Source organism: Nuphar pumila, chromosome 2 (assembly GCF_984573655.1).
Source record: "Nuphar pumila chromosome 2, dmNupPumi1.hap1.1, whole genome shotgun sequence".
Classification (NCBI taxonomy): Eukaryota; Viridiplantae; Streptophyta; class Magnoliopsida; order Nymphaeales; family Nymphaeaceae; genus Nuphar; species Nuphar pumila.
This window is the reverse complement of record NC_143250.1, coordinates 80,361,863-80,433,951: the sequence shown is the minus strand read 5'-3', so window position 1 is coordinate 80,433,951 and position 72,089 is coordinate 80,361,863. Positions and strand designations below refer to the sequence as shown.

Genomic DNA, 72,089 nt, shown 5'->3' with positions numbered 1-72,089 from the left:
CTGATGATATTGTTTTGATTGATGAGTCTAGAGCTGGGGTTAATGCTAAGTTAGAATTATGGAGACAGACATTGGAAGCTAGAGGTTTTAAGTTGAGTAAGAGTAAGACTGAATATATGGAATGTCGGTTTAGTAAGCAACGAAGTAGTGATGGGAGTGTAGTGAAGCTTGGTGAGCAAGATATACCGGTGAATGATTATTTCAAATATTTGGGATCCATCATTCAAAAGTATGGAGAAATTGATGGAGATGTAAATCATAGGATAAAGGTTGGGTGGATGAAATGGAAAAGTGCTACTGGAGTGTTGTGCGATCGTAGAATGCCATTGCGGTTGAAGGGAAAGTTTTATAGGACGACTATTAGACCCGCTTTACTATATGGTACGGAATGTTGGGCTGCCAAGAGACATCATATTCAAAAAATGAGTGTAGCTGAGATGCGGATGCTTAGATGGATGTGTGGAAATACAATAAAAGATAAGATTCGGAACGAAGAGATACGTAAGAAGGTAGGTGTTGCACCCATTGAAAATAAGATGCGAGAGAATCGTTTACGGTGGTTTGGACATATTCGGCGAAGGCCTAATGATGCTCCAGTTAGAAGGTTGGAGAAATGGGAAAATATATTAGTTAAAAGAGGTCGGGGTAGGCCTAGGAAGACTTGGATGGAGATGATAGGAAAGGATATGAATGCTTTGAACCTCACCGAGGACATGGCGTTGGATAGAAATGATTGGAGGAAAAGGATTCATGTGGAAGACCCAAAATGAATTTCTTTTTTGGTTCATATCGCTGACCCCAATTGTTTTGGGATGAAGGCGTAGTTGTTGTTGTTGTTGTTGTATTCTTATGGCCCATCAAAAGAAAGAAAGTGAAAAACGAGTAATCTGGTTTATGTTTTTTTTTTACTTTATTGGCAAGACGCAAGACAAATAACAAATGAAGAAAAAAACGTAAAATGTTCCTCATTTCAGATTGGAAGAGGAAGAGTGAAGGGCAGGAGAGTGGAGAGAAAAGATTGAGGTGGGAGGAGAAAGGATGGAAGCTAGGTCTTCAACCTCAAGGAGAGACAAATGCCTCATGGGGCTGAGGCACGGATAACTTCAGCATGCAAGGCCAACAAAAGAGAGAGACATATGCATGTATAGAGAGAGAGTACTGCGTTGTAGCGATTCCAACAACCCCAAGCTTGTGTGGATCAATGTTATCGCCCTGCATCGACCGATACACATGGTATCGAAAGAAAATCGATAAGCTTCACCCATGAATAAGCTATTTTTTAACAAATTCAAAAAATAATAAAAATTAATTATTATTATTATTATTTTAATAATTTTAACATGTATCATGTTATAATTGGCATATAATATTTTTTTATTGTTTTCTCGCTGATACAGCACGATTCACTTGGGTATCGGTATCAGCTTATATAGATACTGATATCATTGGTGTGAAAAGCATTTTGGCAAGGGCAACCGGGTGGAGACACGTGTAGGGATGACAATGGACCGGGGAACAGGGGCCCCGCCCCGTTTGGATCGGAGATAGAAGACATGAAATGGGGATGGACTTATGGTTTTCCCCACCCCACCCTGTCCCCAATCCTTCTAAGGATGGGAATGGACCGAGAAGAAATGGGGCCCCGCCTCGCTCCGTTTAGACCGGGGATGGAGGTTAAAATTCAAACTCATGCAATGATGGAGGTCCAAATTTTGTGATGTGGCGGGTAACACCCTAATTTTTAAATCTCAAAAACGGTATAATTTTTTTTAATATTTTAAATACTTTAACAAAATAGCAACAGAAAAATTCTATTGGGACTAAATCTTGGCATGCTACCTCTCGTATACATTTATCACTATACAATCATGGAATTAGAAATTCAAACATTCATGAATTAAATTTAAAAGTTCATAATTGTTCAAAATTAATTACAATTATCTAATCCATAAATAAATCTAATTAAAATATCAGAGTCTCAATCAAAAACGTCAAAGGTATGGGAAAGGCATGGCTCGGCCTCCGTCGGAACCTCTCGCCATCGTATGTAAGTCTACTTATTTTCTGAAAAATATTAAAATCAAAAGGTCATACATACAATGTCTCAACAGGGTAAAACTATACTACACAAGTAAAGCAAAATACGAAAGCAGAAATTGATCTAACTTTTCATACAATGAATCAAACTAAATCTAAAATAATTCAACATGCATTTCAATAATTCAAGTAAGTATACTATTTACAAAAATATCAAACATGCATCATTTATTTCAATTTAAAAATGCATGTACTTACTAATGTAGAAGTCATTCATATACATGAACCAATTTTTATCTTTAATTATATATTTTTTATTATATGATGCATGTTATGCTTAACTAATGTGTATACATTTAAGTTTTACTTCTTAGCCCCATAGGTACAAACACAGGTAGACATCTAGATTAGGGTCATGACATAGGCAGTGTTTTCATATAGGTGTGGCTTTAGCCTGACCGAGTACTTTTTACCAGTCCTAGGTGAGAAACAACAAAAGCGAGAGACACTCCCAACACCTCAATTGCGATGCATCAGAATTCCACTTATGAGTTTCTTTCTCCTATGTTGTAGAGGGTTTCCTTATCTTCGTAGGTGGGGAGGAGCAATCTTCCGTGCTCAAAACATAGTTTCACGAAGCTAGATGTATTGTTTGCCCTCTCCTTGTAAATCCTTACTTTAATGTCATATGTTTCACTTATTTAAATTAAATATCTTATATGCAACATCATGATTGAATCCATCAGAGAGGATTCAACCACTTTTGGGCAATAAATGCATATATTAGAGCATTGCATTCAATAACATATTCATTTTCATACTTTGCAAACAGACGTGCATGTACATAAGCAATGTGATAAAAACTTATAACTTGCATGCATCTACACATTCACATCATCATCATCATTATCATAGAGATATGCGTAAATATACAGCAGGGATAACATTGAAATATTTTTAATAAAATTCGCAAGTCAAACCTTTCAATCCATTACTTAGCATGTAGTTACATAAGCAAATACATTTCATTAATTAAACATTCATTCATGCCTCAACATTAGGCATCTCATTTTCGGCATACAATCAGACTTTTGCAGCATATATACAGTCTGCATATTGTTTGTAATGGCATACACATCAATGAATAAATTATGCATGTGTTTGGGGTTTGGTTCTAAAACTGATTTTAAACTTGCAAAAGGTCCAACTCTGTCCAACTCTTACAGAGTTTACATAAAAAAAAATTAGTTTCTTAATAGAGTTGAATTTTTCACTGTTTGAAAAAAAGTTATTTGTTTTCTGTAGCCGCAAACAGTTCATAAAAATTCATCTAAATGAGAAAGTTACAAAGGTTTTACTACAGACGTACACTTTTTTATTTCGACTATTACAGAACAGTACACATTCAATGAACAAAGCCTAAAATTTAACAGTAGATGTGAAATTTTGTTAGCTTTTCAATGCAATAACACTACAACAAAGCAGTAGATTAGCGACGACCACATTCCATCGCTAATCCGTCGCTACAACTATTAGTGACGGATTAGCGACGGCGAGGCGACGGTATGCTTACATCGCGAATTTTTCGATGCTAACTGGCGATGGAATAAATCCGTCGCCAGGTCCGTCGCTAAGTCCGACGGACTAACGAGCATTGTATTCTGTCGCCAATCCGCCGGTACTAAACGGCGACCACGGCTTGGCGATAGATTTACGTCCGTCGCTAGGCCGTCGCTAGATTTATATGAATAGCGACGAATGGTTCCATCGCTAATCTATCGCAAACACGAAAAAAAATTAAAAAAAAATTATTTGAAAATTAAATACCGAGAACAGTACAATTTATATTTCCTGTACAATTTATATTTCCGGTAAATAAAAAACAAACCACACAAAAAATTTTATATAAAAAGAATCTACAACAATTAATCGTTCCAGCTTAAAATTAACAAGTTTAATTATTTACAATTCAACAATTACAATTAGGAAACATAAAAAAATAGAACTTCTTCAACACAGTTCTCTAATCATCGCCAAGATTTTGTGCGTCTTCTTGTTCATTGCCTTTATCTGTCCCTTCAGCTCCGCTACGCTGATTATCGCTAGCAGCCTACACAAGAAAAGAACAGTCAGTATTGATAAACAAAATATAATGAAAGAAATTACACACTATATGTGATTCTATCATGTGCTCATGTGTGTTCTAAGGTAATAAAAAAACTCTATATGTGATTCTATCATGCTCATATGTGCTCTAAGGCAGGCAAAAAGTTATATATGTGATTCTATCATGCTCATATGTGTGCTAAGGCAGTCAAAAAATTGAATATGTGATTATAGCATATTCATATGTGTTCTAAGGCAGCTAGAAAAACTCTATATGTGATTCTACCATGCTCAGATCTACTTTAAGGCAGGCAAAAAGCTATATATGTGATTTGATCATGCTCGTATATGTGCTAAGGCAGTCAAAAAATTGAATATGGGATTATAGCATGCTCATATGTGCTCTAAGGCAGGCAAAGCAAAAAAAATTATATGTGATTCTATCATAAATGATATATGTTCTAAAGCAGGCAAAAAGTTATATATGTTATTATAGCATGCTCATATGTGTGCTAAGGCAGTCAAAAAACTGAATATGTGATTATAACATGCTCATATGTGTTCTTAGGCAGTCAAAAAACTGAATGTGTGATTATAGCATGCTCATATATGTTCTAAGGCAGTCAAAAAAACTTTATATGTGATTCTATCATGCTCATATGTGTTCTTAGGCAGTCAAAAAACTGAATATGTGATTATAGCATGCTCATATGTGCTCTAAGGCAGGCAAAAAAATTTATGTGCTTATAGCATACTCATATGTGCTCTAAGGCAATAAAAAAACTCTATATGTTATTATAGCATGCTCATATGTGCTCTAAGGCAATAAAAAAACTCTATATGTGCTTCTATCATGCTCATATGTGCTCTAAGGCAGGCAAAAAGTTATATATGTGATTCTATCATGCTCATATGTGTGCTAAGGCAGTCAAAAAATTGAATATGTGATTATAACATGCTCATATGTGTTCTTAGGCAGTCAAAAAACTGAATATGTGATTATAGCATGCTCATATGTGTTCTAAGGCAGTCAAAAAACTGAATATGTGATTATAGCATGCTCATATGTGCTCTAAGGCAGGCAAAAAAATTTATGTGCTTATAGCATACTCATATGTGCTCTAAGGCAATAAAAAAACTCTATATGTTATTATAGCATGCTCATATGTGCTCTAAGGCAATAAAAAAACTCTATATGTGCTTCTATCATGCTCATATGTGCTCTAAGGCAGGCAAAAAGTTATATATGTGATTCTATCATGCTCATATGTGTGCTAAGGCAGTCAAAAAACTGAATATGTGATTATACCTGAGAGGGATCTGCAATCGAAGATCCCCTGTTTAGCACAAGATTGTTGATCTCATCTCGGAGAAAGGGGGCGACGGTGTCATGGAAGTAGTCATCCAATGTGTCATTAATGATCTGGCGTACATCATCACCGAAAAGAATAGGCTGCTGCTTGGAGCTTATGTCGACGAAAGTAGCCTTTGAGCCGTAATTGGAAGAAGCAATAATTGGTAAAGTGTTCAGATTACTCCCAAACCCGAACACGCGACCTTTTTTGGGTTCACCTGCTGCAGTCACCCATACTGCAGGATCAAATGATGGATGCTGAGTAGCGTCATCGTCATATCGTTCTATCATCTGTTGCTCATATGCCTCCTACAAAATAATGTTTAAAGTATGCATTAATAATTAATGATAACATTATGATAACTTGCACATTGCAATGATTATTAATAGAGTAAATACATAACATCATTGTTCTCGCCTTCTCTGATACGAAGACTCCTGTGGTCTTCCGTTTATGTGTTTCAACAAACACATCCTTATATGGTACACTACCTCCTTTTTCTGCTTCCTGCGAAGTTAAATGACAAAAGATTTAGTACACAAGTTTGCAATAATACTTATAAAATTAATAATATATATTGATGAGTTACCATTTTCTTCAGGTGGCGCCCAAATGTCTTAGATCCACCTGTGTGTAGATGGGCTTTGGGCATCTTCGCTCGATTTTGTGCAGCCTTCGCAGAGCGAGTTCTAAATGCATCTCCCGCCCACTTATCACACATTTCATCCCAGTAATCTCTCCTGGTAGTAATAGGGTCATGGCACTTCCACAGTAGTGGATCATCTACTATGCCAGATGCTTTTTTTGCTGCAGTCTTCATAGTGTGCAGCATGTCTGCAAATTGATTGACATCCACCTTCTGCCACACCTTCCTTGCATCATTTTCTTCTACCGTAGTTGCGAAACGATTCGAAGCCTACAAATATTTTCAGAAAGTTAGTAGACATTACTTAAATAAATTAAATATTAAACACATTAACTATGAGGAACAACTGTATACCGTGAATGAGGACCACAATCTGTCTAACACCTCATTTGGGTACTCTTTCCATTGAGCAATCGGTCTTGGTAGATGTTGAAGAAGTGAATTCCTAATCTCCCGTACTACTTCTTGTAGCTCAAACCTCGTGCTGCACATGAATTGTTACACAGTAAATATCAATATAAAATATTTATAAGATATGCAATAATTGAAAACAAAATACTTACGGTCGATTATCGATATACACTATTCGAATGAGTCTTCTTGTGCCAGACTGAGAAGACCCTGCTTCCTGTGTTGGCTCCTGACTTGTGTGATCAACTGGTGTAGGTGGGTTGTCTATAGGAGAAACATCATCTGTAAAAAAATACGTTAGAAGTTCTCAGAATGCGCATTTGAACTAATCAAGCATCCAATTAGTTAATCAATATACCTATCACAGGAACCCGTGAAGATAAAGGTTGGGTCTGACTACTACTGGATGAGCGACCACTGTAACCTCCACGGACCATATTCTAACAAATAACATATGTCATACAATACATTCAAATAATTCACATCAAGTATTACAATACATTCAAGTCATTCGCATCAAGTATTACAATAATTCAAATCATTCATATCAGGTACTGCAATGCATTCAAGTCATTCACATCAAGCATTGCAATGCATTCAAATCATTCGCATCAAGTATTACAAAGCATTCAAATAATTCAAATAATTCACATCAAGTATTGCAATAATTCAAATCATTCGTTGCATAAATTATAATACATTCAAATAATTTAAATCATTCACATCAAGTATTGCAATGCATTCGAATCATTTGTATCAAGTATTACAATACATTCAAATAATTCAAATCATTCACATCAAGTATTACAATACATTCAAATAAAATTTTTAATCATCCACATCAAGTGTTGCAATACAACTCATGCATTCGCATCAAGTATTACAATACATTCAAATAATTCAAATCATTCACATCAAGTATTGCAATGCATTCGAATCATTCGTATAAAGTATTACAATACATTCAAATAAAATTTTTAATCATTCACACCAAGTATTGCAAAAGAACTCACATCAAGTACTGCAATGCATTTAAATAGAGGTTTGTAGTACAAGATTTTGCTCACTAGCTTGAGAATTCTTCCTTGTCACTAGTTTGACTTTCTTCTTCTTCTTCTTCTTCTTCTTCTTCTTCTTCTTCATTGTTTGCCCATACACTTGGTACATCATTTGGATCACATTCCTCTATGAATGTTTCATCGGCCAATGGAGATATGACATGCATATCATGCGCAACATCATGACCATAAACGAAGTCATAGACATCATCTGATTGATAGTAATCGCTGTCTTCAGCTAACTCATATTCCTGTAACTGATCATACTCGGGGTATAGTTTGGACTTCACCTTGCAAACTGCCCACCATTCATTTCTATCTGACTTTTTTATACTCGGATATGAAGTATAATAAACTTGTTGAGCTTGCGAGGCTAATATGAATGGTTCATATGTTCCAAACCTGGATTTATGATCCACCTTCACAATGCCTGAAGCTTTGTCGAGTCTTGTTGCAGTTGGATCAAACCAATGACACTTGAATAAAGTTACCCTGTTATTCATGCCTAAGTAAGTCAACTCTATTATTTCCTCTATAACACCGTAGTAATCATGTTCATTTTCACCGTAGCTACTACCCTTGACACACACGCCACTATTTATCGTTGATTTGTTTATAACGTAATCTTTTGTATGGAATCGATAACCATTTACGATATACCCGTTGTAGCATTGCACAACTTTGGTCGGACCATTTTCTAAATCACATATTCTTTGATCTTTAACATCACCATGGAGAACCTACGCATAAACATAAACAATGATTGTGATCACGATCAATTTAGTAACTTAGTGTTGTTTATAAGTACAAAATTTATGTTAGTTTCTTTACCAACTGTTTAAACCACTCCACAAACTTAGTTTCACGTTCTTTTTGTACTTTTGCATCAGTGAGATGTGAAACTTCTCTTTGCAACTCCAGATAAAATAGTCTGCAAACCACAAATACTTATATTACCGAGCCATGTATCCACATATAGAACATAAAAGGATTTATAATTGAGTTGCATATACATATACTTACTCGATGTATGGGTCGATCACTGAGTAATTAAAAAGAATATAGATGTGTGTTGCATCTTGCTCTCGATCTGTCAATAGCCTTGATTGGCAACTACCAAATGCATGCCCAAGTGGTTGAAATATCAACAGCTTGTCAGCTATAGTTACTTGTTCTTCATCATCGTTACGGGGCGGGCATGTGTAACGTGTTGGAATATGATGTTCGAAGTACATAGATGATAAATTTGAAATCTCTTCTAAAGTGTACGCCTCACAAATAGAGCCTTCTACTCTTGCTTTATTACGAACCTTTTTTTTAGGTCGAACATGCATCTGACAAGAATATACATTTCAAATTTTAAATATCTGTCATTAAAGAGACAAATATAAAAAAACATATACCTTTCAAATGGGTACATCCATCGATATTGCACAGGGCCTCCAACCCTTAGTTCATATGGCAGATGTATGATCAAATGTTCCATAACATCGAAAAATGCTGGCGGAAATATCTTTTATAGCAGACAAACAGTGGTGATGACAGAGTCCTCGAGATTCTTTACATCTGATACTATGACCTTCGATGCGCACAATGTTCTGAAAAATCCGCTCAACTCAGACAATACCCCCCTAGGTTTGTCTAACATATCATGGAATGCTAGGGGTATCAATCGTTGCATAAAGATATGACAATCATGGCTCTTCAACCCATATAATTGTCCATCGTCAATCTTCACAGCCCGAGCAATGTTAGAGACATATCCATCTGGAAATCTCAGTTGTCTAAACCATTGACATACATGTTTTATTTGATCAGGTCCGAGCATGTACTTTGCCTTTGGTTTCAGTACTTTGCCATTATACTCTTTGAGTTCCAATTCTGGTCTTTTACATGTTAATTTTAAATCCATACGGGCCTTCGGATTATCCTTCGCTTTTCCTTTAATATTCATTATTGTATTGAACACATTATCAAACACATTTTTCTCTACATGCATCACATCCAAATTATGTCGTATCAATAGGGTCAGCCAATACGGTAGTTCTCAAAAAATAGATTTCTTCGTCCAATTGTGATCCTTTCCAAATTCACGGAAGGGTGTAGGACTGCAGGCATCTGTTAATGCATCTGGAAAGTATCGCAATCTTCTTAGAATCTCTATGCCAGACAATCTTGAGGATGGACCTTCCGTTTCAGTTGTGCCTGCTTTAAACGCATTCTTTTGTCGTCGGAACGGATGATCGCTGGGTAGAAATCGACGATGGTACTCAAACCAGCAAGGCTTCCTTCCATGCCTCAATCTAAAAGCTTTGGAATCCTCTATGCAGTACGAACAAGCCAACCTCTCATGTGTGCTCCAACCAGATAGCATACCATATGCAGGGAAGTCACTGATTGTTCACAGGACAGCGGCCTTCATGTTGAAATTTTGTTTTTTGTGGGCATCATACGTGGTAACACCGTCATCCCACAATACGTTTAGTTCATCAATCAATGACCTTAAATATATATCAAGATTTTGGCCAGGTGAGGTCGGACCAGGGATCAACAGAGACAAGAAAAGATTTGGATGTTTCATATACAAGCTTGGTGGAAGGTTGTATGAAGTTACAAATATTGGCCAGCATGAGTATGGAGTTGATCTACTCCCAAATGGATTAAATCCATCTGTACATAGACCGAGTCTAACATTTCGCACTTCCATTGCGAAGTTCTGATGAGTACGATCAAAGTGCTTCCAAGCTTCAACGTCAACAAGATGCGTGATCTTGTTTTCATCGTGTCAAACTTTATTTGCATGACATCTCATGTGTTTAGTTGTCCTTGAAGACATATACAATCGCTGCAATCTAAGAGTGATAGGAAAGTAGCGGAGTGACTTATATGAAACTTCCTTTGATCTCGTGCTACCATTGTCTCTTGTCTTTGGCTTGAACCGAGGATGCCCACATGACGGGCATGATATGTTGTTTTCCTACTCCTTGAAATACAACATGCAGTGATTTGGACAAGCATCAATCTTTTTGTAACCCATACCTAGAGCGTTGACCATAACTTTCGCACGATAGAAATTTTGTGGCAATTTCTCATCTTTGGGCAACATACTCTTCACAATCATGCACAAACGGTCAAAACATGATTGACTCAAATTATACTCGAACTTCAAATTCATTAGTTGAAGAACTGCAGACAAGATAATGTGACTCTCGCAACCGTTCCAAAGTGACTCATCAACATCTTTAAGTAAATCATAAAATCTACTAGCTGCATCGTTTGGTGATTCTTCATCTACGACAGTTCTTACATTACTAGAACTCATAGCAGAACCCAGTTTTGTTCCTGCGGCATCAAATATCAAATCCGTATATGGATTATTGTGCACCACATTCACCCGTGCATCAAAATTGTTTCTAAATTCTTCTCCATGAAACATCCAGTTCTGATAATCACTCACAAAACCCTTCCTGTATAGGTGATGTCTAACGCTATGAGGTTCTACAAATCGATTATTCTTACAAATCTTGCAGGGATACCTAATCTGACCTGTGAGATCTACTGTACTGACACTTGCCATTGCAAATTCAATAAAACTGTCAACATCATCCATACATTCATGCGATAACTCATTGTCCATTATCCTACGGTACATCCATTCACGGTTTACAGTCATTTTCTTATGATGTTACGAATAATAGCCTAACAAATTAAAAGAAAACAATCAGAATGTTACAATGAAGAATATATCAAATTTATCATGCAATATATGATATCATACAATAACAAGAATTTTGATGCATGCATTGATAACTTAATATTTTTATGTGCAAACTATCAATGACACAATACAATCATTTGAAGTATGCTTTCATTATATAATTTCGCATGGAAGTCATAATCAAATTGAAAGTAACTACATGCAAGCATGGATACAATTACATCAAACATTGCAATACATTGTAATCATTCATATCAAACAAATGGCAAACATGTACCTGCAGCAAACACACTTCAATATCTCACTAACTACTACCATGCCTAGCATGAACTCCGTACTCCAAAAATAAGAACACTTCAATATTCATACATTAAAATCATGCTCAGCATGATCTCCGAACTCCAACAAAGCAACCCTAAATATTAACAACTAAGTGAGTGTGTGAACAATAAAGTGTTACATCTAATAAATTAAATAACATGTGATACGCTTGCATCACTTACTCACCACGAGTATTTACCCAATTTGCATTGTTTTTGACACTTACTTACCACAGGTGGCTGAGCACGAGCTGATTCCGTTGAAAAATCTGCACAAAAAAACACTGTTTCAAAATGAAGTCACTACGAAATAAAAAAAAACTGTTCTGGCAAGGGGTCGACTCCCCTGCTGTTCCGGCAGGGGGTCAACCCCCTTACGGAACATAGGGGGTTAACCCCCTTACAGAACGTAGGGGGTTAACTGACCCCCTGTTCGGGTAGGGGGTCGACCCCCAGCCTTTCTGCGAGTGAGTCAACCCCCTGCCGAAACAGCAGGGGGTCGCCCCCCTGCCTGAGTAGGCAGAGGGTTGACCCTCTGCCTGTTCCAACAGGTGGTTAAACCCCCTGTCGGAAAGGTAGGGGGTTAACCCCCTGCCGGGGTCGACCCCCTGTCGGAACAGGCAAGGGGTTAACCCCCTGCCTTTTCCAGCAAGGAGTTAACCCCCTGCTGTTCCGGTAGGGGGTTAACCCCCTGCTGTTCCGGTAGGGGGTTAACCCCCTGCCGGAAAGGCAGGGGGCAGGGGGGCCCTGCTGGAAACGGAAGGGGGTTAACCCCCTGTCGAAAAGATAGGGGCCCCCTGCCGGAAAACGCAGGGGGTTAACCCTCAGTCGGAAACGCAGAGGATTAACCCCCTGCCAGAAAACGCAGGGGGGTAACCCCCGCATTTTCCGGCACGGGGTCGACCCCCTGCTGGAAACGGCAGAAGGTTAACCCCCTGTCAAAAAATGCAGGGGGTTAACCCCCTGCCGAAAAATGCGGGGGGGGGGGGTAACCTTACCTTCCTCCGGGCGGCGGGGCCTGCGGACGGTGGGACCGGCGGGAGTGGGACCGGCGAACAGCGAACGACGGCAGTGGCGAACGACGGGAGCAGCGAAAGAAGAAAAGGAAAATCTGTCTGGGATTAGGGTTATTCGAAACTTAGCGACGGCTTAGCGACAGAATGAGTTTCGTCGCTAAGCCCACGTAAATCAAATTTACGAAACCTGCGATGGACTGCTCTCCGTCGCCATGTCTGTCGCTAAGTAGCGACGGACTTGAGTTTGTCGCAAGAGTCGTCGGCAAATCGTGCAGCCGTAACGACCAAATAGTATGTTGCAAACTCCGTCGCTAAATAGCGACGGACTGGGCGACGGACTATGGTCCGTTGCTGGTTTCGTGTGCTTCATTGATTATAGCGGCGACTATTTGTCACTCGGTAATCCGTCGCTACCTTCCGTCGCTAACAACGTGTGTTCTTGTAGTGTAAACTGCTTATCAAAATTCTTTTGGACGAAGGAGATACGAACAATTTGTTGGTCGAGTATCAAGCCAAAAATACATAATATTGGGTATATGTATTCAGGTGGGGCCAAAATGGGTCACCCGAATCTATATCTCTAAATTTTTTTGGTATGAATTAAATCAGAAAACTTATGAAATTCACACTACACTAAGTTAAAATAATATAAAATAGATAATTCTATTTTTCTCAACCATTTGGCTGAAAAAAATAGACCCGTCTCACACATGTCTTGATTCCTCAGAATTAATTTTGGTAAATTTCTCATTATAATAAGTAAATCATGAAATTTTTCTACGAATAAAAATAAAAAAGTCATGTAATAATTCTAGAATATCAGCATGCACATACACTATAACTTTCAATTAAAATTTTTATGAACTTAATTAGGCATATCTTGGTTTTCACTAAAATTACCAATTTTTTTTCTAAGAAACACGATAAAACCAAATAGGTAATATCTAAGGAATTCAACCATGAAAATCCTTCAAATTGTTACAGAGCGTCTATACTAACATGATCTACTAACCCAAATTGAGATTTACCAAAAAATCATTGAACAACCTAAGTATTTTAAGATTTTACAGCTTTATTTTCTAAGAAACCAATTTATTTGAAAAAATATAAATTCTAAAGGGGTTTTCTCTTCAAATCCCAATTTCTTTTCAAATTTTGATAGCCCTAAGCCAAACCCACATATGTGAGGCTTGGTTTAGGGTCGACACTTATGAAAAATTGATAGAATTCATGCCACAAATTTTGTTTTACAAGTAGAGCATAGATCACCCTACCTCTTTTGGCGAAATTCAATCCTACATGAGTAAAGTGTTTTTCTCGTATGATCCGGCCATTCCACATGAACCATGGCTTTACACATGACCTCCTAAAGCTCCCTTCATGCATGTGGAACCCTCCCTTGCTGAGCCAAGGATGAAACACCAAAGTCATGGTGTAGGAAAAAGAAAGAGAAGAGAAAGAAATTTGGGAGGGAGAAAAAAACTTGGGAAAAAAAATAAAGAAAAACAAAATGGAGGGGGAGTGAGCCCCTCCTCCCTTTTTATAGACATTTGATTAGATCAAGGGCTGAGATTAGCAAATTCATCTTTGTTCTACTTTTCTTTTTTTTTTAATTCTTTTTCCTTTTTTTTAAGCATAGTATATAGTGTGTATACTATATAGATTACATAATATGTTTATCATATTGTAGTCTGAATACATAAGGAAGGGGATAGGTCGACCCCCATGGGGTGACCTCCTTTCCATTTTGAAAACAATTTCAACTTGCTTGCTTGGCGAGCAAGTTGACTAGGATTTTTTTTCTTTTCCTTTATTTCTTTCTTTCATTATCTCAGCTTATGTCTATTTTTGTCTTTGGTCCAGCCCCTTCATCTAATTTGAAATGGACGTCCCTTCCTTGAGAGGTATCTACTTGAGTGAAATGATAAGTTTGACTTTTTTGCCTTGTTTTAGGTTTTTTGTTAAGTTTTCATTTTAACTTTATTTTGAAGTTCAAGTTTTATTTTAACATTTAAATGGAGTGATATATAGGATGGGACAACCCACCTATGGACTCCTACCACACTATAAATTCCACTTAATTTTAGAATTCCATTTCACCAAATTAATTCAAAATTATTTTAAATTAAATTTAAATGGAATTTTATAAAAATTCAAATATAAAATTACATAAAATGACAATAAATGCAATTTGAATTAGGCTTAAATGTAAATAGATTTCTTCTAAACATTTTTGAACTTCTATGTAGTTAAATATTTATTTAAAATATTCTTCAAGGGTTAATTCGAATTCTTCAGAAATAATTTCTAAAAAATTTGAAACTCAATAGGGTCGATGCGACCCTTGGGCATGTGGGTGCATTTTGTACATTCATTTTTTTTCTAAGGTTTAAGCAGTATATAGCATAGTACTTGATACATATTAGCAATATTAATTCATTTAAATTATTTAAATCATTTTCTAAAAATATCATTTTCTAAAAAATGATTTCTACCAGGTCGGTAGGACCTAGTTTCGTTTGAATATTTTATTTTATGGTTTTTTTGTAGCTTAGATTTCAAACAAAATTCAAATTTATTGAATTCACATTACATACATATCAAGTTATTCATTTGAAATCCCATTCGACTTTATGTCGATGAAATTTATCAGTTATTTATTATATTTTATCTTTTTCAAAAATTTGATTTTGAATGCGAAATTCACTTAAATTAAGTCGAATCAACTTTAACTTTTCATAGTATATTTCTTATATTTTATTTTAGAATAATTTATATTTTTACATTTCTTTCTCATAAAATTCATCATTATTATTATTTTATTCATTAAAAATACCCTAAAGAATTTGCAGGTATTATTTCTAGATTCAATCAAAGATTCCAAATTCAATTTGAATTAATATTTTACCCTTAATTCAATGTTATTTCTCATAAAACATCAAAAATTTGCGAATTTTATATCCTTCCCTTCTTAAAAAAATTTTGTCCTCAAAATTTATCTAAGACCATTTATCGACACAGTTCTGAATGCTTTGTGTTTATTATTTCTTTGTTTAATAATTATAGAAAATTTATAAGTATTACATTATTTCTCTCGAAAAAAATAGATTTCATCCTCAAAATTTAATATCTAATAATCAAACTTGATAAATACAAAATACAAATCATCATATGTATTAGATTCATTAAATCAATTATGTCATAATTTAAAACACATATACAAACATCTAAAGCTCATAAATATATATGTTTTTTCTATGTTTGCATAACCAAATCTATCTACTGATGTCCCTAGAAGGCGTCTATGTTCTAAATTTATACCATTTGTAAAATATAAGCAATTTAGAACATTAATTTTCATAACAAAGCATAAAACATAAAAAAAATAGTATACTCAAAGCGATGTCGGTTGACTCAACAAGCTTTGAGCCACACTTTTCCTCTACTCTGACACTAAGTTGTAACACCCCAATTTTTAAATCTTAAAAATGGTGAAAATTTTATTGTTTTTAAATACTTTAACAAAATAGTAGCGAAAAATTTCTATTGGGACTAAGTCTTGGCATGCTACTTCTCTTATACATTCATAACCATACAACCATGGAATTGGAAATTCAAATATTCATGAATTAAATTTAAAAGTCTATAATTGTTCAAAATTAATTATAATTATCCAATCCACAAATAAATCTAATTAAAATATCAGTCTCAATCCAAAACATTAGAGGTGTGGGAAAGGCATGGCTCGGCACCTATCACAACTTTCCGCCATCACATGTAGGTCTACTTACTTTCTGAAAAACATTAAAATCAAAGGGTCAAACATACAATATCTTAGTAGGGTAGAGCTATACTACACAAGTGGAAATACGAAAGCAAAAATTGTATCTAACTTTTCATACAATGAATCAAATTAAATCTAAAATAATTCAACATGCATTTCAATAGTTTAAGTAAGCATACTGATGGTACTTTTTATCGATGGAAAACTTTAGAACAATGTTTTCAGTGAAGAATAGTGAAAATCATCCATCAAAATATAAAAACCAACTTTCACTATTGTAGTGAGCTGGGTCGATCCACAGGGAACAGGGACAACTCAATGTCCATAATACAATCACACTTTATTGATATTTAAATACAATGTTATTGCACAAATTCATAACACAAACTAAAAATGAGATAATAATTAAAAATTGTGTAAAAGCGACAGGAGCACTTGGCAATATCAAATAGTCTTCTTCTAAGAGCTATGCCTTCACATCTACATGCTCATCTTGACTTAATGATTGTGCACACCATGCAGCTACTCAAGAATCAAATGTCAAAAATGTAATCAAATAACATAAACAAGAAAGCAACTAAATATTGAAATTAACTATCAAAGAATTAAAATAACTATGCTAAGTACCATGCATGGATGAAGACCTAAACATGCTTTATAATTAATCTATGCTGCTAAAATTATATCAGACCTGTATTAATCACATGCATAACAGGAAATTGTTGAACATGAAATGAAGTGCACACTAGAAATCATTAATTCCATATTTCCACCTAATGCTAATATGAATTAATTCTAAAAGTTACTAAGTAAAAGTAAGGCATAAAAATTTAGACCTTATAAACTAGAACACATTTCTAAGTTAGGCCCACACAAACTAAATGTCATTCACGAAGGATGGACACGTGGCAGATGTGGGTCCCTCAAAGAAAATATATTAAATACAAGACAATAAATAAAATAAAAAGAAAGAATAAAATCAAAGCTTACTAACTAATCTAATTAGGCCTAAAAATCAAAATATATCCTAAAGTTAATGACACATTACCTAATTAGACTAATGTGGGGCCTAATTAAGTGACACCTAAGAAAGAGAGAAGAATCGATGTTGCCTAATTTATAGGATTTCTTAGGTGGTCATTTTCAAAAAGTAGTTTTTTATTAGTTAATACTTTCCCTACTTTGTAGGTAATGATTTGTTGAAAGTAAATTTATTCATATTCCTTAGATTAACCTTAGATTAGGTAAACATTGTAGTAAAAATGTGTGGGCGCTCAACCTTAGGTGCCGACTCTCTCTCTCTCTCTCTCCACATGCCAATTTACCTTTCTCTCTCTGCCATATTAGTTAGGAGAAGTAAATCTAATTTAACTAAGGTAATCCTAAATTAATTACATAAGAGTTAATGCTAGAATTAACTTTTCATAAAAATCAAGCTAAACTTAAGGAAATTGAAATTCAAAATCCCCAACAATTTCCCCTAGTGATTAGGAAACACCTCTTTTTTTTCTTTTTCAACCTTTGACTAAGATTAAAACTAACCCTAATTAGTAACCCTTCAAGGATGTCGACCTCCTTGAAGGCTTTCTAAAAAAACAACTTTTGAATTTTAACCTTGTCAAAAATTACTAAAAATAAATATCTAACGACTTTAGCTCAAAATGCCCATGGTCAACTAGTCCATGACTAAAAACTTTTTTACACTTCTGGCCCAGACTAAATTTCAATTGAAGGTCCTGGAATTCATGGCTGGATGCCGGAAAATTCCAAGAAGCATGTCGAATCTTTGAAATTGGTTTTATCCGTTTTCATATAAATCCTACAATCCTCCCTTGAATGCAATCATGTGCAGCCAACTAATGTAATTTAGATTTCAGCCATTGAAATATTTTTCATGGCATATTCTAATCAAATCTGTAACAACTTTGAAGAAACTTGTCAAAAAAATTAATGAAACAAGCATTCACACAATTTTTGATTTTTGGTCCTAAACTATGAAAGGGATGCAAGAAGGCTTACCTTTTGGAAGCTCGACGAGTGTAGGTGCAAGAAGAGTGGATCATGGCTTCTAGATCACTCCAAGTATGCCCTTCAATGGATGCTTCAATGTATGCAAAAATCCAGCAAGGGTCACGGTGGATGGGTAGAGGAAAGAACACCAGAGTGTCCGAAAAAGAGATGCGTGAGCCATTAGATGCAAGAATACCGGCTTGAACTTTAACAATGCTTGATTGCTCAAGCATGAATCATGTCATTTTTCTACTAAATCACTATAAAAACACAACAACAACCATGAAGAAAGATGGAACAAAGAAGCACAGAGAAATTAAAAATGAAGGGACAAAGAAGGATGAAGTGATAGAAGGAAGAATTTAGCCAGATTTTTTATGAAGAATATGGAATAGGTGCACGAGACAAATTGGAATTTTTTTCTTCAGCCATGGACAAGTTTCTCACCAGAGGAACACGTTTTATATGAGAAACTCTAGAAAACATTTTTTAGAAAATTTCATAACACCTCTTATTTTTCAGAAAAATTCATTTTCACTTGAAAAATTCTTCAAAATTGCCTGTATTCCAAAAATGCCCCTTTCTTTTGAGTTATTTTGAAATTGTAAAAGATAAAGTTAGATGGATATGGGTTTCGGGATAGATATTCAGATCTTGTCTGATCCAAAACCCACAAAGATTAGTCTGGGTCAGAATTGGATCCGATCCAGTGTCAAATTCACCCCAGAACATTGAAATGCCTCTAACTTCTTTATTTTAACTCTGTTTTTGCTCAAATTTGAAACATAGCTCCTTGAACCCTACAACAACCTAATCATAGATTTAAATAATAAAATTTCACTTAGATGCATATAATTAATAACTCAAATATGTTTTATTTCATGCATCATCAAAATCCCCCATGCTTACTCGTTGCTAGACCTCAAACAACACTTAGGACATGACAAAAAAAAAAACTACTCTACTTACTATGAACATAAAAAAAATTCAGAGATTATCAAATCATATAACTTAAAATAACTTGCCTAACTCACTTTCATAGGCAGCACAATTGCATTTAGCGCATGCAATAAGCCCTTTAAACCTCTGGGTTTCACCCACATAGGACGAGTGTGATCTCGTGAGGGATTTCAGTGATGCTAGCCCCAAACATCAATGTTATGCATTCCATCTATTTTATAAAAGTATTGTGCCTACAAAAAAATCAATTTTAATTTTAACATGCCATGCTTATATAGGACCGAACATATAACAACAATTCACACCTCCATAGTAGAAACATTTTCCTTAACTCTCACTAAAATTTGCAATAATTTACATATCAATCGCAGAAATTCAAACATACTCATGCTAACACCCTTCAATTCATACTTGTATAATTTCTGTGTGACTTTCTTTCTTTTCTAAAGCAGTGTTTTTCTTTCTTTCACTCTTTTTTTTCTTTTTTCAATGAGCTCTACATCTATCTCAACCTTAACAACCTGTCATGCTATTAGGCTTGGAATATTAGTAGTATTTGTGTAGCCCCTGCCGTGTGCAATGTTAATGCTTATTAGACTTTCTACTGCATTCTCATAACGAGCTTTAGGCCAACAACTCCCAGACCAGTTGGCCTTAGGGTACCAGGTGTAAACACCCTTCAGGCTTACTTGCTCGAACACAATAGGCCTCACTGATGTCAACTAGGCAAGGTGTTCATTCATCTAGCGGCACTTGTTCATAGAGTAAAAATAAATCAACTATACCTCCACCCCACTACATGAGTGCACCAGATAAAGAAAAACAACTACACTTGCTCTTTTCTCAAATTTTCACTGCTTTTATTTTATGGGGTCATACATGATCATACAAGTACTTCACTTAGGTGTTACACATTCTTTAGTTATCTTTTCATTGAAAGTTACATAAAAAATCATGCATTTTAGCTTGGTTTTCAAAAAATCTCTCTATGGGGCTTAAAATTATTAAAATATATTAAATCCTCCAACTAGCTTTCCATACAAAGCTAAAAATTGATTTTTGTAACCTAAAAAAAAAAACACATGGACTAAAAATTAAAAAAGATTCTCCTCCCCCCCATGCTTAAACCAATGTTGTCCTCAGCCACACTCTCCCATGCTTAGACTAATGCTAATATCATGAATAAATAATGCATGCTGACAACAATATTTAATAAAGGAGAAGGAGCAATACAACCTGTTGGGATATGAAGGTCCTCTACTCACCTATGCACCACCATAATGCACACTTTGATGCTTTGTTTTTTGCTGATCTGGCTTGTAGGTTCTTTAATTCGTCAATCTCTCCTCAAAAATCCAAAACTGCACACAATCTGGCTCAAAAGATCAGACGAAATGTCAATGAAATACAATAAGAGGAAAAAGAAAGGAAATCAAAGATAATGGCAACAAAACAAAAGTAAACAATAAAAGAATCAAAAGTAATCGCTATGCTAATTATTTTATAATAATCATTGTGTCATCCTCATTCATCAATGAGGTCAATTATATCACACTCCGATTGTGGGTCTCCTGAAATATAATGCTTTAATCTTTGTCCATTCATGGTGAATTTGAACTGAGTGCGAGGATCCTAAATTTCTACTGCTCCAGATGCAAAAACCTGCAAGATAACATATGGTCCATCCCATTTTGACCTCAATCGAAAAGCCATACTTTCTAACTAGGCTCGAACACCTTCCTGCTGATATGTTTGTCATGAAATATCTTGGTGTGAGCCTTATAAATCTTCACATCTTGTATGCATCATTTCTGAGTTCTTTCAACTCAGATAGCTGCAAGCGACACGCTCTCTCTGCCTGATCATAATTATAATTCATCTTCTTGATTACCCAGAATGCTTGATGCTCAAGCTCTATAGAGAGGTGACATGCCTTTTTGAAAACCAGGTCGTAAGGAGACATTCCAATGGGAGTCTTGAATGCAGTCTGGTAGGCCCACAGTGCATCATTCAGATATTGTGACCAATCCTTTTTGTCAAGGCAGATTGTCTTCTCTAAAATTCTCTTGATCTCCCTATTAGATACTTCAACCTGACCGCTAGTTTGTGGGTGATATGACATGACAAACTTGTGATGTACCGAGTACTTCTTCAGCAAAGAAGCTACTTGCACATTTCAGAAATACTTTTTGCCATCGCTAATGATCGCTTGTGGCATCCTAAACTGACTAAAAATATTATGCTTAATAAACATAAGCACCACTTTATGATCGTTGGTTTTGGTCACCACGGCCTCCACCCACTTGGACACGTAATCCACCGCTACAAGAATATATAGGTTACCAAATGACAGAGAAAATGAACCCATAAAATCAATGCCCCAAACATTGAAAATCTCAACAACAAGGATCTGGAGCAAAGGCATCATATCTCATCGTGACATACTCCCTGTCTACTGACAGTGAATGCAACACTTGCAAAAATCATACGCATCCTTGTGAAGGGTTGGCCAATAAAATCCAGACTAAAGAACCTTGGCTGTAGTCTTTTGACTGCTATAATGACCTCCACACGCAAGGCAATGACAAAAAGTAAGAATGGATTGAACCTCATCCTCTGGGACACACCCATGAATTACCTGATTTGTGCAATACTTGAACAATTCTGGTGGGTCCCAGTAATAATACTTGACCTGTGCAAAAAATCTTTCTCTCTCATTCTTTGACCAGTATGTCGGTATCTATTGGGTCACCAAATAATTAACAATGTTTGCGAACCATGGCCAACGTGCAAACTTTATTGCCATAAGTTGTTCATCCGGGAATAAGTCACTAATTGGTGTTTTATCTGAATCAGACTCCACAACCAACCGTGATAGATGATCTGCTACTATATTTTTATGACCTTTCTTATCTCGAATCTCGAGATCAAACTCTTGTAGCAGTAAGATCCACCGAATCAACCTGGGTTTAGTATCTTTCTTATTTCAATGCGGCGTGGTCCAAGTAGATAACTACTTTGGACCCCAGTAAGTAAGATCTAAACTTGTCGAGGGAAAAGACTACAATGAGTAATTCCTTTTCAGTTGTTGTATAATTCATTTGGGCATTATTGAAGGTCTTACTTGCATAATAAATATCATACGACTTCTTATCGATTCTTTGCCCCAAAACAGCCCCTATAGCGAAGTATGATGCATCATACATGATTTCAAATGTCAATGTCCAATCAGGCAACCTTAAAATAGGAGCAGTAACCAAGGCATTTTTCAATGTATTGAACACCTGCAAATATCCTATATCAAAAGTGAAAGGCATATTCTTCTGCAACAAAGCATATATCTGTCTAGAAATTTTACTGAAATCTTGCATAAATCACCTATAAAATCTGGTGTGCCCAAGAAATGATCGCACCTACCTCGCAGTCGAGGGGGGAGTCAACCTTGCAATTGACTCAACTTTTGCACGGGCCACCTCAATGTCGCGACTGGAAACAATGTGGCCTAACACAATCCCTTTCGGCACCATAAAATAACTCTTCTCCCAAGATAGCACAAGATTTGTCTTCCTACATCATTGAAGCACGCGTGAAAGTTTATGAAGACAATCTTCAAAGGAAGATCCAAACATAGAGAAATCATCCATAAAAATCCCCATGACATCCTCAATCATGTCAGAGAATTTAGACGTCATGCACCTTTAAAAAGTTACTGAAGCATTACAGAGCCCAAACGACATACGACAGAATGCGAATACATCAAATGGATAGGTGAAGGTAGTCTTCTTCTGGTCCTCCAGTTGAACTGCGACTTCGTTATAGACAAAATAACCATCAAGAAAACAATAATAGCTCTGGCCGGCCAACTTCTCCAAGATCTGATCGATAAAAGGAAGAAGGAAATGATCTTTATGAGTCACTTCATTCAACTTCTTATAATCGATACAAATACGCCACCCTGTAGTAGTTCACTGCAAAATCTCTTTCCCCTTCTCATTCTTGAGCACATTGAGTCCAGACTTTTTGAGAACAACCTATACTGGACTGATCCACTGGCTATTGGATATGGGGTTGATAGTACCTGCATCGAGCTACTTGACAACTTTCTTCTTAACGACCTCCTTCATATTCAGGTTGAGTTGTCGCTGCATATCTTTAACTAGCTTCTCCTTATCATCGATATGAATGTGATCCATGCCGAATGAGCGATCAATCCCCGGGAGGTCAGCCACCAACCACCCAATCACTTCTCTATTTTTGTGCAACACCTCTAACAATTTCTTTTCTTGCTCATCCGAGAGGTGTGATGAGAGAATCACAGGAAGGGTCTCCCCCTTTCCCAAAAATGCATACTTAAGCATGCTCAGTAGAGACTTAAGTTCTAACTCTAGGGGAGACAAGATAGATGACGGTGCTGGGCTCTTAGCCAAAGATGGAAGGGGCTCAAAACCCTCTCTTCATGAAAAACTGGTCGAAGAAGGAATATAAGACCTAACAATCAAGCTACTACTACCTATCTCTAAATCCTCATCTCTTATACTATACAAATCTATAGATGATGTCATGTACAACTTAGGTGCCTCATCTAAGATCTCCTCAATAACATCAAGCGAGAAACACGTTGAGTCTCCAGCAGGTCCCATAGCCGTATTAAATACATTGAGCCTAACCTTTCTGTTCTTGAATGACAAATCCAGAGCTTCAGTTTTGCAATTGATGCACACATTGCTCGTTGCTAAGAACAACATGTCCAAAATAATTGGAGTTTGTCTCTTCTCATCAATGCCCTCTATATCGAGAATGACGAAGTCAATTGGGAAGTAAAAATCCTCAACCTTCACTAGCACATCCTAAAAAATGCAACAAGGCACCTTTACAGAGCGGTCAACTAGCTGAAGGGTCATAGGTGTTGACTGCATCTCCCCTAATCCAAAGTAGTCATAGAAGAAATCAGGAAGAATATTGATGCTTGCTCCTAGATCTAACAGTGCTCGCTCCTCCTTGATTTCCCCTATCACACATGAAATGATGGGTGCACCAGGATCCTGTAGCTTAGGTGACATCTGATGCTGGAGCATCTGACTCACATGTTGATTCAGCACGACCTTAGTGGGGGTCTTTCCTCTGGATTTCCTCTTTTGAATGCATATCTCTTTGAGGAATTTCGAGTATGCGGGCACTTGCTTAATGACATCTTGGAGTGGAAGGTTAATCTGGATATTCTTAAAAATCTCAAGCATGTCCTGCACCTTGGCAGGATAGCTACCTGTCGGTATCTCTAAGGCTCTAGGATAAGGTGGTTTGGAAATATACACTAGTGACTCCTCTTCCTGTCGAGAGGATGCACCCTTATCCTGATGATGACTAACTTGGATGGATGACTGAGCTAAAGTAGAATGCTCAGGATATTCTAGCGGCCCTGCCGTCCTGCTGGGTTTTCAAGCATGAAGACTTAGCTTGACTATGCTCATCCTCAGAAGCAAAAAGACTTTCCATGATTGGTTCCTTACCCTTAGGATTTCTCAATGGTTGACTCGGTAAGGTCCCCTCCAATCTCCTACTGAGTGACTCTATCAATTGCCCCACTTGCGTCTCTAGCTTGACTAGAGACTGGGTGTGTGAACTCAGTATCTGGTCATATTTTTGGAACATTTGATCATATCTCTGTTGATTCTTGTCATTAGATGCCTTCATATCTTCACAGATCCTCAACAAACGTTCTTCCACTGATGACTATCATTGTGGCTTCTGAGAAGGTACGATAGGTGCAAACATAGACTGAGACTAGGAAAAAGACTGACGTTGATAAGACTATTATTGAGGCTGGACCTGGTGTGTGGGTGGTCCTGCTGGCTGCCTCCAAGAAAAATTTGGATGATTCTGCCACCTTAGATTGTATGTAGCAGAATAAGGATTATTCTGAGGGTGATTGAAACCCTCCGCTGCCTAAACTTGCTCTGTCACAAATTTGGGGTACTGAGGTGCCGAAGGGCACTCAATGACCTCATGAGATGGACTGTGACACAGAGCACACATCGACGACTGACGCATCAGGGGACTGGTGAGAAGCTGATCCACCTTACGATTAAGTAGATTAACTTGACTTTGCATCGCGTCAAGTGGACCCACTTCCAACAATCTACCTTTCTTTAAAATACTCAGTGTGCCCCTCTTAGTATGAGGGGAAGAAAAGGAAGAAGAGGATGAATAATGAAGAGAATTTTCTACTAGCGTGTCAAACAAATGACATGCCTCATCCTCACTCTTCAAAAGAATGCTTCCCCCATAAGATGAATAAATGAGTTGGCAATTCCTTTCCAATAAACCATCATAGAAACATTGTAGAACCTACCACCTCGCGACTTGATGGTGTGGGCACCTCCGAATGAGCTCCTTCATCTTTTCCATGATTCATGAAATTGATCACCTTCACTCTCCGTGAAACTAGTGATGGCTTTCCTGAATTGATTTGTTTTGCCTATTTGAAAATATTTATAAAGGACTGATCCCATGTCTCTGCCCTGTATCTAATGATTTGAGCCAATGCTTGGCTTTATCTTTCAAAGAAAATATGAATAGTCAGATTTTCTATGCATCATTTATGACATTATTAATTCTAACTGTATTACATATGTCGAGGAATTCATCAATATGCTTATAGGGATCTTCATGAGATAGGCAATAAAAAGATGGTAACATGCTAATGGTATTGGCCTTAATCTCATATTGGTGGGCTTCTATCTCGTGTCTTAAGATGACAAAGCCCCGGTGGTATTTTGTAGGCACAAAGTACTCACAAAGAAGCCTCGAGAAAGGCCTCTCTTGTACTGGATGCTGCTCTTGCCTCCCGTCCTCCATCTAGCATTGACTTCTAGTTCCTCTTCTAATTCGCTTCAGTTTTGGCTCGAAAGGATAAAGAGGTTTGCCTAAATTATGCCGCCCTGCATACACTAGCGCAAGTCCAAGTGTATGGCCCAAATGAAATGTGACCATCCTAGCTAATCTAACCCAAGTGTGCAACCAGATCACAAACAATACAAAAAGAAAACTATTGCTTCTAGTCTCTACTTCCTCAGAAATCCAAATGCTGGAATTTCTGGAAGATTTGCAATACACCACCTGTATGCAGAGATCAGAGGGCCTAAAAATCACAAAAATTCTAAACTAGCACTGGACAAACCAAAAAAACACACAAGAAAAATATTTTGCACAAATCTATTTTCTTTTGAAAATTAAAATTCAAACAAAATGCGGTTTTTTTTTTAAAATCTACAGAAATTCGATTTTGAGCACAAGATAGGGTCTAACTTAAAAATTGATAATTGAAACACCCCCAAACCCCAAAAAAATGAAATTTTGAAAGTGGATTCTACACACAAGTAGCAATCCACAGCCTTTAAAATCACCCAAAACTCAACTCTCAAATTCTAAAAGTCATATCTACAAGTCGTTGTTCCTAAACAGGAACAAGATTCTCAATTTCTGGCAGATTTGAAAGTATGTGTTCAAAATCAATATTTTCCATAAACACTTGTGCCCAATTTTTTTTTTTTGGATGCTTCACACTACAAAGAGTGTTTAGACAAAAAAACAGAATTTTCTGAATCATTTTGGCTATTAAAACAAATTTTTGAAATTCGTTAAAAAATAACATAAAACAAGATTTGCTTAACTCAAGCTTTTTCTATGTAATTTCTTGTCTACAAATCACAAATGGATGAAACAAAAATGCAAAAACACATCTTATCAAGCAACAAAATATAAGCAATTAATCCAAACAATCTATAATAAAGAAAAACACAATAACTAAATTATCTACGAAATGAAATCCTATATTCACTTACTATGTCATTCATATGCTAATCAACTACGAAACACACAAAATATCAAGAAAGTGCGAATCCGGATAAAATTGAATATGATATGCCATTTCCCGACAATGGCACCAAAATTTTGATGGTACTTTTTATCAGTGGAAAACTTTAGAAAAATGTTTTCAGTGAAAGATAGTGAAAATTGTCCATCAAAATATAAAAACTGACTTTCACTGTTGTAGTGAGTCGGGTCGATTCAAAGGGAATGAGAACAACTGAATGTTCGTAATACAATTACACTTTATTAATACTTAAATACAATGTTATTGCATAAATTCATAACACAAACTAAAAATGAGATAACAATTAAAAATTCTATAAAAGCGACAAGAGCACTTGGCAATATCAAATAGTCTTCTTCTAAGAGCTATGCCTTCACGTCTAGATGCTCATCTTGACTTAACGATTGTGTACACCCTGCAGCTACTCAAGAATCAAATGTCAGAAATTTAATCAAATAAAATAAACAAGAAAGCAATTAAATATTAAAATTGACTATCAAAGAATTAAAATAACTATGCTAACTACCATGCATGGACCAAGACCTAAACATGCTTTATAATTAATCTATGCTGCTAAAATTATATCAGACCTATGTTAATCACATGCATAATAGAAAATTGATGAACATGAAATGAAGTGCACACTAGAAATACTTAATTGCAAATTGCCACCTAATGCTAATATGAATTAATTCTAAAAGTTACTAAGTAAAATAAGGCATAAAAATTCAAACCTTATAAACTAGAACACTTTTCTAAGTAAGGCCCACACAAACTAAATGTCATTCAAGAAGGAAGGACACATGGCAGATGTGGGTCCCTCAAAGAAAATGTATTAAATACAAGACAATAAATAAAATAAAAAGAAAGAATAAAATCAAAGCTTACTAACTAATCAATTAGGCCTAATAATAAAAATATATCCTAAAGTTAATGACGCATTACCTAATTAGACTAATGTGGGGCCTAATTAAGTGACACTTTAGAAAGAGAGAAGAATCTAGAAATATGGAAGAGAGAGAAAGGTAAATTGGCGTGTGGAGAGATGAGAGAGAGAGAGAGGTGGCACCTAAGGTTGGGGGCCCACACATTTTTACTACAATGTTTACCTAATCTAAAGTTAATCTAAGAAATATGAATAAATTTACTTTCAATAAATCGTTAGCTAAAAAGTAGGGAAAGTATTAACTTATAAAAAGCTACTTTTTAAAAATGAACACCTAAGAAATCCTATAAATTAGGCAACACATCAACTCACGATTTTTACTTTACTAGTTAGGATAAGTAAATCTAATTTAACTAAGGTAATCCTAAATTAATTACCTAAGAGTTAATGCTAGAATTAACTTTTCATAAAAATCAAGCTAAACTTAAAGAAATTGAAATTCAAAATCCCCTGCAATTTTGGCAACTAACTCACACCCCTAGTGATTAGGAAACACCTCTTTTTTTTTTCTTTTTCAATCTTTGACTAAGATTAAAACTAACCCTAATTAGTAACCCTTGAAGGATGCCGACCTCCTTGAAGGCTTTCTAAAAAAAATGACTTTTGAATTTTAACCTAGTCAAAAATTACTAAAAATAAATATCTAACAACTTTAGCCCAAAATGCCCATGGTCAACTGGTCCATGACTAAAAACTTCTTTACACTTCTGGCCCAGACTCAATTTCAATTGAAGATCCCAGAATTCATGGCTGGATGCCAAAAAATTCCAAGAAGCAGCCGGATGTTTGAAATTGGTTTTATCAATTTTCATAAAAATCGTGCAATCTTCCCTTGAATGCAGTCATGTGCAACCAACTAATGTAATTTAGATTCCAGCCATTGAAATATTTTTCATGGCATATTCTAATAAGATCTATAAAAACTTTGAGGAAACTTGACAAAAAAGTTAATGAAACAAGCATTCACATGTTTTTTTATTTTGGTCCTAAACTACGAAAGGAATACAAGAAGGCTTACCTTTTGGAAGCTCGACAAGTGTAGGTGCAAGAAGAGCGGACCATGGCTTTTGGATCCTCCAAGAACGTCCTTCAATGGATGGTTCAAGGTCTGCAAAAATATAGCAAGGTTCACGGTGGATGGGTAGAGGAAAGAACTCTGAAGTATCTGAAAAAGAGAAGCGCGGGTCGTTAGATGCAAGAAGATCAGCTTGAACATTAACAATGCTTGATTGCACAAGCACGAATCATGTTGTTCTTCTGCTAAATCTCTGCAAAAATACAACAACAACCATGAAGAAAGATGGAACAAAGAAGCATAGAGAAATTAAAAATGAAGGGACAAAGAAGGATGAATTGATAGAAGGAAGAATTTAGCTAGATTTCCAACGAAGAATATGGAATATGTGCAAGAGACAAATTGGATTTTTTTTTCAGCCATAGACATGCTTCTCACATGTGGAACACGTTCTATATGAGAAACTCCAGAAAACATTTTTTAGAAAATTTCATAACACCTCTTATTTTTCAGAAAATTTCATTTTCACTTTAAAAATTCTTCAAAATTGTGTGTAGCCCAAAAATGTCTCTTTCTTTTGAGTTATTTTGAAATTATAAAACATAAAGTTAGATAGATATGGGTTTTGGGATGGATATTCAGATATTGTCTGATTCAAAACCCACAATGCTTAGTCTGGGTCAGAATTGGATTCGATCTAGTATCAAATTTGCCCCAAAACATTAAAATGCCTCTAACTTCTTCATTTTAACTCCGTTTTCGCTCAAATTTGAAACGTAGCTCCCTGAACTCTACAATGACCTAATGATGGATTTAAATACAAAAGATACACTTAAATGCATGTAATTAATAACTCAAATATATTGTATTTCATGCATCATCATATATCATTTGAAAAAAATATCAAATATGCATCATTCATTTCAACTCAAGCAAGTAAAATGCATGAATAGTTAAAAATGCATATACTTACCAATGCAAAAATCATTCATATTCATGAGCTAATTCTTATCTTTAATTATATTTTCTTTATTATATAATTGATGTTATGTCTAACTAATGCGTATACATTTAAGTTTCACTTCTTATCCCCGCAAGTATAAACACAGGGAGACACATAGATCAGGGCCATGACATAGACAATGTTTTCATACAGGAGTAACTTTAGCCTACAGGACACCTTTCACCAGTTGGGTGAGGAACGACAAAAGGGAGAGAGACTCACAATACTTTTATCTCGATGCATCAGAATTTCACTTATAAGTTTATTCCTCCTACGCTGTTGGGTAGGGTGGAACAACCTTCTGTGTTCAAAATAGAGTCTCACAAAGCCAAATGTACTGCTTGCCCTCTCCTTGCAAGCCCTTACTTTATTGTCGCATGTTTCACTTATTTAAATTAAATGTCTTACTTCAACATCATGATTGAATGCATTAAGGAGGATTCGATCACTTTTGCACAATGGATGCATGTATTAGAATATTGCATTCGATAACATATTCATTTTCATGCTTTGCAAACACACGTGTATGCACATAAGAAATAAGATAAAGTCATAACTTGCATGCATCCACACATTCACATCATCATAGAGATATGCATAAATATACAATAGGGATAACATTAAAATATTTTTAATAAAAGTCGCAAGTCAGACCTTTCAATCACTTACTTATCGCGTAGTTACATAAGTGAATACACTTCATTAATTAAATATTCATGCCTTAACATTGGGCATCTCATTCCCTGCATACAATCAGACTTTTGCAGCATATATACAATCTGCATATTGTTCATAATGACATGCACATCAATGAATAAATTACGCAAGTGTTTGGGGTTTGGTTCTGAAACTGGTTTTAAACTTGCGAAAGGTCCAACTCTATTTGACTGTTAAAGAGTTTACAGAAAAAAATTCAGTCTGTGAATAGAGTTGAATTTTTCAGTCTATGAATAGAGCTGAATTTTTCACAGTTTGAAGATTTTTTTTTTTCAGTTTTTCAGAGCTATAAACTATTCATAAAAATTCATCCGTATAAGAAAGTTATAAACATTTTACTATAAACCTATACTTTTTTATTCTGACTATCACAGAGTAGTGCTCAGTCCATGAACAAAGCCCAAAATTTCATGATATAAAATTTTGTTAGCTTTTCAATGCAATAAACTGCTCATCAAAACATCTCCAAATGAGGGAGATACGAGCGATTTATCGATCGAGTGTCAGACCAAAAATATGTAATACTGGGTATATGTATTCGGTTGGTGCCAAAATGGGTCACCCGAATCCATATCTCCAAATTTTTTGGGCATGAATTAAATAAAAAAATTTATAAAATTCACACTACACTAAGTTAAAATAATTTATAATTTACAAATCTATTTTGCTTAGCCATTTGGCCAAAAAAGCAGACCCGTCTCACGCATGTCTTGATTCCTCAGAATTAATTTTGGTAAATTTCATATTATAATAAGTAAAACATATAATTTTCCTATAAATAAAAATTTAAAAATCATGCAATAATTCCAGAATATCAGCATGCACATACACTATAACTTACAATTAAAATTTACATGAACTTAATTAGGCATATCATGATTTTTACTAAAATTATCAATTTTTTTTAGAAACCCAATAAAACCAAATACGTAATATCTCAAGAATTTGACCATGAAAATCCTTTAAATTTTTATAGAGCATATATACTAACATGATCTACTAACCTAAATTGAGATTTATAGAAAAATCATTGAACAACCAAAGTATTTTAAGATTTTACAGTTTTATTTTATAAGAAACTGTTTTTTCAAAAAACATACAATTTCTAAAAGGGTTTTCTCTCAAAAACATGTTCTCTATTCATACTTTGATAGCCCTAATCCAAACCCATGTATGTGAGGCTTGGTTATACTTATGAAAAATCAATGAAATTCGTGCCATGAATTCCATTTTACAAGTAGAGCATAGATCCCCCTACCTCTTTTGGTGAAATTCAATCGTATGCGTGTAAAGTGTTTTTCTCGTACGATCTGGCCATTCTACATGAACCATGGCTTTGCACATGACCTCCTAAATCTCCCTTCATGCACGTGAAACCCTCTTTTGCTCAGTTAAGGATAAAACACCAAAAGTCTTGGTGTAGGGAAAAGAGAGAGAAGAGAAGGAAATTTGAAAAAGAGAGAGAAAAACACTTGGGAAAAAAAACAAAGGGGAACAAACGAAAGGGTGGGGTGGGGTGGGGTGGGGTGGGGTGGGGTGGGTGGGGGGGGGGTCAGACCCTCCTCCTTTTTTATAGACCTTTGATTAGGTTAAAAACACGTGCTAATCCCAGCCCTTGATCTAATCTAGGCTAAGTTTCCAAATCAATCTTTGTTCTACTTTTTTTTAAGCATAGTATATCATGTATATACTATATAGATTACATACTATGTTTATTATATTGTAGTCTAAATACATAAGAAAGATGGTAGGTCGATCCCCATGTGTTGGCCCCCCTTTTCATTTTGAAAACAATTTCAACTTGCTTGCTTGGCAAGCAAGTTGACTAGGATTTTTTTTTTCTTTTCCTTTCTTTCTTTCTTTCCTTATCTCACCTTATGTTTATATTTATCTTTGGTCCAACCACTTCATCTAATTTGAAATGGACATCCCTTCCTTGGGAGGTCTCTACTTGAGTGAAATGGTAAGTTTGACTTTTTAGCCTTGTTTTAGTTTTTTTGGTAAGTTTTCAATTTAACTTGATTTTGAAGTTCAAGTTTTATTTTAACATTTTAACATCTAAATGGAGTGACACATAGGATAGGATGACCCACCAATGGACTCTTACTGTATTATAAATTTCACTTAATTTTAGAATTCCATTCCACCAAATTAATTCTAAATTAATTTAAATTAGATTCAAATAGAATTTTATAAAAATTCAAATGTAAAATTACATGAAATGACAATAAATGCAATTTGAGTTAAACTTAAATGTAAATAGATTTCTTCTAAAATTTTTTGAACTTCCATGTAGTTAAATATTTATTTCAAATATTCTTTAAGGGTTAATTTGAATTTTGCAAAAATAATTTCTAAAAAATTCAAAACACAATAGGGTCAATAAGACCCTTGGACGTGTGGGTGCATTTTGTACATTCATTTTTTTCTAAGGTTTAAGCAGTATATAGTATAATACTTAATACATATTAGCAATATTAATTCATTTAAATTATTTTGTAAAAATATCATTTTCTCATAATGTATTTCAAAAATAATTTTTACCAGGTCGGCAGGACCCAATGTCGTTTGAATACTCTATTTTATATTTTTTTTGTAACTTAGATTTTAAACTAAATTCAAATTTATTGAATTTACATTACATACATATCAAGTTATTTGTCTAAAATCCCATTCGACTCTATGTTGATAAAATTTATCAGTTATTTATTATATTTTATCTTTTTCAGAAATTCTATTCTGATTGTGAATTTCACTTATAGCAACTTGAATCAACTTTAATTTTTTATAGGATGGTTATTATATTTTATTTTAAAATAATTTATATTTTTATACTTTTTTCTCATAAAATGTATTATTATTATTATTTTATTTATTAAAAATATCCTAAAGAATTTGCAGGTATTATTTATAGATTCAATCGAAAGTTTTAAATTCAATTTAAAAAAATATAAATTATTGTATATTTTAAACTTGAATTAACATTCAATTAAGTCTTAATTTAAATTTAAATCAAACTCAAATCTAATTATAATATTCGAGACATATTTATTAAATCCGAATTCAAATTTAATTTGATTAAAAATTGAAACCCTGATTCAGAATAAACTTTTTACTACAAATTTATTCTGAATCCTAATAAATGTTTGAATTATAAATTAATTTTTATCATAATTTTAATTAAAATTTTAGCTTTAATTCAATGTTATTTCTGATAAAACATAAAAAATTTGTAGGTTTTACACTTGTCCTCTGCTTCGACCCTGGTTTAGTGCCTTTCCTAGGCACGAGCTCCAATGTTGCTCAGGTAGGTGTAGAAGAAATGTGGGTTTTCAGTTGGGGTTTTGGTAAATGGTAAAAAGGGCAAGAGAGGGGTAATATGGTAATTATATGAAGATTAACCATGGTAAATCACCCTCAATTGAAGTTGTTTAAGAATTATTTTACTAACGAAGCAAGTTATTGCAATTTTCTCAAAAAAACATGTATTTTTCTGCAATTATGTCAAAACTTAAACAGTAAGGGCCATGCTTTCAAAATCAATGTCGGGCTAAAATTGATTTTCAAATGAATTCACAGAATCGCCCCAAATGAGTTTGGCTTAATGGGATGGAATCTAAAGGGTTAGGAAGGTGGTCTAGGTTCAAATCTCATGGGCCTACGGTGGTTGTCAGCGCGGCTAGGTTCTCCTTGTAAATATCAAACAAAAAAACGAATTCAGAGAATCGCTCGGTTGAGACTCGAACCGATCGAGCTGATTGGGTCTATTTTATTTTTTAATTAAAAATAATAAAAAATAATAAAAAATATTGGATTCTTGTAGCATTGTCCGTAGGTCCCTTTTCTTGCTTTGGGCGTGCAGAGAACTCGTTGAGCGGGACACAGAGGGGGAGAGTGTGTGTGTGAGGAAGGGGAAAATTTCGGGCAAAATTTTCGTTTAATTTTCCCTCTTTTCGCTTTGCTTCTCGTTTCCCCCACTAAATCTCTTCATTTCCTCAGCAGCATCTCTTCCTATCTGAGTTCTTTGGCAAAGAATGAGGGCTAGGGTTTAGGGTTTTCGAGCACCTAGGCCTCTTGCGGAGTCGGCACCACGGAGGGAGTCAGCATGCAGGGGCGACGGGGAGAATGATAAGGAGATCTCTCTCGAGGAGATCAAGAATGATAACGTCGATCTGGTGAGACGTGCTCTTCTTTTCGCTCATAGTGGAATTGCGGTTTCTCTTTTGTTTTTTGGATCGAGATTCGGGTGATCGTGTGATTTTTCCGATTCGGTGTCAGTTTCATCCCAAGATTTTCTCTTTACTTATCTTCGGATTAGCTTGCCTCATTGATTTTCGGCTTCTTTTCTAATTTTTCTGGTCTGGGAACACAGTTTTAGTTGCAGTTCGGTCGATAGTTGCTAGAATGCATCAATCTTTGGTTTTGTTTTGATTGATGTAGCATCGTGAACTATATTGAGAGTTCTTTTGGTGTTTTTTCTTTGGTTTTCTGGTGAGATACGGAATTTAGACTTTTTTGACGTTAATACTGCGTATCTTTTGTTTTCCGAGTTTTTTGTTGATATGTTTAGAAGCTCGGTTTTGATTTTTTTTTGATCTAAGAAGAGTCTTCCTTTGGAATTCATTTATTTCTGTGGAATTTGGGATCCGTCTAAATTTTTTTGAGGGCATTATTCTTCTTTATTCATCCACAATATAGCCGTTTACCAGATGAGATTTTTATGCATGGATCTGACTTTTCTTTCCAGAGTGTTATTTTTCAATATATCTGTTTTTTTTGTTCTTTTGCTTGCGTATTCATGAGGCATCATGCAGCACGAGCGGAGCCAGGAATCTAAACTAGGGTGGGCACATACCCATAGTAAAAAAAATTAATTAGTAAAAAAAAAGTAATTATTAATAAACTATACAAATAATATGTTTTAAAAAAATGTAAATAGTTATTTTATACAATCAAATGTCGACATTGCAAAAATAATTGGATGGTCAATCTACTTCCATAAAAGTATAATAGCTATATGCAGTGGCGGAGCCAGAAGTTTTTCGTTGGGTGGGCAGACTTCGGGTCTTGGGGACAATGCTATGGTCTTGAAGGATGATCCATTTATTCGGACCAGTGGTGGAGCTAGAAAATTTTCGCTGGAGGAACAGTCGTTCATGGAGAGATAAAACTTAAATAAGCCTTTGAATTAAAATAACAATTGTTACAAACACAAACAACTAAATTTATGAACATAATAAGATAAAACCTTAAATTGTACTTTTAAACTAAAATAAATATTGTTCACTTAAGAAATACAAACTAAATTCATGAAAATTTTACAATTGATATCTTCTATTTTTCATATTTTGAAAACAATTCATAATTGCATCATCACTGATGGTATCAAATGTCTTCTTCTCTATGTAAGTAATCAAGTAATCAAAGCATCATTGATCCATTCATCTCCCATTCTATTACGTAGACGACTTTTGATATTGTTCATTGCTGAAAATGCTCTTTCAACACTTGCTGTTGCAACTGACAAAGTTAATGCCAACTTAATCAATAGATACACATGAGAAAATACAATGTGCTTTTGAGTTGCTACCATCATCTCTGCTAGCTCTGCTAAAGATTTTAAACTTGAAAACTGATCACTGTTTCGCTTGTCTGCAATATATATATATATATATATCCAATTGATTTTCAAGTTTAATTATGTTTACTTTAGAAAAGTCCTTAGGGTAAAGCTCAGCAAGACGAATCAACTTATCTTTATCAAAAGCAGAAAAAGAATTCTTTGGACTCAAGCATGCCATTGAAAGGAGGAGCTCTGTATTTGTTTTAGTGAAACGATCATTCAACTCTTGAAGTTGCAAATCAATAATAGCATAAAACACATCAATACGATAATGATGCAATGAGGTGATCTTTTCAACCTTACGTCTTGGTCATCCTTGAGGTGTATATGAGTCCCTTAGATCAGGAATCAGAATATCAAATCTTTTATAAAATATGAACACTTTGTTTATGACAGAGTCCCATCCATTGTCTCTCAGACCTTGGAGGCACTGTTTTAATATAGTGACTAAACTCATAGCATTCACAATGTCTTGATCTTTTCCTTGAAGCACTTGTGAAAGATCATCAGTTATTCCCAAAACTTTACACTTCAAATGTAAGCAAAAAACAAATTCAAAATCTTGCAACTGATGATATAAAATAATTGCATCTGAACTTTTTCCTGAATATGTATTTTCTGCAATGAAATCTAACACTTGAATAACAGAAGAATACATACTGAGTAAATTAACCAAAGCATCATAATGAGAACCCCACCGAGTATCACCAGGTCGTTTGAAACTTATTTTTTGATTTAATCCTCGTCTTGTTTCAAGTTCACCCAATGCAAGTGCTTCAAAATTCAATGGATACATCAGGAATAACAAACCACCAGTGGGGAAACTCAAAGCCTACAAAACACCAGCACTATGGAGTCTCATCAAGATCCATATTCACACTCTCACGAGCCTCACTATGAGCTAATAAAGGACATCCAGTTACAATCACGATTACATTGCCAATCAAATTCAAGGGGGAATATTGCACCATAAACAACATAAGCAACCAGTTTCGTTGAATGTGCCATCAAAATTCAAGACAGAGATCAAGTTTAAGTCCCACAAGAATGTGCATTAATGTTTGAAACACGCAAATGTTGTGACAGATTCAAACCCCATAAACCCTCGCAATGGAAATAAGACAATTTTGATAGTAAGGCCCCATCAAGAACATGAAAGGGAGGTAAGACTGTAATCGTAACACCAACAGTAAAATAATAAGACAAACAATAGAAGGCTTCTAAATTTTGAATAAATGAAAACATGTATCACTGAGAAACAGTTGGACATGTCGACACTATCCATGAATTTATAGACATTTCAATATTATAAACACAAATGTGGGTTATCAACAAGAATGAAACCAGAAAGGAAGCCAGAAGCAAAAGTCATGATTACACCTACCAACAAAAAATATATTATAATAAAAACCTTTTTTTACAAGAATTGTGTTCAGAATATCAACCTTAACTAATCAACAACTACTATAAATGACTAGGAGAAGGTAAAAATGTATTGCAGAAAACACTCGCAACAGATGGGTTAAAGAGGACTAACTTGCTTCTCAGAAGCTTTTAACATCTTTTCCTGTTCCAGAAAGGCCTGTTCAACTCTACGCATTGCTTCTCTAGCACCTTCTATTTCATCTTGAGCAACTGCTCTTGCCTCTTCAACCATCTTCTTTGCATAGTCTGAAGTCTGAGCAATGGAGAAGGCAAAATCAATAAACCAACTTCCCCAACAAGAAAATGCAAACTTGTAATCCTTCTAACAAAACACACAGCAAAATTGAATATGTTTGTCCAAAAGTAGTACAAGATATTTGAGCTTTCAGGCTATACTGTCAAAACTTTATCGAATCCCACTAGAATATGCTCTAGACTATTTCTGGGCACTGAGATTTTTCCTCCTGTTTCCTTACTAAGGGAGTTAACTCACAAATTGATGTTTGAGCTTACATAAATCATAGTTTAAGAAGCTAAACTTTGCCTAGAAATCCCCAAGCAAAACTATACCACATGGATATGTCTGTTAAACACATGGCATGGCTATAAGTTTTCCATTAGCAGTTGTACAAAGGGGCATAGGTATTGGAGTAAAAGTGGGGCATCTGAGCAGCATAGGGCAAAAAGTCTCCTTTCAACAGCAGTCCTAGAACAAAAATCTAGACCAAACCTTATTCATGCAGGGTAAATTGCAGCACTTGTTCAGTTTATTCAATAGAAGAAAAGAGAATTGTTATCTAAAAACAAGAAGTTAAATTGTAAGGGAGTCATACACACTACTTCAAAAGTGGTACAATACAAGATTGCATCACTTTCTTTAAATCATAAAACTTTCATAGTCTACAATTACAATATAGTGATGATCGACATACTGATAGGAGTCATACACACTATAGGAAGGGGTTGGGAAACAAGGGGTCAGGGGCAGAGCCCCCTGTCGAGAAACAACGCAGGCAGGGGTGGAGCGAAGCCCCCTGCTGAACAATATCAAGATTCAAGAGCGAGGGGGTAGGGAGGTTACCTGCGTGAGTGCGATGGTCGCCGACGAAAGGAATATGGCAAAGGAGGAGGAAGGTCCGACTGCGACACTGGTGGCTCGCGTCGCCGGAGCTTGCAGCAGAGAGAGAGAAGCTCGGAGGGGGAACCGGCACCGCGGGTTCACCGAAGGGAGGCTAGCGGCACAGTCGCCTGTGGCTACAGAGCACAGGGGAGGAGTGCCGGCGAATGGGGTTGCCGGTGATAGATGGGGAACTCCAGAACGGAGGGGCAGAGTACAGAGGAGAGAGGAAAAGTGGCGAGGGTTTTACCGTCGCCCCTTTCGGCCTGCGTCTTTAAGACGCAGGCTCTAGACTCATCGAGAGCTCGGGTCCCAAGTCGACTCGGTTTCCCGAGTCTTGAGTCGACTCGGTTTCCCGAGTCACGAGTCGACTCAGTTTCAAATTCTAGGGTGGGCGACCGCCCACCCATGCCCACCCCTGGCTCCGCCACTAGCTATATGAAAGACTAAAACAAATTACACAAACAAAAACCCCTAAATCTTACTAGAAATCAAAATGATGATAATTGCTAATTGAAAAGGAAAAAAATAGAAAACCCTTAAAACCCTAATTAGCATTCATGTCATTTGAACATTGTAAATCAAAAACCTAAATCCTAGCAAAATTCTTTTTGATAAAAAAATGCTAATATTCTAATGAAAATTAAGCATTAATTATTCATGGATTCATCCCTAATGGTAATTGAAAAAAAAACACAAAACCCCCTAAAATCTTAACTAAACATTTATGCTATTTTAAAAGAACCAAATCAAAATCACAAATCGTAACAAACATCATTCATAGATATCTAAATTGACCCCCCCCCCCCCCCCCCCCCCCTAAAATTCTAATTAGAATTAAGCATGCATTCATAGAACCGTGTTTGATGTTCAGTGATACGACACTTTAAAAAAGCTCGGGTGTTGGAGCGCGGTGGAGCGTGACAGAGTGCAATGGAGGAGGTCCTCTCATTCTTCCAGATTGAGGGGAGAGAGGGGAAGACTTTCTTTCTTGTTCTTCCCCCTCTCTCTTTCTCGTTCTTCCTGATTGAGGGGAGAGAGGGGAAGATTCTTTCTCTATAGCGCTCCTAAAATTTTAACCAAAAAATACAGATTTTTTTTATGCAAGGTCTTATTGATGACATTGCTCAAACCGGACTAAACACTATGGGGTCAGCTTGTGTGCAAGTGCTAGCATTTAATAGCCCACTAGAACTAAATTCACGAAAGAGACACCAAAGACAAGATTCCTTTATCAAAACGAAATACAAAAAATACAGTGGAAAACATTTATTTTTGTTTTGGTTAGAATTTCGGGCGGGTTACATGTATTTCAAGATCCAATTCTCATATTGGACTTGGTCCAGGTTCAACTTGTAATTCAGTTCCAACTTAGAAATCCGAATTTGAAACATAAAAGATACATACAATTCATGCATCAATTTAAAACCATTCATCAATTAAATAAATTGTTTCTAAACAATTGTCAAATAAATTAATAAGTCTTTTAATTTAAGACTAATCCCAGATCTAAGCATTTGGTTCTTGGCACCACCCGCAACATCTCGCCATCACTCAAGCTTTCTACTCATTACCTGTATATTGGTAATATAAGGGTCAGATTCATCAAGTGTCAGTAAGAACACAATAACAATGCATATGTGTATACATGAGACATGCATCTTTTCAAAACTTAAACAATGCAACATCTTATCATAATACATATATTCAGCTAGACAAGTATACAATCAAATCCGTGTATTATATTTCAAAACATGACATACCCATGATTATGCATCTGAATTATTAGGGCATGTTTTCAATACAAGTTTTTACAGAATAAATGTGTTCATATGTATTTTTTTCTCTTTTTACCACTCATGCATTCACACACAGGATAAGTCGTTAAATTAGAGAAGACCACCCGAGTGTTTATTATACTGTGCATTTTAATTCTGAGTGACTTACTGAAATGGATCCACTAAGGGAGGTCCGTGATCGAGAGAGAATCCACCAGTGGCTGAGATTTCGAGAATGCATCTTAAACTTTTGCAAAAGACATGAACATACCACCTAAGACACATTGGTAGTTCGCCCCCTAACTCTGAGGATTGTGGACCAAATGAAACGCGTTGCTCTTAAAATAATACATAACGGTCCAACAGAGTTTTGTACCACCAACCTTCTCCAAGGTAAACTCGATTTAAATAGGTTACTGGGTGTTATAATTAAAACATGGTTCATTGCTTTTTCATCACATGTGCCTTTTTTTAATTCAACACTCTAGGCTCAATAGTCCAAGTACCCCTCCAGGGTAGCTTTCCACATTGCCTTTCATGACGAGTATTATACTACTCATTCATATTAATTACATAGTTATATTTGCTCATTCATTTTAATAACCCATTTAGAATGCTTCGGTGCCTTTAAACCGGTCGAGCATCTTGCCAGTGAAGGCGATCCCCAAATTATTATGTGTGCATGCATTTCTTTTTCATAACTTGGTGCACTTTTAGCATTCCATGGGTTGTTTTCCAACCCCTTGCTCGTTAATGAGCGATCCCTTGTGCATGCATGCTTTTTATGTCTTACAACACATTATCATCACATGTTATGACACATATTTGTGCACTTATGACACTACATTGGTTTTTTAAAATCACAAGCTCAATCATGAGTATCAACATGTGCATGCATACTTTTCATATCTTATAACACATTATAACATCATATAATATCATGTTGCATATCAACACATCATGTTGCACATCATTACATCATGTTGCACATCATTACATCATGTTGAATACTAACACATCATGCAACCCATTATAGCATTATAACAAAAATTTACAAGATAACATTCATAACTGATGGCACAATGGTACACCCTCATTAGGCTCACATATAGTACACCAATAGGTCAGGTGTCTATCTGATTCACCTTTGAAACCAAGCCGTGTTAATCCGGTTCACTTTTGGAATCATGACATGTATTCAAACACAAGTTTCCACTTCGGAACTGTGTGGATAGAATTTCTTAGTCATTAGAAATTCCGTCATAAATCATAGAAAATGATTTTGGCTATGATATTTTTACTGGAGATTCATACACATGTTAGTTGTCTATAGGAAGAAACCTAGGCCTAAACTCATTCCGAGTTAGGGAATACAAATTTCGGAAATACTGACTGTTTTTTGTTTGCAGAACAATTTTATCTGGTTCAGTCTTTTTAATGAAAAATCAGCCATGCATCACACAAAATGAAATAAATTTTAGGATTTTTACTGTGAGTGACTTGATATGTTTGACACAAGTCTCTAAAAACCTAAACTTAAATTCATTTCTCATAAATAATTAAAAATTTTGTGATACAGGTTATTTTTGTTATTTAATATACTGTTTCTAAAAATTGCAGGTTTTGGACTGTACTTCTGGGATTTTTAATTTCCAAATTGTAAAGAATCAACACACAAGATTTTTATCGTGTGTTCTTTCATATATAAACTAACACATAAAATTTCAGTCATAAATCTTGAATAATTTGGGAGCAATAAATGTTACTAAAACGTGCAGTCAACACAGACTTTCTGTCAGGATAAAAATTACGTGTCAACTTGCAGAGGTTGTATCTCCCAACCCGTAACTCATTTGAGTCTAAATTTTTATCTGCGATTGTTTTCATATATCTGAACATTTCTAAAAATTTTCAAGATTTATGGGTTCACTGTTTTGGAGAACCAGATTTTTATTTACAATATGTGGGAATAAATATTCATAACATCCAATTTTCAAGAAATACATCATGAACTTCATGATTTTCATAACAAAATACATTCAACGATTTTGATTCATCAAAACCACATCATATTCATGTATATACACATTTAAGCATATTGGAATTCAGAAGCATCATACGTATCATGAATATACATATGAAATCAAATACTATCATATAGAGAATACGTTTTTCTCAAAAAACGGTTTTCTAAAAAAGATTTCGGTTTATTAAAAACCTCTAAACTCAAAACTCTATTAGTACCTAGGTGAATCTAGGTTGATATGCATGCTGATACACATCTGAGAATCATTCACAGCATGTTCATGTATCTAGCCCCATACACATGCAAAGCTACAATGTACTTACCTCGAAATCGAAAAATTAAACTAGAAAAAGGCTCTATTGCAAACATGAACACGGACCAGATTCTTCTTCCTACGTATTACTTCCAAGCTGCAGTCACACCAGCAACAATGAAAGTCCTCTCGAAGGAGGGGGCATGTGTGAGGAAGAAGGAAGCGAGAAAAGGGAGAGAGATAATAGGGATTAAAGAGAGGAATAGAGAGAAAAAAACACTAGGGGTGTGTGGGAGAAGGGAACTTTAATTGAGAAGATTGGGGACAATTTCTATGCAAAAAAATTCAGAGAATTAATTTCTTAAAAATATTTTGAAACATCGCTATTTCATGATGAAAAAGTAGTTATCATAAATACAAGGAATTTCGAACAAATTTGTTTCCAGCTTGAAAACTTTATTGCGAAAGTGAAAGCGTGCAGAAGGTGCCTGAAACAATCGAAAAGCCTATGTATACAACATGAATAAGAATGCTTGTGCATTTTGAACGAAGACAATTCATAATCCTTATATTGTATGTTGTATTCAGAAAAACGTAAAAGTAGATGGTAACTAAAGAAGATGGATGTTGACAATGTATCAAATAAGATGGATGTTGACAAAAGATGTATCTTTACATATTATAAAGTAGATTCCCCATTATAAAAAATAAAGAAAATAGTTATTGTAAAGTAGACTCCTCATTCTCTAAACCAATAATTGTATTACAATAAGGTATAAGATTCTGCAGTTATTGATGCTGCTTATTTTTCTTTGCTTGCTTGATTCCGCCCTCTACTCTTTTCTTTTTTTTTCTTCTTTTTCTTTTTTCCTTTTTTTCTTCTCTTTTTTTCTTCTTTTTCTTTTGTATTATTTTTGTTCTTTACATGTATGCTTGTGTTTTCCACGTAGGAGCCTGTTTCTTCGAAACAAGGCATCCATACACCAAAATCATAACTTACCAATTATGATTTAACTCACCTTCATCTCAATCATAAATATTTACATTATATCTGATATAATTCAAAATTAGATTTATAAAATTTTTAAAGGAAATATCAAAATATAATTAGGGTCATGAAACTCGACTTTTTTCGATAAGAGCTCCTATAAACTCTTACCGAGCAAATCTACATGACCCCGATTAATGTATTGATTTTCAGTACATCAAATTATATCAGACCTAATTAAAACATTAATAATATCAAATTGAATCAATGAGTTTATTACAACTAACCCATAACAAAAAAACACACAAGCCAATTTTCCGGTCTAGGCTCCCATTAGCCTAAATCAGAAGACTAATATTTTTAATTATGTTTCAGTTGTAGCCAAACTTACACAAGGTAAATTCACATAATTTAATTGAGTTCATGCTGCAGATGATCTCAAAAATCAAACCACAACATATAAATTATAAAATTCAAATTCTAATAAAAGAGCACAAAACCCTAAACCGATTTATCAGAAATCAGAGTTTTGATTCTATCAATATAAACCATTCGATTTCCATCCCATCAAGCTTGTTTTTCAGTTATTTAACAAGCTACACATAATGTCCATATTCCATACATATGAAAATATAATTCTTTAGAATCGTATAACAACCAAACTTTTGCAGTATTTTTCAAACACAACCTGCACAAATTCGAATTCAGGTCTTCCCCAATGCTTGGGTCTATGTTCATGGTTAAGTAAGATGTATTAATGCTGATAATATACAAGACATGAAAGAAAAATAGTGACAACAAAATCCAAACACGTTACTGCCTAAACACATGCACAAGTCATAAGGGAAATTCAGACCCCTAATAACCCGATTTTGCAAAATCCATAAAAAATTGTAGAACACATGCAACCTTCATATTTTTATGGGGGCTTTCCTCACCTGTCAGGAACTCAACCCAACAAACCGATCTTCAAAATCATGAGTATAAAAATAATAAAAATTCCTCTACTGAACCTGTTCTGACAGAGTTATAAACCAGATTCTGTAAACTGCAGGAATTTTCTCAAATTGAAGAATTTCTTGGGATTTATAAAAAACGTTTTTGACAAAACCCTTTTTACACCGTCTTGTATTATCTATTGGACTTTACCCAAAATTTTCATAATTTATTTGGAGTGGTTATGCTCAGGCTTCTATGCCTTTCAAAAAGACAGGTCAAAACAGTCTTGTAACCAGAGCCTAAAACCGACACTCTATTAGGATGGACGTTTCTCCCTCAAAATTGATCCAAATCGGGCAAAACAAAGCCTTGGATATGTAGATTGTCCTTGTATTTTTAATTAAAATTTTTGGACTGATATTCTCAAAGATACAATATTATTTTCGAAATTGGTCGGGAAAACATAACAGTCATCCCAAACAAAAGTTTCTCAGAAAATATTTTCGCTAAAAACTATCTTGAGCCTATAAAATCTTTGAAACTTGTTTCAAACAGATTACATAATGACTAACCTATGGACAACACAAAAAACAAAACATTATGGCTAAATCTAACATGATTCAACAATTAAACCTTGTTTAAATGTGCCTTTTAAAAATGATTTTACGAAAAACCCATGATTTGTGTTTTTGAAAATCCAAATAAGCAACGTCTTCTCAAAAAACATGTGTGATTGATCTGATAATACAAATACACATATGAAACGATATACCATAAACATCCACATGCTTGGTGTATGTACAAAGCATAAACAACGTAAATCTTACCTGAAAGAATCGATAGATCGATAAACCGGATAAGAAAATTGGATGATCTGGTAGTCTCACCGCCACCACCTTGATGAAATACGCATGTCTAATGACTTCTCAAGCCACACATGCCAGACCTCCTAGGCATGAATAGGAGAGGAGGAAGAAAAAAGAAAATAAGAAAAAAAGATCAAAGAGAGAAGAAAAATTTATGGGAAGTGAGAATGAGAGGGGCATGTGGGAGGGGGTTTATATAGTCCTCTCTCTCCTAGCTAGAGTTCCAACATGAATACAAGTCTTTCCTTCAAAATCGTGTGGGCGGAGAAGAGTCCTAGCCTAGAGCAACTACCAACTCTCTCTTTAGCTTTCTTTTCTTATTTTATTATATATATATATATATGTATATTTTCTTTAAAAGTCTTAGTTAACTAGGACTCTTCTTGTTTTGACTTTTCCACCATGTTAACCACTAACAAGTAGCTAAGTTATCTAATGTTCTAAGAGGTGGGGGACGTTCTACCCTCTTTGATTTCCTCTTTACCTAATTAACAAATTGATTAATTAGAAAATTCTAATTTCTCAAATAAAATCCTAATTAATTTCTAATTAAAACCAAATAAAATTTAGATTCAACTATAGGGACTCTTGGATCTAAATGGGGTCCATATAAGCCATCTCATATGAGGGTCCAATCCATTGTTATTGGATCCAATTAACATTTTAAATTAGACCCAATCCATTTTATTAATTCAAATTCATATTGGATCCGAATGCTAGGATTTAGATCTAAATCCAATATCCAAAGTCTAAAAATATTCAAATCATTTAATTTCTTGTTTAGTCTACATATTTTGAATTTTACAATTATTCTTGCAATGTTCTTCATAAACTTGAGTATGAATTTCATAATTAATCGAAATCAAGGAAGTCAAAAAATTCAAGAATTTCAAGAAAATCAAGATTTTTCACTCAAATCATAGATACACATAAAAATTCATCATTTATTTACACTAGCAACACAAATGTTAACTCAATTTCAATACAAAAATAGATTCTATTTTTATATTCATATCAAAAAATAGTGCTAGATTTGGATTAAAGATCCAGTAAGAATATGATATTAATTAGAACTTGATTTGGATCTAGATTGTGATATAAAATCATATCCCAGTTCAATATAATTCACTGGATCCAGTTCAGATTTGGACTCGATGTTGAACTTGAAGCTCAAAATTCAGATTCAGATTTTAACCTACCAATTCACGTTCATACTCTAATGTTAGCTCGATAGTTGTCTCTGGGATGTGCAAATGGATTGGCTTCAATTGGATCCCCAATCCAGATGATACATTTTTTATTGCATGTGGATCTCAATGAAGATCCTGTCATGAAATAGCACAAAACCCAAGACATTCCAAATCGTAGTTCAAATGCCAATTGAAATGTATTTGAATACTAATAATATGCAAAACTTGATACAAGTTGTATGAATAAATGATTTCATTCTTAATGAACAAAAATATATAAAAAAAATAAACACATAAGGGTCTCACTACAATACACTAAAAAACACATAAAAGAACCTAAAACTACCCATCACTCACACACAGCCCCCGTATATATAAAGAGAAAATAGAGAAAGAGATAGAGTAAAGAGAGAAGAGAGAAAGTCCTCTCTAGCCATTGGACTAGAAAACTAGTTGTTGGGTTTAGTTCTCAACACAAATCTAGCTGTTTGGCTGAGTTTCCAACAACTAGACTGTTGGGTTTAGTTCCCAACACAAATCTAGCTGTTTGGCTGAGTTTCCAACAACTAGACTGTTGGGTTTAGTTCCCATTGTTGGGTTGAGTTCTCAACATCTAGTGTAAAGTCAACTTTAGTTGACTTTATAATGAATATATATGTATATAAATAAATATATATAATATAATATAATAATATAAATAATATATATATATATAAATATATATATACGTATATATATAATATATACGTATATATATAATATATTATATACATACAAAAAGGATAGCGTAATCTTAACCCCCCCCCCCCCCCAAACGTGAGTTTGCAATTACAAAGAAAGAATCCATTATATAAAATGTCTTCATTGCCTTCATCAAGTTCTTCCATTCGTTGCTTCCTTAAAGGATGCTCTTGATCTTTAATCATATGCTGTATTATACAAAAGGTTTTTAAGATCTTTAATATCATCAATATTTGGGAACTTGTAAATAGAGCTAACAAAACTTTCCAACTATACACATATATATCATAAAACATAAAATATTTCAAAAATAATATATGAGTTATATATTATGGAGAGATGATGACCAAACACACCAAAAATACAATATATAGAAAATATTTAATAAGACAATTTAACATTTTTTAAAATCATTTAAAAAAATTAATTTTGAAAAATTATTAAATTTTCAAACACAATAGTCATTTAGAGACTCACTTCAATAAATAACTTTAAGAAATCATAGTTCTTAATTCATAAGAGAACATGATTGCATATTATCAACAAGAGAAATGCATACATAAAATATCTTAAAGATAAACTCATAAATCATTAATTACTTTAAAAATGTATGAAAACATGTATTATTCAAAGTCAATAGTCACATATATCTATCACAAAAAGCACATTAATGCATAAAAGGCATGGATTGTCAACCAACGTCAATACCATGAAGAAATAACTCACAAAAGAGCTTAAATCCCAAAATCCCACAAAAGAGGGTAAAATACTTATAGTTAGATTTTTTTTTTAAGAAAAAATCATTTTTACAGAGCGGAAGATATAAGAAATGATTCAAGTCATCCAATAAGGATTTAAGAAGATACAAATAATCATGGATCAATTAACTATTACATTTTAGAAGTAATATTAACCACACAACTAATGCATACATGAATGAATCATGCAATAGTTTAAAATCAATGAAAAAGTCATTTATGGACTAATTTTAAGAAATAACAATTAAAAACTTTCAAGAGACAACACCTTATGTGAAATATGAAGAGATTTAAAATCCCACTAATATCAAGAAATGATAGTTTGTGAATATCAATATATATGCAAAACACGCAAGGCAACCAATCATGAAACAAATTTAAAGTATCCTTAATCATGAAATTAAAGCATATTTAATGCAAAATGCATGATAATATTTCAATAACCATTTCCCATACAAGGACAAATGAATAGTAAAAATTTAGAAATTTTATAAAGAGATTTAAAAATCCCACATGACACAATGAATGATATTTGCAAATCTCAACAATAATTTAACCACCATAAACAATCACCTCACTTGACCTCCAAACCTAAAAAAATCAAGTCTATCAGCTCTTAGAATAAGAGTATAATCATAATGCCACTTATGGGCTAAACAAACACACAAAGTGTGAATAATCAACGGGTGCACATAACTCACCACATTGAAAACATTTCTTGTCTACCTATAATGACACTCAATAGGTGTATTAGCTACTAGAACAAGAGTATAATCACAATGTCACTTATGGGCTAAAAACACACACAAAAAGTGCGAATAATCAACGAATGAGTATAATTCACCACATTGAAAACATCTCTTGCCTATATATAATGATGTTAAATTATATACTTAAATATATATACGAATGTATATATTTAAGTATATAATTAAACAGTATAACCAAAATACCCGATAGGGGTATTTTGATAATTTCACTATACATTTTTATTTTTAGATACTTTTCTTTTTCTTTATTTTTCTTTTTTCTTTTTCCTTTTTATTTAATGAATTTGGACCACATAAAGGGGCCCCACCTCCTAGTCATTGGGACCCCAAACGGTCATAAATATGACCGTTTGGGGCTCCCAACGGCTAGAAGGGAGCCCCTCTATGTGGTCCCTTGGGTCCTCCCTCCTCTATAAATTGAGGGCTCCTCCCTCATCCTTGTATGGCTTTTAGCCTCTCCTTTTCCCTCATTCAATAAAGTTATTTTTTCCTGTGGGTTATTTGCACTTGTATTGTGCTTGTGTTCTCTTTTGCACATTGTGTGCTTGTGTTGTTGGCTTCCTTGCTTCTCCTCTATTCGCATATTGGTGCTTTCACGTCTTTCATTACATGGTATCAAAGCAAAGTTGGTGATCTTGCATACTTATTGAAGCCTTTGGGAAGCATGCCTCTCAACTTATTTGAAGAATGGAATCCTCTTTGTTATCTATGGAGTCCGAATCAAAGGTAGAACTCTCTTTTAAGCTCAATGGATCCAATTATCTTATGTGGGCTTCCGCTATGGAGAATCACTTAAGAGGTAAGAAACTTTGGGGTTTTGTTATGGGAACCTCTCCCGAACCTTCTCTTAAACTCACTAAAATGGAAGGAGATGTTAAAAAGGCTTTGGATGGCGATGAACACATCAAGGCAATCAATGATCACCAATCCAAATTAGAGGATTGAGAAAGTAACCATGCCAAAATTTTGGCATGGTTCATGAACAATGTTGATCTAAAGAATTGTGCCAATATTGCGAAATTTAGAAGAGCCAATGAGACATGGTTCTTTCTTAAAGGTATGTATACCCAAAAGGACCTTGCTAGGCAATTCTTTTGTTAAGAAAAAATTAGATCTACCAAACAAGGGGACATGAGTGTCTGGGATTATTTTAGTGCTCTTACTCTCCTTTGGGATGAGCTTGCCCTCCTTGAACCTAAATGGGTGGCTCCATAAGATATTGAATTAAGAAGGTAACAAGTTGAAAACGAGCATTTTTTCCAATTTCTGTATGGTCTTAGACCAGAGTTTGAGCAAGTTCGGGCATCTCTTCTTCATCGTAGCAAAGCTCTGCCTATTGAGGATGCTCTTGCTGAAATATGCCAAGTCGAAACTCGTCTTGGCATTTCCCTAAAGAATGGTGATGTATTGGCCGTTACTAGGCCCGAAAACAATGTTAAACCATATAAACCTCCTCATTTTGGAAAGAACAATAGAAGAGGTATCATATGTCACTTTTGTAATGAACCGGGGCACATTAAGCCTGTTTGCCCCAAGCTTAAAGCTAAGGTTGCCGCCGTTAACGAAAATGCTTCAAAAAGGGAAGAAGATGGAGGTGATATTAAAGTAGCTCTCAATCAAATCTCCGAAGTTCTCCAACATCTTCTCAAAAATTCATCTTCCTCTACCTCGGGTGCCGCGATTGTCTGCTCTTCATCACCCCCAGGTATGTGGATTCTTGACTCTGGCGCATCCTTCCATATGGCATCTCATAAAAATATTTTATCAAATGTGTTTACCGACCCCATACCTTCATATGTTTCAACGGCCGATGTGACATCTTTAAAAATTGATTATATTGGGACACTTAAAATTTTATTCCAAAAGTAAGAGTTGTTCCAAAAATCAATCTAAATCTTCTTTCAGTTTCTCAAATTACCGATCATAGTTGCCAAGTCTCTTTCTCACTCAAAGGTTGCACTGTGCAGGATCTCCAGTCAGAGAAGTTGATTGGGCGCGACCATAGAAGGGGTGATCTTTACTACATGGATTTTTTGGCTCTTCCAACCAAGTCATTTTGTAACCTTGTAAATGCCAAAAATATCGATATTTGGCATAAGAGACTTTGCCAACCTAATTTTCTAAAGATGTCACTCTTTCCTTTTTTGAGCAATTCTTGTAAAAACAATCACATGTCTTGTAAAGATTGTATCTTTGGAAAATCTAAAGCTATTCCTTTTCCTCGAAGAAAATTTGTCTCCACTAGGCCATTTGAATTAATACATTCTGATGTATGGGGTCCCTCTTCGGTTCTATCCAAAGGAGGTTTTTCATATCATGTTCTGTTTATTGATGATTTTACTAGATTCACGTGGATCTATTTTTTTAAGTAAGAAATCTGAAGTTTTCTCTTTTTTTAGAGAGTTCCATGCAATGATAAAAAATCAATTCTTAGGCAACTTGTCTATCCTTAGATTGACTCAGGAGGCGAATTTATGTCAAATGAATTTTAAAATTACTTAAAAGAAAATGGGATTTGTCATCAACGTTCTTGTCCAAACACTCCGCAAGAAAATGGTCTTGCGGAAAGAAAACATAGGCACATAATAGAAACGACTAGAACCCTGTTAATTTCAAAAAACATCTCAAAATCTTTTTGGGTTGAGGCGGTTCTGACCTCCGTATATTTAATTAATCGAACTCCCTCATCTTCTTTAAAGAATTTCTCTCTATTTGAAAAGCTTTACAACATGACTTGTGATTATCAAAGGCTAAGGATCGTTGGATGTAAATGTTTTATCTTAACTCGTAAAAATGATAAACTTTCTCCAATGGCGATTGAATGTATATTTTTGGGGTATGGTGAAAAACAAAAGGGTTATAGGTGCTTTGATGCAACGAATAACAAATTGTATATCTCAAAGGATGTTACCTTCGTAGAAAATGAAAATGGATTTTCCCACAAATCAAATGAAAAGGTAGATTATTCTTTCCTGTTTGATTTATTACCGCATGATAATAGTTTTGAAGAGACTATTAATGAATAACAGGAATAACATATAGATGATTTGGATACTGAACAACAAGAAAATATAAATGAACCTACATCTAGGCAAATTCAAGTTTATTCCAGAAGAGAAGAGGCAAATCCTCCTTGTGCTCTTGAGAGATATTCTCAAAGTAACACTACGGAAGAATCATCTCAAAGAAGGTCAAGTCGCGTAATTAGAGCACCAAATAGATTTTTATCCTATGAATCTTTTTCACCAAATTTTAGGGCATGTCTGTTAGCTTTGCATTCCTTTTATGAACCGAATCATTACAATTAAGCTAAACAATATGATCATTGGGTTAAGGCTATGGAACTTGAACTCAGAGTTACCGGAAGCGCCTAGGTAAAAGGGGAAGCGCACTTCGGAAGCGCGAAACATCGCGCTTCCGAAGCGTGCAGGGAAGCGTCCTTTTTTTTGGGAAGTGTGCTTCCCTTTAATGGGAAACACACTTCCCTTTACTGGGAAATATGCTTCCCATCACGTTTCCCCCGCGTTTCCCCAACGCTTCTCCCTCGCTTACCCCATTTTTTTCATTTTTTTTGTATTTTTTATTTTTATTTTTTTCGCTTCCCCCTTGCTTCCGAGACGCTTCTCGATTCGCTCCTAAGTGGTCCCACGCTTCTCGCTTCCTAAAATTTTGAAAGTGCCTCGCTTCCTGCTCCCGCTTCCTCAACTGGCAACCATGCTTGAACTAGATGCTCTTAAAAGGGCGAAAACATGGGAAGTTGTTGATTTTCAAAAAGGGAAGAAACCCATTGGGTGTAGATGGGTTTTTAAAGTTAAAACCAAAAGTAATGGGTCTTTGGAAAGATATAAGACTCGTTTGGTAGCAAAAGGATTTGCTCAAGAATACGGGGTAGATTATGATGAAACATTTGCCCCTGTCGCTCGAATGACTAGTGTTCGAAGTCTTATTGCTGTTGCTTCTATTAAGAAATGGAACATTTTTCAACTTGATGTGAAAAATGCTTTCTTGAATGGTGATCTTAACGAAGAGGTTTATATGAAACCTTTTCCTGGCATGAATCTAAATGGAAAAGTCTTAAAATTAAAAAAGGCATTATATGGTCTTAAACAAGCTCCTAAAGCTTGGTATGACAAATTTAGCAATGTCTTGATTAATTTGGGTTTTATATCTTGTTATACTGACACTGCTCTCTTTGTTAAGAAAACAGGTGATCTTATAATCATTCTTCTTCTGTATGTTGATGACATGATCATCACAGAAAATGATAAAAAGGGAGTAGACGAGGTGAAATTTATTCTAAAGAAAACTTTTGATATGTCTGACTTTGGTTATTTGAGATATTTTTTAGGTATTGAAGTGACATATTCTCCTCGTGGATATATCTTGTCTCAAATGAAATTGGCAGTTGATATTTGTACCAAGTCAAGAATTTCGGATGAAAAACAGTCGAGACCCCGGAAGTTATAAATGCAAAACTCAGACTTGAAGATGGTGTTCTCCTTGAAGATCCTACGCCTTATCGCCAACTGATTGGCTCTCTAACCTACCTATCCATCACCCGTCCGGATATAGCTCATGCGGTTCATGCTGCAAGTCAGTTTCAGCATGCTCCTACTTCTGTACATATGACGACCGTGATGAGGATTGTGCGCTACATCAAGAACACCATCTCTAAAGGGCTTTTCTTATCCTCTTCTTCATCTCTTGAATTAAATGCTTATACTGATGCTGATTGGGGAGGAAATCCCAATGATCGAATCTCAGTCACTAGTTTTTGTGTTTTCTTAGGGGAATCGCTTATCACTTGGTGGTATAAGAAGCATCAAAAAGTTTCTTTTTCATCAGCTGAAGCTGAATATCGAGCGATGACAATGACAACTATGGAAATAGTATGGATTAGAAGTCTCCTCAATGACATGAGCATCTTCATTTCTACTCCTACCAAGATGTGTTGCGACACCAAGAGTGCCATCTATATTGCTAGCAATCACACTTTTCATGAGCGTACAAAGCATATTGAGATGGATTGTCACTGTGTTTGAGATGAATACCTCAAAGGGACCATTTCATTGCCATATGTTACTTCAGAGTTTCAATTAGCCGACTTCTTCACCAAAGCTCTACCAGCTCCAAGATTTATGTTCCTTCTTGACAACTTTCCGACTTCTTTCCGTAAAGTTTGAGAGGGGGTGTTAACTTATATACTTAAATATATATACGAATGTATATATTTAAGTATATAATTAAACTGTATAACCAAAATATTTGATAGGGGTATTTTGGTAATTTCACTGTACATTTTATTTTTAGATACTTTTCCTTTTTCTTTATTTTTCTTTTTTTCTTTTTCTTTTTTATTTAATGAATTTGGACCACATAAAGGGACCCAACCTCCTAGTCGTTGGGACCCCAAACGGTCATAAATATGACCGTTTGCGGCTCCCAACGGCTAGAAGGGAGCCCCTCTATGTCGTCCCTTGGGTCCTCCCTGCTCTATAAATTGAGGGCTCCTCCCTAATCCTTGTATGGCTTTTAGCCTCTCCTTTTCCCTTATTCAATAAAGTTATTTTTGCCTTTGAAGGCTTTTCACCCCTTAGTAGGTTATTTGCACTTGTATTGTGCTTGTGTTCTCTTTTTCACATTGTGTGCTTGTATTGTTGGCTTCCTTGCTTCTCCTCTATTCGCATGTTGGTGCTTCCACGTCTTTCATTACAAATGACAGTCAAAATAAGTGTATCAACTACTGAAACAAGAGTATAATCACAATGTCTCTTACGGGCTAATCAAAACACAGAAAAGTGTGAATAAACATCTCTTGTCTACATATAAGGATACTTAAACAAGAGACATAATAGGAAAAAACATATAAGGTAAGAAGAGCTTGTAATGAAAAACAAACTAATGTCACCAAGAAAAATAAGGATATTAATTTTAATAATCTTTCTAAACATCATTGTTTAAAAAATAAATAGCCATTACAAATAATCATAATTATAATCTTCCATAATAACAATGACCAAATAAACGAATGAGTGATACAATACACTCACATAACCAGAGATCAAACAATCGTCAGTTAGAGCCAGACTATAAGTTGACAAAAACTGAGGTGCACATGACTTACCCCAACAAAAAGGCCAAAAAGAAATGATGCATCATATAAAATTCAGTGATAGACAACCAAATGCCGGAAATCAATTTCCAAATAAGTTCATATATAAGAACCGATTTGGAAAAACAAAGTTTCAAGTAACGATAGATGAAAAATTTAGAATATACTGCAATCATGTGCACAACAAGATGAATACTCTCTAAGAGATAAAAGATCATGTATATGCAATAATCTAACGACTTTAAAGCCACATATCTTATACAAAAGCTATAAAAGATCACATAAGATATTTATAGGAACATGCACAAATAGCCATAAAGATACTTACATACTCAAAATATATTTTTTGAATTATCATGCTTACGCAAGAACCAATAAAACAATATCTCATTTTTAAGAGAGAGTATTAATTTCAATTTAATTTGATAACACGTCTATTTTTTCAACAAAATACCAAACAACAAATTTGAAATGACACAATCATTAATGACACAATCATTAATGACACATAAAACATGCATAAATACATATAAGGACACATGAATATACATATGATATTGTTAAAATGTATCTCCAAAGCTGTTGTTGTAAGTATATATATATATATTATTTTATTACCCAAAAGGGTATTATTGTAATTTTCCATCTTGCGCATATTCCACTTGGAATATGTTGTAATTTCTTTTCTTTCTTTTTTTCTTTTTGTTATTTTTTTTTTATTTTTTATTTTTCATAAAGGTACATTGGGGGTACCCCCAATAGAGTCGTTGGGGACCCCCCAACGATCATAAATGTGACCGTTAGGGGCTCCCCAACGACTCCTTTGGGAGCCCCCCTCTTGTACCCCTTTGCTCTTGTATAAATAGGGGTGTTCTCCCTTATTATTTTTCAAGCTTGAGAGCCTCAAGCATTTGCTCTTTTCTATAAAATACATGCCTTAGTGCATGTTTGCTACCTTTACGCTTTTTGCGTATTTTGTTCAAGTGTTGTGAGAGTGCCTTCGTGCACATCTTTTATAAAGTATTTGTGCTTGTATGCATATTGTCTCTTCGTAGACAATTTCACATGGTATCAGAGCAAGGTTGGTGATAGAGGATCATGGAATTCTCCTTTTTTTCGAGTGCCTCGAAAAGCGTGCCTTCGGATATTTGAAGTTTGAAGTGGTGGATCTTGCTTCTTAAATATTTTAGAAGAATCTTGTGCAAGTTAGAATTTGAAATATTGTGTTGGTACGCATTCTCTCTCTTCCTTTCTACTTCTTAATGGGTGAAAAAGAGTCTCATTTTGCTCTTGGCTTCAAATTAAATGGGTCCAACTATCATGTTTGGGCCGGAAACATGGAGACTCATATAAAAGGAAAAGGGCTATGGGGTTATGTGCAAGGCAAAATTCCGGAACCCAAAATTACCGTGGTAAACGGAAGTGAAATCAAGATTCTTGAGGAGGAAGAAAGAATCAAAGCCCTTGAAGAGTACTCTAAGAAACACGATGAATATGAAATGAAAAATTTCAAGATCCTTTCTTGGTTTTTCTCATTCGTGGAAAGTAAGATTAATGCCAATATTATTAAGTTCAAAAAAGCATCGGAAGCTTGGCATTATCTTGAGAAAATGTATACATCAAGGGATCTATCTCATAAATATTATCTTCAAAAGAAGACTCTTTCTCTTACTCAAGGTGAAATGACTATTAGATAATATTTTGCCGATCTTTCCTCTATTTGGGATGAGCTTGCCATGCTTGAACCAAAATGGAGTGGAGGGGCAATTGAACTCCGTCACAAGCAACTTGAAGAAGATCGGTTCTTCAACTTTTTGAATGGGCTAAGACCCGAATTTGAGCAAATAAGGTCATCTCTTCTATCCTCATTTACTCCTCCCTCTCTTGAAGATGTACTCACCAAACTAAGTGGTGAGGAGACTCATATGAGTTTATGTAAACAAGGATCAAATGTTCTTGCGGTTCCTTGTAATTATGAAGAAAACAATGAGGTCAATGCCGTATCAAGACCCGAAAACAATGTAAAAACCTATCGTCCTCCTCACTTTAAACCACAAAATCAAGGTGAAAATGGTGGACAAAGAGTAAAAAGGGACTATAGCAAAATTATTTGTCATTTCTGTAAAGAACCGGAGCATATCAAACCCATATGTCCCAAATGGAAGAAGCTTCTCGCAATGGCTACCACCGGTGTACCACAAAAGGAGGAGGCATCTTCAAGTGGGACACTCTATAAATCAAATAGTGGAAGCCCTTCAACCTCTCCTCAAGGGAGCTACCTCCGGTGCTGCCATATCCACTTCTTCCTCTCCAAGTAAAGTCTCTTGGCTCTTCGACTCCGGTGCATCCTTTCATATGTCCCCAAACGTTTTTTCGCTTTCCGATTATTCAAAAAATGTTTCTTCATTTTTTGTTTCCACTGCGGATGAAACCTCTCTTGAAATTAAAGGAATAGGTAATTTTGAAACTCAAGATTTTTTTATTCCAAAAATTAGATTTATACCTAAACTTAACTTAAACCTTCTCTCTGTTTCTCAACTCTCGGACCATGGTTGCGATATTAAATTCTCTTGTGATAAATGTTTAATACAGGATCGCCGGTCCAGAAAATTGATTGGGGAAGGCTTTAGAAAGGGAGACTTATACTATATGGAATCTCTTCAAGTTCCATTTTTTTTTGTAATGCTGCCCGACACAAAGATATAAATGTGTGGCACAAAAGACTTGGTCATCCTAATATCACCAAGTTATCTTATTTATATTTTGCAAAAGACTTATGTAAAAGCTCATTTTCTTGTAATGACTGTATTCTCGGAAAAATGCGAAGTTTACCTTTTGAGCAAATAACTATGTTCTCTTCTAAAACTTTTGAAATTGTTCATTCAGATGTTTGGGGACCCGCACCTGTTGCTTCAAAATGAGGCTTTTCTTATTATGTAATTTTTGTGGATGATTTTTTCAGATATTCGTGGATATATTTTCTTAAGTTCAAACATGAAGTTTTTTCGTGTTTCAAAACTTTTCATTCAATGATCAAAAATCAATTCAATAGTAACATAAAGATATTTAGAAGTGATTCTGGAGGAGGATATCTCTCCAATCAATTTAAGGTATACCTTAAGGATCACAGAATTGTTTACCAAAGGTCTTGTCCTAAAACCCCTCAACAGAATGGGTTGGCCGAAAGAAAACATAGGCACATCATTGAGACCACTAGGACCCTTCTTATATCCCAAAACATTCCTAAAACTGTTTGGTTGAAGCAGCTCTTGCTTCTGTTTATCTAATAAATCGCTTACCATCTAAGATATTAGGAAAAATATCTCCTTTTGAGGTATTACATAAGCTTGAACCTGATTATAATAGGTTGCGAGTCTTTGGGTGTAAGTGTTTTATACTTACGGATAAGAATGACAAGCTCTCTCCCAAGGCTATTTCTTGTGCTTTTCTTGGATATTCCGAAACTCAAAAAGAGTTTCGTTGTTATGACCTTTGAGATGATAAGTTATATGTTTCTAGAAATGTAACATTTTTAGAAAATGAAAGTGGCTTTGAAAAAAATGTTTCTCAACAAGAAATTTTGATTACTCCTTCCTATTTGACTTATTGTCTAGTAATGATGATATATCTAGTGATGATGATGTATCATCAAACCATGATGAGGAAAATGATGGTGATGTTGGTGAACATAACTCACTCAATGAACAAGAAAGTAGAAGTTCAAGTGATCCAATAACCTACTCTCGTAGAAACCAAGACACCTTTAGAAGTGCTATTGACTAATATAGTGAGCTTGTTCCCACTCTCGATCACAAAAGATCTGAAAGGAATATGAGACCTCCAACTCGTTTTGTCTCTTTTGATTCTTTTTCACCCTGATATAGGGCTTGTCTTAGTGCCATTCACTCTTATTTTGAACTGAGAAATTTTGAAGATGCTAAAAAATGTATAGAATGGAAAGAAGCTATGCAAAATGAACTTAATGCTCTTAAAAAGGCTGAAACTTGGGATTTCCAAACTTTACCCATAGGAAAGAAAACCATAGGTTGTCGATGGGTTTTTAAGGTTAAAACTAAGAGCGACGAATCTCTGGAAAGGTATAAAACTCGCTTAGTCGCAAAAGGGTATGGGCAAGAGTATGAAATTAATTGTGAAGAAACTTTTGCTCCCGTAGCCCGAATGATTACAGTTAGATGTCTTATTACTATTGCATCTATTAAAAATTGGAACATTTTTCAAATGGATGTGAAAAATATTTTTTTAAATGGTGATCTTAACGAAGAAGTGTATATGGATGCCCCACCAGGCATGAAGATTCCTAAAGATAAAGTTCTTCGCCTTTGAAAGGCCCTCTATGGTTTGAAACAACCCCCCAAAGCCTGGTATGACAGTTTACCAGTGTAATGCTGCAAAATGGTTTTTCCTCATGTTATACTGATACTGCTTTATTTACTAGAAAATCTAATGCAGGGATTGTGATACTATTACTCTACGTTGATGACATGCTAATTACAGGTGATGATGTTCAAGGAGTCAAGGGTATTAAGTCCATCTTGACTTCAAATATTGAGATGTCAGACTTGAGTTTTCTGACATATTTTCTTGGAATTGAGGTTGCCTATTCTCAACGAGGTTATTTCCTATCTCAATCTAAACTTGCTTATGAGATTATTGACAGGTTAGGGATTTCTGATGACAAAGTTTGCGAAACTCTTGAAGTCGTGGGATAAAAAATGAAGATTGACGATGGTGTTCCTCTAACCGATCCCACTCCTTACAGGCAATTGGTAGGCTCTTTGATGTACCTTAGCATTACTCGACCTGATTTGTCACATGCTATCCACATCGCCAGTCAGTTTCAGCACGCTCCCACAATCGTTCATATGAGTGCTGTTCTTCGCATCATCAGATACTTGAAGGGCACAGTGAATAAGAGAGTATTTCTATTTTTTTCTTCTGAATTAAAATTACTTGCTTATACTGACTCAGATTGGGGAGGTGACTCTAGTAACCGTCACTCCACCACTGACTTTTGTGTTTTCTTAGGTGAGTCTTTGATTTCATGGCGATGTAAAAAGCAACAGAAGGTCTCTCTGTCATCCACTGAAGCCGAATATAGAGCCATGACATCCACTACCATGGAAATTGTATGGATTCGACGCCTTTTGGAAGATATGAGAGTGTTTATCAGAGACCCAACAAAGCTATGCTGTGACAATAAAAGTGCAATCTATATTGCCAATAATCGCACCTTTCACGAGCGAACAAAGCATATAGAGATGAACTGCCATTATGTCAGGGAAGAATACTTGAAGAAGGTCATTGATCTACCATACGTGACGTCTGAGTATCAACTTGCGGACTTTTTCACAAAAGCTCTTTGTTCGCCCAGATTTCATTTCCTTCTTGACAAACTTGCGGTTATTGCACCGTAAGTTTGAGGGGGGTTGTTAAAATGTATCTCCAAAACCATTGTTGTAAGTATATATATATATATACTTATATATATAGAGATGCATATACATATATATCATATATGTATACGTATCTCTATATATATAAATATATATATATATATATATTATTTTATTACCCAAAGGGTATTATTGTAATTTCCCATCTTACGCATATTCCACTTGGAATATGTTGTAATTTCTTTTATTTCTTTTATTGTATTTTTTTATTTTTTATTTATTTTTCATAAAGGTACATTGGGGGTCCCCCCAATAGAGTCGTTGGGGACCCCCCCAACAGTCACAAATGTGGCCGTTGGGGGCTCCCCAACGACTTCTTTGGGAGCCCCCCTCTTGTACCCCTTTGCTCTTGTATAAATAGGGGTGTTCCCCCTTATTTTTTTTCAAGCTTGAGAGCCTCAAGCATTTGCTCTTTTTTATAAAATACATGCCTTAGTGCATGTTTGCTACCTTTACGCTTTTTGCGTATTTTGTTCAAGTGCCTTCGTGCACATCTTTTATAAAGTATTTGTGCTTGTATGCGTATTGTCTCTTCGTAGACAATTTCACAGATATACCAATAGAGCAAACTCACAAGAGCTTACAAAGTATCCATGACATAACTATTGAGGTCATGAATACAAGAATTTAAACTTTCTTAAGTAGCATATCTCAATAAAAGCACCACATAAAATTTAAAGAACATGCTTTGACATGTGCATAAAGTCATCAATTACGATAAACACAATAGATATAACAAAAATTGGCATTTTTGTAAACATGAAAAAACATATAAGCATAGTATTTAAGATGTTAAGAAACCACATATTCTTGCAAAATATAATTTTCATTACGATATTTTTCAAAAAATATATATTCATAATTGAAATATATGCTTCAAGTAAATATGTTTTACATAAAATCATGTCAAAAGACAATAATTTCCATAAATTCTAATTTTAATTAATTTGAAAATATATTCATTTTTAATAAATAGCCACAATATTTCAAATATATTTTTAAATATATACTATAAAAGTTTAAAGTAGAGAATCCAAAGAAAAATACATACTGGAATACGAGAGTTTTGAGTCCAAGCCGTACATCAATTCAAATCTTTCTTTTCAAGCACAAACACAAACAAGATGCCAAGACCAAGATGCCTTGCTCCGAGACCATGTCATGAAATAGTGCGAAACCTAAGACATTCCAAATCGTAGTCCAAATGCCAATTGAAATGTATTTGAATACAAACAATGTGCAAAACTTGATACGTATGAATAAATGATTGCATTCATAATGAACAAAAATACATAAAAGAAATAAATACATAAGGGCCTCACTAAAATACACTAAAACACACACAAAATAACCTAACACTACCCATCACTCTTACATCCACAATAAGCACACACACCCCATATACAGTGAGAGAAAAGAGAGGAGAGAGAAAGTTTTCTCTAGCCATTGGACTAGAAAACTGGCTGATGGGCTTAGTTCCCAACACAAATCTAGCTATTGGGCTGAGTTACCAACTGGTGTAAAGTCAACTTTAGTTGACTTTACAATGAATATATATGTATATAAATATCTATATATATATGTGCATATAATATAAATATTATATATATATATAAATATATATACATATATGTATATATGTACATATATATAATATTATTATATACATACAAAAAGGATAGAGTAATCTTAACAGATCCGAATGGATATATGGAAACCATCACCTAGTATGAAAATATAACCTCCAATATCAGTCATTGCCATGCATGATTTTCTGCCACTGGGATTTCAGTATCTTAAGAAAGCCAATTTTTCCAAGTAAAGAAGGAAAACCTAATGCTTGGACCTTAGTCAAAGCAAACTTAATTTAAAATAGGGTAATTTAAGGGTATGCTAGCTATCTTAAAAACAATAATATTTAAATACAAAGGATTGATTGAAACGTGTGTAAAAAATATTGGCGATATATTGAAGATATTGCAATTTTATTGTGATATTTTCAAAGGCTGATACATCCCCAAGAAGAGGTGATATTTTCAAAATATCACCTATTTTGAAATATCACATTTTGTCCCAATATTAATTCAATAGAATCTAATATTTTGATCAGTCACATATATAAGTGATATTTTGAAATATAGCTTTAAATTCATAAAACTATATTAAAGTAAAAATATCACAATATTTTGAAAATCTCAGAAATATATATATATATATATATATATATATATATATATATATATATATATATATATATATATATATATATATATATATATGAAAAATATTTGCTACTAATGAAGGTAAGAAACTAATGAACTAGATATCATAGGTGCAAGTTGTGTCGTCTCAGCATGGTTTGTTTACTAAGGATCAAGGCTTGGATCATGCTTCTCTGATGTAAAGATGTGATCTTTTGAGTTATGAAATTTGTCACATTGTGGGCCATTGATTTTTGGACCCCTTTAAAAACTTAATTACTTGTCATAATCACATGATTCAACACGTTTCATACTAAACAAACCATGTAGATCACGTCTGTAACATTTGATGTACAAAAAATTGGAAATTTTTGAAGAAAAGAGTGATTTCTACCCATTAGTTCCTTACCTTCATTAGTAGCCAATATTTACCAATACATATAGTGATATTATTGTAATAATATCACGATAATGTCACAATATTATGAGTTACTTTTTACTTTTTTTTCTATATCTTAACTATGTTTTCTTTCTTTCTTTTATATTTTTACTTATTTCTTTTATTATATGTGAATTTTATTATCTAAACATGTTTTTCTTACTTAATTCTACTATTTTTATATTTTAAAAGTTTCTTTAAGCATGAAGATTTTCCCAAGATTTATCGACTAAACCTGTATTATCATGAGAAATTGTGATGGAGACACGACCCAACTATGAGAGGTCGGCCTCTCGAATGCGCATACATGCCAAGTTTACGATGCGGATGCTATAAAACCTAAATGGGAAAATAGATTTTGAAAACTATTTTTGTTGTTTATCGAACATAAAGACAAAGACTAACTATGCTAATGCACCTAATACTACGACACTAGACAAAGGCATACGGCTACCTATATATATATATATATATATATATATATATATATATATATATATATATACACACACACACACACGGGGCTGATATATATATTTGATTCACTGAATGGGAATTCAACAACCATGCAATGACAGATCTAGGTGCACTAGTACTCTGTACGCACAAGTTCAGTTCTGGTAAACAGCATTGATCGCAACCAAACAGATGCAGGAAAATTCAGTTTAGGAATTTCACAGGTTCACAGAAATGCGATGATTCAAATTTCTGCAGAAAATTGGCAGGTACGAGCTACTTCAGCCACATAACAGGCTTAATTAACAAAACACAAACAGATTCGAATTTTCAGAACAATCGGCAACACTTGAACTAATGACAATCACGAACCAGCAGTGTTTCTGGTTAACTCAAATCTCGTCAGACCAGGGAACTGACATCCCACGGGTCGGATCAGATCTGTGAAACAGGACAGACCACGGTCTGGTCCTGTTTCACTAACGGAAACAGTAAGGGACGTGAGTAGAACAGTCCCGGATCAAGTTGCACATGACAGCAGTTCGGCGATGAGTTCACCAAACAGAAATTTAAATGCGTACAGTCAACTCATAGCTTAAACGGTTGACAGACTGATTCAATGATCAGTTCATGCATTCAAACACGTGTTCAATGGACAGAAAATAGCAAGAACATGAGATAATGTCAGATATCTAAGTTCAGATTTTAACATGTCAATTCCAGGAACATACCAACAGGGACAATAATGGGATTAAGACTTGCAAACACTTGACACACAGCCACCTAAGCTAACAGTGTCCACAAGACTTTAAACATGTGATTGCAGCATTGAATCACGTACAAAAATATGCTGATATGCAATTTTCTAAACAGAGTTGTGAACAAGAATCTGATGGAAATATTCTAGCAAGTTCTGTTTTGGCAGATTGTCAGAGCAACACATCAATCATGGGTTCACGCACTCTATTGATTCAAGCATACACATGGTGAACATAAAATAGTTCAAATGTAAAACATGTATCTGAAAATGGGTGGTTCCGAAACAGCCTTCACACGAGCTTCCCGGAGATTCCAAGTTCGCCACAACCAAGACCCCTCACAAGTTTATGTTTCCTCACCTTTTCCTTCCATGTTTCTTTTACAAAAATTTTCAAAGATAGTAAAAAAAACCCCTACACATTTTTCTTGAGCTCTTTTAAATAGGGAAGAAGGTGGTTGTGGCTCCCATTGGTCCCTTGGGAGGCTACCTTCCAAGAGGCCAATGAAGGGCCATCTTTTGAAATTTTTGTCTTACTCTCCTTTTGGCTGGCCAATGGAGAGCCACCAAGAGAGAGAAAGTCCCAAGAGGTGGGTGCCCCTTGATTGGTCACTTAAGTGACCACCTCATTGAAATCCCAATCATAATTGACCACATGACATGTGTGCCTCCAAACAAAAATGAATCCAGATCTGGATAAAAAATAAAAAACCTACCCAATAGACCCACTACACCCTCTAGTATCTCAAAAGAAACCCTACTGGATGCTAGAACTATCCGAGTCCGTAAGATCCAACCCCTATAAAAAAATAAAAAATAAAAAATAAAAAATAAAAAATAAAAAATAAAATAAAAACATCACAATATTGTTCTAGGTTTTGAAAATCACAAAATAGGAATCAAGTGAGAATAAATTTTCTGAGACGTGAAAACCAGAATTCTCAGAAAATTATGAAACTGAAATTACTAAAATGCCCTTGAGATCTGTTTGGACTCAAATGGATCTAATTTGGATTGGATCTTTTTCGTTAAGCTTTCCTGGATCGCTTAATCAGTGGCGGATCCTCTTCTTGCTCCTCGTAGAGTGTGAAATGGCCCGGATGCTCTGCATCAAATTGCCTTACCGAGATATAGTCGAGACCGATATTTGTGACTATGCTTTCAATACATGTTATACGTCTAATATTTTCAACGCATTATCCTGTATTGCTTTTATATTTTTATATATATACTGCTAATTTCTTTGATTATCCTAAAAATAAATTTTTTTATTTTTATCAGGATTTCCTAAGAATGATATTTGTGACTATGATCTAAACTAGAACTAGAAATCTTTGAGGAAACTGAATTCATTCAAGTTCATAAAATTTTGGTTTGGAGTCAGTTGTAGGCTACTAGCAATAACAAGCTAAACTGTTGTCATTAAGTTCTACAACTTTCTTGAATGCGATGTTTCACCTTTTTGCTCCAGATTTTAATAATGGTTTTGAAAATTTTAATATATCCATTTAGCCTAAATTCCTTTAGAAAGCATCAAGTGCCACTCCATTCCCTATCACTGTCAAAAAATCTATGACTATTTTTTGAGCTGCAGATCACAACATTTTCTTTTAGAATATTGAAATTCCTTCGATTAGAACCTTGTTCTATGAAAGTACATGGATCACTGATTCTATAAGTGTAAATCATTCATGTGCCTCTAGAGACAGATAACTTGGCCATGATTGACATCTTCCTTCAAGATTTTTGAGGTTGATAGTAGGTTGAGTATCTAAAATTTTGATTTAGTTCATGTGATTAACCACAATTGCAGCTGACACTACTATAACTTCATCGCCAAACCCTACCCTGTTATGTTTTCAGATTTGCTTAGCTTACAAAACTAACTAAATTGGTTCAAGTGGGCTAGGCATCCAATCCAGACGCATACTGTCGTTTCCATTATATTTGTCTTCAGAATATTAGAACCAGATGAAGGATTCTGAGAATGCCAGCATATTGTGGTGGTAACAAAGTTCCATTCAATGAGGAGATTATGTAAGTCTGGAATTCCTCTAAATTCCAAGTTTCTAAGAAGCTGCCTTAGATTATTGAAACCAAACAGGTGGCTACTTATTTTTGTGAACCTGAGAAAGAAGTTATTCAAGGAAGATGTATTCTATGAAATTTTGTATCTGAATTATTGGATATGGCCATCAAATATTTAAGGTTTTCTTGACAATAGCTTTTCTAAATAATTGCCATAATTAAGCTAAAGACAAGGATATTTATGCTGAGAATTTCTGCTATTATGAGTGTGCATGTGTTTTTCTTAATGTATATCTCATCAATATGTTCTCTCCCTTTGTCTTCGCTTAAATTGACTTGTCTTTAGCTTTTTGTAGGATCCACACCGATATTTGTTCTTTTTCACCATTCATGATAGCCTTTTGTAGGTTTAGGTTGGAATCTTATTTAATGAGCTGTTGTATGCTTTGGATGTAAGGATGATTCATCTAGCAGATTATCTCCATCTGCTCTTATGCTGTATGTATTTCACAACATTGCTATCAATTTTCTGGTCCTGTTGATATTTGCTGCAATAAATAAAGTTTATATGCCATGTTTGTGTAATAGATCTTGAGATCTGGTGTTGGCTAGAGGCATTTTATATTGTGTTATGGCAATATTGAAAATATAAAATATTTGTCATACTCTAGTTTTCTCTTTGATGATTGGTTTCTGTGTTGTGTTTGAATGGCAGATTAAAGAACTACTTTACGAGAACTGTACGAAAAAGAAGTTGCTGCCCAATGGAGCATGCTTGCAAAGGACAAATATCAGAATCAATTTCTGATGGTGTTTTTGAAGTATGGGGGGAACCTGCTATAGTAATAAATGGGATCCCAAATGCAAGTGCTAGTTGTGGCTGTGTTAGTCACCCTGATGTTGCAAGTGATGCAGAATCAAATGTTAATCATGGGTATGGTGAATGGTTGGAAGGGAGGGAAGTAAAAAAGATGTTTGGGAAGAAGTATTATGCTGGCAAGGTAACAAAATTTGACCAAGAAACAAACTGGTATAGGGTGGTATATGAAGATGGTGATTTTGAAGACTTGGAATGGCATGAGTTACAGGATGTGCTTGTCCCACTTGATATTGCAATTCCACTAAAAGAGCTATCATTAAAAATTCTCAAGCATAAGCATTCTGCTTGTAAGACTAGAGAAAGTAGAGCTAAACCAAAAACATATAGTAACAATGCAAATCATAAGAGGAAAGAAAGAGTGGTATTATCAGATGTTTGCATGATAACAGATGGAAGGCAGACAAAAAGAAATGTTCGTGGACGAAGGGCACCAGAAAAAATATGTAGATGGAGAAATAGGAAAAAGGATAACAATAAGGCAATGAACGTGCAAAGCAGCAGTATTGATGAAACAAATGCATTTGAGAATGTCTTATCAAAAAATGCATGTGATAATGATAACATCGAACCTAGTCCCGAAGGCTTGGTAAGTGTAAATGGGATTATGCAGCAAAACTGAAGGAATGCTTCAAGATGTTAGACTATAAGGCTTATTTTTCTGAAGTGTGTTATCTATGTCAACTTGTTTGAAGTTGGATTCCAAGGTTCAGTTTTCTCATATCGTTTTTGAATCTGTGAAGACTAAAGATTTTAATGAAGAAAAGGAAACCAAATTTTGTGTACATGTGCATATTTCAGTAGGCGCCCATGGAATATGTTCTAGAAATTCTACTTGTGAAATTGAAACTGGGTGGTGGTGTTGTAGCTGAATTCCTGGCAGCTTTTCTCTAGTGGTTTTGTCAGAGTAGGGCTTCTACAGCAGAAGACACCTGAGGAGAAGTGAAACCACTTGGTACCTAGACCATGTTTTACCTATTCGAGATTCTTTATGGTTATTGGAAATTTGAGTGGCTACTTTTCTCCAGTTTGGTCTTGCGAATGCATCAGAATCTGCCAAAATATGTCAGAATCTTGACAGAATGGGGCTTCAGATTAACCTGGATTGCTGGCTTTTTATGAATGGTACCTGACTTCCTGGTAAAGTCTATTCTTTGTACCTGAACCATTCTGATGTGCGCTGACCTTGCATCCCCTTCAGATACACTGGTTGCGTAATTATTCATGTCCATGACTTTCTGCAGTGTTAATATTATTTGTCAGGTTGGACTATGAAGGGTTGTGACTATGAAAAAAGGCGGCCTCTGCTACATCATTCACGATGCCTTGTCCAATGAGCAACAAGATATCATACCTCGTAGCTTTGAGCAGGGGCACCTTAAGGTCCATCAATGAACAACCTTGGAACTCTTCTGTTAAATTTTATAAAAACGTGATAAGCAAGAACTTTCTTTATGTGAAGTATGACATGGACTTCTGTCATCAGTTACTAGTAGTTTTTTTTTTGACCAGTTATACAACTATACCATTGGGTTTTGGACCTGCAACGTCCCAACACAAGGTGACGTGCACTAGCTGCTCCTACCAGACAAGCGGAGTCCCCGTTGGTGAGTTCCTAGTAGTTACTGGACTATGACTACATAGCCAGCCATCACAGTTTTTTCAAGTGTAACCAGGCTTCTCCTTGAGGTGCTCGTTGGTGTTGCTGCATTTAGCATGTACAATTGCTTGTTATTTACTTGCTAAATGGTATTTCAATTGAAGAGCCGAGGCATTTCAAAAGCGATTAGCTCAAATGCTAGAGAAAGGCCTTGATGAACAGATACATGCCACTCCTGTACTTGAACCATGGAGATTTTGCTCATGTATTGTAAACTTATGCTTACTGGATAAATTACTGCATGTATAAGTAGTCTATAACATCATAATTCCTCTTCTGATTCTTTCTGGGAAAAATCTCCGGTTATGTCTTTCTATATTTCATTTTCCATTGTAGACCTGCCGTGATGTATGACAATGTTTGACATACGAGCCCAAAAAAGCTGTGGCTGAGAAATGACTCCAACTTTTCTGTTTGCTTTTTATTAAAAAAAATAAAAAATTGGGGAATTCAGCGTCCTCCGATTTATATTTTTTAAGTATGAATATTACATTCAGTATGTATTTCTTAAGTATGACCATGTTATGACTTATGAGGCACATAGAAGGCATTGGTGTGGCCCTGCCTGGATGGTCCGGATGATCGCCTCCCAAAGGGGATTGGTAATGAAGCGATAAACTGAAGTCACTAAGCGCCTCGCGTGCTTGGGCACGTGTGTGAGGGGGTGCCAAACCACGATAAATAAAACTCACGCAAGAAGGGTTAAAAGTCAAAGTGAGGAGAGGTTTCGTCTTAGTCCAAGGACTAGGAGTACAAGTTCTGTCAACGAGGGTGCAGGCCCAAATACACACCTCGAATGAGGCTCTAAATGTGCGTGCAGGCACTTAAGTTATAAATGATCATACATGCAAGAGACATGTACCGGAAACTCTTTGGACTCGCCCATCATCCGACCCTTTTTCCTCATAGGGGATTTTTCTTGCCTCATCATGTAGGAAGTCCTAAAAAACTTCCCTAGACTAATCAAGATCTTGAAGTGACTGTCCCACTTCATTGTTCTTATGAGCCCCCACTAGGGCATTGGGAGCATATGCAAGAGTGCCCTCTTTTTAATCGTAACACCTTCTTCCTTATCATGGATTGGGGTCAATTTTGAGCTCTTGGGTGCTCCTTGCGGGTATAGTTCCCTCATAGTTGTCCTCTGGAATGGGCCCAAATCTTTTAAGAATACCTTCTTCGAATCGGGTCTAATTGGTTTTCCCCTTAAGAGCTCCCACAAACGGAACCATCTAAGTGTGCTTCCAATTAGCTTGGGAATGATCACCTCCACTCTTGAGTTCCAAGGAATGTGACAAACACATGAAATAGCAGTTTGCTCCACATAACCATTCCCTTATTTCATTTCCATCGCACATCAAAAGTTCGACCTTCAATTGCCGCCTTGTCTATCTTGGCTTCCCCAAGGTGCCTTACCACAAACTGAACCCTCATTAACCATTGGGAACCTTTTTGGTCCCTCTCTATCAACTTGAGACAATTCCACCTCCTCATTTCCTTTTTCCTTCATGCAACAAGAGATGAATTGAGTCATGGATTGCTCATGCCTTCACATACTCACATTCATCTCCTCGCTTTTGGGGAAACTGATGTATCCTTAGGTGACAAATCGGCCTCTTGTGGACATCATAGGATCCTTAGGAGCCATATAGCCAAATCGTGGGGACCTTATGGCCGGTTGGCACCGAGGTCTAGGGAACCCCCCTCTCACGAGGTTGGGTAATCACTTCCCGATGCGATCACTGGCCTCTTGGCTACTATGAGCTAATCTCCCCAGCATTTCCCTTTGGAAGGCTTCATAATGGATCTTAAGATCCTCATTGGACTTATTTGGAGCCATTGAGCCATCTGCTGCGGCTCTGATACCAATTGGTGCGGCCTGCTCGGATGGTCTGGATGATGTTGCCATTGGCTTCGTAATTTTGTTTAGAGGGGATGCAATGGATTGGTAATGAAGCGACAAACCGAAGTCACTAAGCACCTCAAGTGCTTGGGCACATGTGCGAGGGGTTGCCACTGTGAGTGTAGCATGCAAACCACAATAAATACAAACTCAAAAGGCTAAGTGAGGAGAGGTTTCGTCTAGTCCAAGGACTAAGAGTACAAGTTCTCTCAACGAGTGTGAATGCCTGGATATACACCTTAAATGAGGCTCCAAATGTGTGCACAAGCACTTAAGTTACAAATGATCACACACGTAAGAGATAAGAAAATTTGCAAGTGCGTTGCATGAAATAGCACAGAGCCCAAGGTGCGTGTGTCACTTGCCATGTGCGGGGAGTTGCGCGCACGGTGACTATCACAGCGCGGTAGCATGCGTGTGTGCACATGCCCTACTGTGCGTGTGTGCGCTGATGTGTGAGCACGATCAAGTCCTTAAGCATTTTGCCACACTTATGGCAATTGTCTTAATTTGCGCAAGTGGCGGTTGAACTTGTTGCGTAGCGAGGGTGCAAATGATTTGATTGATGCGCAAGGGTGCGCCTAACTACCCGAAACCCATAAGGCTTCGATGTCTTACAATCATAATCCCACACGCTCTCTCACAGATTTAGATAGCGTGCTTAAAGATTAATACATAAAAGAGAGAAGATTCAGCCGTTTAGTACTAGGCTCACAGAGGTTCGCCAAGCACCGAC

At 35.3% G+C, this 72,089-nt stretch overlaps 1 long non-coding RNA gene across 1 annotated transcript; it reads left to right on the top strand.

Moving 5' to 3' along the window:
- The first annotated feature begins 34,847 nt into the window (after positions 1-34,847).
- LOC149845817 (uncharacterized) lies at positions 34,848-69,749 on the top strand. The gene is made up of 4 exons (XR_016430226.1): positions 34,848-35,150; positions 67,632-68,933; positions 69,057-69,176; positions 69,306-69,749. It is a non-coding gene; the product is annotated as an uncharacterized LOC149845817 (long non-coding RNA).
- The last annotated feature ends 2,340 nt before the right edge of the window (positions 69,750-72,089 follow it).